Source organism: Euphorbia lathyris, chromosome 1 (genome assembly GCF_963576675.1).
Source record: "Euphorbia lathyris chromosome 1, ddEupLath1.1, whole genome shotgun sequence".
NCBI classification, from domain to species: domain Eukaryota; kingdom Viridiplantae; phylum Streptophyta; class Magnoliopsida; order Malpighiales; family Euphorbiaceae; genus Euphorbia; species Euphorbia lathyris.
The window spans coordinates 132,862,202-132,934,290 of record NC_088910.1 but is presented as its reverse complement, the minus strand read 5'-3'; the positions used below and the strand labels follow the sequence as shown (position 1 = coordinate 132,934,290).

General features: G+C 37.8%; 2 protein-coding genes, 2 non-coding genes and 1 pseudogene across 4 annotated transcripts; 2 read left to right on the top strand and 3 right to left on the bottom strand.

Annotated features, from left to right (window-relative positions):
• The first annotated feature begins 16,191 nt into the window (after positions 1-16,191).
• LOC136211028 (protein SPA1-RELATED 2) lies at positions 16,192-25,305 on the top strand. Its single transcript, XM_066002523.1, has 8 exons — positions 16,192-16,523; positions 16,906-18,443; positions 20,181-20,338; positions 21,781-22,531; positions 22,784-22,930; positions 23,350-23,667; positions 23,769-23,828; positions 24,439-25,305. The coding sequence occupies exons 2-8, from the start codon at positions 16,941-16,943 to the stop codon at positions 24,628-24,630; spliced, it is 3,129 nt and encodes a 1,042-aa protein (XP_065858595.1). The 5' UTR covers positions 16,192-16,523; positions 16,906-16,940; the 3' UTR covers positions 24,631-25,305.
• Positions 25,306-25,755: 450 nt separating this feature from the next.
• On the bottom strand, positions 25,756-28,587 carry LOC136211029 (uncharacterized). Its single transcript, XM_066002524.1, has 3 exons — positions 28,449-28,587; positions 26,306-28,323; positions 25,756-26,221 (listed from the first exon to the last, which is right to left on the bottom strand). The coding sequence occupies exons 2-3, from the start codon at positions 28,278-28,280 to the stop codon at positions 26,067-26,069; spliced, it is 2,130 nt and encodes a 709-aa protein (XP_065858596.1). The 5' UTR covers positions 28,281-28,323; positions 28,449-28,587; the 3' UTR covers positions 25,756-26,066.
• A 3,579-nt stretch (positions 28,588-32,166) lies between these two features.
• TRNAA-UGC (transfer RNA alanine (anticodon UGC)) lies at positions 32,167-32,239 on the bottom strand. Its single transcript has one exon. It is a non-coding gene; the product is annotated as a tRNA-Ala (tRNA).
• A 1,391-nt stretch (positions 32,240-33,630) lies between these two features.
• Positions 33,631-34,880, bottom strand: LOC136219500 (uncharacterized; annotated as a pseudogene).
• Positions 34,881-42,716: 7,836 nt separating this feature from the next.
• TRNAA-UGC (transfer RNA alanine (anticodon UGC)) lies at positions 42,717-42,789 on the top strand. Its single transcript has one exon. It is a non-coding gene; the product is annotated as a tRNA-Ala (tRNA).
• The last annotated feature ends 29,300 nt before the right edge of the window (positions 42,790-72,089 follow it).

Here is a 72,089-nt window from a genome sequence, read left to right as displayed (position 1 = left end):
TCTTGTTACACTTTTTAACAAGTGTATAGAGATCACTCAGGGCGTTACCCATTTCATTTCTGAGTTGAGAGAGTGAGATTACCTTATTAGATTGCTCTTCATTATCTGACTCATCAGATTGGTCAGCATGCTCAGAAATGCATGGCTCAGCAAGTTCGTCAGCCATAAAGCATATCTTCGCTGACTCGGTGGCCTCAGTTTCTGTTGATGAAGATTCATCACTGTCACTCCAAGTAGCCACCATTGCCTTCTTCCCACTTTTCTTGTCTTTCCTCAGCGTGGGGCAGTTTGACTTAATATGGCCATCTTGATGGCACTCAAAGCATGTAATGGGCTTTGAGCTTTCCTTTCTGTATTTGCTGTCACTTGAGTCAGCCTTATACTTATCAAAAATTTTGTAAGGCTTTTTAGAGTATTTGCCGTTCTTCCTGAACAGCCTCTTCATCTTTCTTGTGAACATGGCCATCTCCTCATCATCAGTTGAACTCCCGTCAGTGGAGTCAGCCTTCATGACAAGTGACTTCTGCTTCTTGTCATCAGATTTTTCCTTCACCTCAAAGTTTTTCATGGATATCTCATGGGTCAGCAATGAACCGATGAGTTCGTCATATTTGTAGGTGGTTAAATCATGAGCTTCCTCAACTGCTGTCTTCTTTGCTTGCCAGTCTTTTGGAAGACTCCTGAGTATCTTTTTGACTTGTTCTTCCTCAGTGAAGATTTTCCCAAGTCTCTTGAGCTCATTAATGATGTTGGTGAACCTTGCGTTCATGTCTGAGATGCCCTCATCATTGTTCATCTCGAACAGCTCGTACAGTCTCATCTGCTGATTCACCTTGGATTCTTTTACTTTGTTTGTTCCCTCGTAGGTGACTTCCAGCTTCTTCCAGATCTCTTGTGCCGACTCACAACCTGAGATTTTGTTATATTCTGTAGCATCGAGCGCACAGTGAAGCATATTGATAGTCGAAGCATGATTTTGTAGCTTCTTGAGATCATCCTCTGTCCATTCAACCTCAGCTTTAACAACTGACTGGCCAGCAACAACTTTCACAGGTACAAACGGGCCTTGGACTATAGATAGCCAGGCACTCATGTTTGTAGCTTGAATAAAGTTCTTCATCCTATTCTTCCAAAAGGTATAGTTTGACCCGAAGAATAGGGGAGGCCTTGTAATGGACAGCCCCTCAGGTAATATCTGAGTTGTCTGGTTTCCAGGGAGAAACCGAGTGCTGTTTTCACCCATGATATGGATCAACTCAAGGTTGTTAGACCTTTAGTAATGAGCTTTTAGGCTCTGATACCACTTGTTGGTCCCTTGTAAGGTTGCAAATATAGTTCCAAAGGGGGGGTTAGGAACTATTTGACCTTTTTTAATGATTAGGGCAAATTTCTTTTTCTTAAGAAAAGATTTTATGACAGCGGCGCTGATCAATCGACAAGACTCTGGCTTAGTCAACTAGTGACTAGGTCAGTTCCGTTGCTTAGGTCAGGAAATAACACTTAGAGTCTATTCCTGAACTAATTCGTTGGCAGCGCACAACTCAGCTTGACCTCTTTTACTTGGTCAGTTTTAGTTTGTTTTAAGCAAGCAATATAAATAAGGAGTTAAGGTTTAGAAATACTTCACTCAGCAGATTTATCCAGGTTCGGCTTCTTCTAAGCCTACGTCCTGTCCCCGGAACGCTTCCGAGATTTCAAATCCTCTACTGAGCTCTTTAAAGGTAGAGCCTCAAACCTTTTACAATATCAGCAATTGAGTATGACAAGAGTACCTTCCTCTATACTTCTACTCAATCCTAATCTCTCCGCTGAGTACTTAAAACCGAGTACTCAGCCTCTCCTTTCTATTCCTAGAAATGATTAAGATTTGTCCTAAACAACAATTGCTAGAACACCTTAGATGATTGAGGATCAATCACTCTAGACTTTTACACAAATGAATAAGCTTGTGGTGTAAGAATTTGCTTTGCTTTTGATGAAGAACTTTTGTACACGTTTGATCAGCGTAACGGCTTTTGCTCAAAGTTCTCTGTTGAATGTGGATTCTGAATGCTCTATTTATAAAGAGCTGTGAGAGCTTCGGGTTATTTCGAATTTCGAAATAACCGTTGGAGGGAAACGGCTACAGGTCGTTTTCACTCAGTCTGTCAGCAGTTCTCTTAGCCAATCAGATTCCAGCATCTTCTGTTCTTCGGTCAGTGTGACAGTATGTTCCTCCATTTTAGGTAACGTCAACCAGACAGCTTGCTGCGTCTTCTGATCATTACTAAAAAAGGAAATACTTTGTCTGGAAGCTGTCTTGTGGTCAGCGGCTGTCTTGTACGTTTTGTCAAGACAGCTCAGCAGCTTCTAGCCGAAGTTGTCTCTGTGGATCTTCTGGATCCTTCTTTGCTTAGCATGCGTTTCATCACTTCAACGGCAGCGTTTTGAAATACGCGGGCTGAGTGAACTTGGGCTTGTTTGACTTGGGTCTTGACTTCCATATAGGGCTTGAGCCTTATGATCTTTATGTCTTATAATAAATTATAAACTCAACATTGAACAAACACATTAGTAACAATAAATCAAAGCATTTAAACTTAGTGTGTTGTAGAATATTTAATTTCACTTAATTAATTTTGTCAAATCAAAATTATGTGGAAAGGTGTTTCAACAGTATTGAGTAAATTCCAGACACAAGCTTAGCCAACAGGTAGCTAAGTCTGCTTCTGTCCTTGAGTCAGGAAATAGCACTTAAGTCTATTCCTGAACTCAGCTTCTCAGTTCACTCAACTCAGCGTATGTTCTTTTTAGTGTTTTACTAGGCAGTATTTAAGCAAGCAATGTATAAAGGGGTTAAGGGTTAGAAAGATGTTACTCAGCAGACGTATCTTGGTTCGGCCTCTCCGCCTACGTCCAGTCCCCAGAATTCCTTCCGAGCTTTTCAGAATCCTCTACTGAGCTCTTTAAAGGTAGAGCACAAACCTTTTACAATAGCAACTGAGTATACGAGAGTACCTTCCTCTATTCCTCTACTCAATCCTATTTCTACCACTGAGTACTATAACCGAGTACTCAGCTTCTCCTTTCTATACTTCTAGAAATGATAAGTGTTTTTGTTCTAAACAACAATGGCTAAGAACACTTTAGATGAAATATGATCACTCTAGACTTTTACACAAAGATTGGAATTAGTGTAAGATTTGCTTTGCTTTTCTAATACAGAACTTCGAATATCAATTTGGTCAGGGTTTCGACTTGATGAAGATCTGCACCGAATGAAGCGTTTGAAAGGCCTATTTATAGTGACACTTGAGGCATCGGTTATTTCGAATTTCGAAATAACCGTTGGAGGGAAACGGCTTCCTGTCACTTTCACTCAGTCTGTGCTCAGCGTCTTCGGCCAATGAAATTCTTGTATCTTCTGTCTTCGGCAGTGCTCAGATGCTTTTCGTTAGGCTGGTCAGAGTGTCTCTACATTTTTGGCAAAGTCTTCCAGACAGCTTCCTGCGTCTTCTGAACTTTACCCAAAGTAGAAATACTTTGTCTCCAAGTTTGTTTAGGTCAGCTACTGACCTGACTTCCTTGTCGCACAACTCAACAGCTTCGTCTTGAAGCTTTAGACAAAGGCTTCTTGATCCTTCTCTTGGCTGGGCTTGCGTTTCGTTCAACTTGAGCTGCGTTTTGATCTACTTGGGCCGTGTGGCTTTCAGACGTTGACTTGGGCTTGACTTTCTCTTATGGGCTTTTGGGCCTTACACTTTTTAATGTCTTTAATCTTATAATTCAATTTACTCAACATTGAACAAACACATTAGTACAAATAAATCAAAGCATTTAAATTTAATGTGTTAGAATATTTTTATCATGGAGATTTAATTCTACTTAAATAATTTTGTCAAATCAAAATCATGTGGAAAGGTGTTTCAACAAACTCCCCCATTTTGATGTTGGCAAAAATATTCAATAAGGAACTCAGTGTTGAGCTCCCCCATGATAGTTGACCTTTTATTTAACTTATGAAGATTCTCCCCCGTAAGGGTTGAACCACTGACTTAGTTTTACATTAAACATTTTAAGGTTTAATCAAGTAAGTCTAAGGTCAGGTTCAGAAGAAGGTCAGCACTTGGAACATTTTATCTTTACTCAGTTTTGATACTTAGTTAAGTGAAAGATTAAGTTCAGTTATCAAAGAGGGAGTAGGCTGAGTAAGTTAGTTGGTGCTGAGTAGTTTTACTCAGTGGCCAAGTACTTGTATAATTTTTATATTCACAAGTTTTGGTTTATTTTGTTCAATGATCTCTAAGTGTATAGACATTTAAGAAAGGTCATGCATTTAGATCAACACAGCAGATAAGCAAATAACATAAGACAGTAAGTAAATGACTCAGTGTTGTAAAAGATACATTTATATATATTAATTCAGCATAAGAAACATGTCAACAACAAATAAAAAAAACACAAGTTAAAGATGAAAATTCTATTTCTTGATGTTGACTTGTATTTGATTGGATTTGGGTTTGGGTTGCTGACTAGACTTCGATGTCTCTTGTCGATGAGTTTGTGTGCTGGGAGGGACAGCATAAGTTGATCCTGGATTCTTCTTCTGGTGAGTTCCTTCTGCCGGTTGCTTATTTTTCTCCCCCGTTTTGCCAGCATCACCGGGCTGAGGGGCATAAGCATAAAATTGCCCCTTTTCAACAGCACGAGTCAGTAAAGTTGAGTACTATTAGGGTTGACACTCTCTTTTAGACCTTGGAAGACCTTCAGACCTCCTGCCATATTTGACGCCGGAATTTGCATGTGGGAACTGATGACACTGAGTATGAACTCAAGTGACTTACCCATCCATGTAATAGAGTCAGTCATTTTCGCATATGACTGATGATACATTTTGAGCAGGGAAGCATCGTATGTATGGCGCTGAGACTTTTGGTGTCTGACATGCTCATATGTGGACTTGGCAAATCGAAAGATTTCATTAGACTTCGCCTGGTCAGTTTCCATCTCTTCTCTTGTTAAGCTGAGCAGGCGCATAGCCTCAACTATTTGTTCAATGGTGCATTGAGAAGAGGAGGACACCAAGTCTCAAGCGGCAGTCAGCTCAGTGTTCAGCTGTGTAAAATGCTGAGTCACTTCAGCAGATTTGGCTACAGTTGAGTTTGCAGCAGATATAGCATTGAGCTTTCCTTCAATGGTGTCCATGTGTTGAACCATATGCAAGTGAAGGTTAGCCATTCTAGTGACAAACTCCTGTTTGGGCTGCTGAGCAACCATATTGATGAGTACACTCATTAGCTCCTTAAGACCTTTGAGTTCGGTCAGAAGTTGAGTGATGGTGGTCAGTTGAGTAGGCTCAGCAGATGAACACTCAACATCAGATGCGTAAGTTCGTTGAATGTCAGCGATCAGTTGTTGAGCAGATTGAAGAATTCTTTTCCCAGAGTTGGAAGTAGTAAGGAAGCTTAGAGGGTCAACTTTGGGGGCTCAGATTGGAGTCTCGGGGACTGTATTCTGGTTAGCAGCAGGTGTTTGGATATTTGTTTGCTGACCAGAATTTGAGGTGCCAGCTTGATTAAGTATGGAGGGTTGTGCAATGGGAGCGGCATTCTCAGTGGTGAGTCCAGCAGTAGGAGCTGACTGGTTTACTAACTGTACAAATTGAGGAGGTGTTGAATCAGCAGTAGTATCTACCTGCTCAGTGTCAGTCTAGAGCTGAGTGTTGACTTATGGAGGAGTCAGCTCGAGATTGTCCTGAGCAGGAGGTTTGTCAGATGCTTGTTCATTGTGTTGAACAATATTTTATTCGAACACTTGCTTAGTAGAGGATGGGGCAGCAGTGTCGGCAGTGGTTTGGCCCTTCTTGGCATCACCGTTGGCGTGTTCCTATGAGCCAGAAACAGAGACTTGCTTTTTATTGACCGGTGGAGTGGATTTGGTTGGGTTGGTGAAAAAGTTGAACTCCAAGGCGGTCAGGTCAACAATTGGATCACGAAGTGGTGAGTCATCCAGAACATCAAACAGTTTAGGTTTGTGTGACTTCCGCTTGAACCGCTTTTCACTGCTTCCCTTAGGTAGTTTAGATTTTAGAGAAGCGTCAGTAGTGAAGGGGTCCGTTGACTCAGGGGAAACATCCAGACGGATGTCCATAGTAGGCTCTTCAATAGCCGTGTCTTTCTCAGGAGACTCAGCTCCTTACTCATCAGCCTACACTTCGGCAGCTGAGTGACTGGGTTCGTTAGTGCTAGTCTTCTCGTGTTGAGCACTAGGAGTTTCATTCTCATTGACTTGCTGAGCTCGCAGGAAGAAGGAGTCCTTTGGAATGGCAAAGTCCAGGGGAGGTGCATCCAAAGGTTGAACTCTAGAAGATTTCTTCCTCTTTAGGGGTTGCTCAGCTTCGTCCTCAACTTCAGTTTCAGGAGTAGGTCTTTTCTGGGTTGACTCAGAGGGTGCAGATTTCTTCTTTGCTGACTCAGTAGGAGAAGATTTGTTCAGCACTAGTTTGACCCTCTTGACAGCCTGAGTAGTAGGGTTAGCTTTTGGTTCAGCGGAGGTGTCAGCTTTCCTCTTTTTCTCTTTTTTAGGGAGCTCAGCTTGCTCTTCCTACACTATGGTTTCCTTTCCTTTCTTGGATTTTGACTTGAATGGAAGGCTGTGTGCTAATCCACTCAGGATTTCAGAGGTGATCTCTGTGCCCAACTCGCTGTCTTCACCCTTGAAACTGATCTTATGGTCTTGGAGGATCTTGGTGATCAGGGAACCCATTCTAAGAATCCCAGTGCTTCGTTGAAATGCCCCAATTAAGAATACGGGCATGTTCAAGGGCTTGTAATTCAGCATGTGCCAAATGAAGCACTGCTCAAAGTTGGATGCTGAGGAGGTGGAATTGACCTTTGGGAAAAGGTAATTGGTCAGTATGTAGTGGGCTTGTCTTTGCTGCTGACCAAGTGAGGTGGATGAAACTTCACCTACATAGCCCTCCGGCTTGCAGAACGTGGTGTCGAACTTGACATACTTGTAATCGTTTGTCTTTCTCAATTCGGTTCCTTCCTCCTTTAGATCCAGTAGTACGGTTAGGTATGCGGGGTTTATGACTATCTTCTTTTATTGACATGGGTCACTATATAGTCAGCATCGTCATCAGCAATTACTAAGTTCATGTAGAACTCAGTTACTAGACTCGGATAGGTAAGTCTAGAGAGGGAGAAGAGTTTAGTCCAATCGTTCTTTGAAATCCACTCGTAGAATGGTTTCTCAGCTTCTACAAAGCTCTTGGAGAACCATCTCAAAAGGACGATATTTAGGTTTTCAGGATTTGAGAAGGCCGGTGAGAATTTTCGTTCCTTAAGGGCCTTGTCCTTTTTCGTCTTCTTCTTCTTGGAAGGAGTTGAGTGTTCAGTGTTAGGGTCCTGACCAAGGATGCTGACCTCAGCCATTGGTTGGTCATGCTGACCATGAGCAAGTTGAGTTTCTTCTTCTGAGGTGTCCTGATACTCCTTTTAAGGTGGAGAAATAGGGTTGATATCTGAACGGTTGTCCTCGTATTGGTCATCAGAAAGGTTTTGGGAATCTTGAGACACGGTGTTCTTGAGAAATGCAGAGGGATTTGGGATTTGAGAGAGAGAGATCGAGTGCGAATATCAAGCGTAGAAGGTAAATGGTGAAAAATCTTTCACTATTTATAGCCAGTTAGGGTTGATTTGATAGGTCAGGGAAACAGTGGGAATTTGAACCATCTATTATCAGTTATTGCTGATATTAATTATGAGAAACAACGCATGGTTTTACTAATGATGACGCTTACGTCGTCCTAATGGCTACTTAAATACGCGTACAAACCCTAATTGTGCAAGTTGCTTTACTCAGCAACGAAGGTACTCAGCAGTTCAAGTGCTGAGTATATAACACAGGTTTATAAATTTGCATAGTAAAATCACTCAGCATGCATAGCAACTCAGCATGTAATAATCACTCAGCATGCATTATACTTGAAATTTTATTGAAGAGGATTAAACATACCGATAACTTCTTTTAGTATGCTAAACTGCTCACGAGTCAGCGGCTTCGTGAAGATATCAGCAAGCTGCTCATCCGTTGGGACGTAGGTCAGCTTGATCTCACCCTTGAGTACATGATCTCTGATGAAGTGATGTCTTATGTTGACATGCTTCATCCTGCTGGGCTGGATTGGGTTCTTTGACGGGTTAATGGCACTTTTGTTGTCACATTTGACTTCAATCATTTTAGTCTGAACACCATAGTCATCCAGGTGTTGCTTGATCCATAAGACTTGGGCAACACAGCTTCCAACAGTAATGTACTCAACTTTAGTGGTTGACAAGGCTACTGATGACTGCTTCTTACTGAACCAAGACACAAGACAGCTTCCAAGGAAGTGACATCCTCCTGAAGTGCTTTTCTGCTCAAGCTTGTCTCGTCCATAGTCAGCATCAGTGTATCCGAGAAGTGTGAAATCATGAGTGTTGGGATACCATAAACTTGCATTCACTGAGCCTTGCAAATATCTAAGGATTCTTTTTACAGCTATGTAATGGGATTCCTTAGGATTAGATTGATATCTTGCACAGTAGCATACAGAGAACTGAATATCTGGCCTACTTGCCGTTAGATAAAGTAGAGAGCCAATCATACCTCGGTACAATTTGCTATCTACTGACTTACCATTTTCGTCAGCACAGAGGACAGTGTCAGTGCCCATTGGGGTAGATATTGACTTACAATTTTCCATTTCGTATTTCTTCAATATCTCCTTGGCATACTTAGTTTGACTGATGAAGATGTCATTCTTGCCTTGCTTAATTTGAAGTCCAAGGAAGAAGTTGAGTTCTCCTATCATTGACATTTCAAACTCAGTCTGCATCTGCTTACTAAACTCCTTGCACATAGACTCATTAGTAGCACAAAAAATGATGTCATCAACATATATTTGAGCCAACAGGGTGTCCTTACCCTTTCTCTTAATGAATAAGGTTGTATCAGCTTTACCTCTGGCATAATTTCTAGTCAGCAGGAAACTGGTCAGCCTTTCATACCAAGCACGTGGTGCCTGCTTCAGACCATACAGAGCCTTTTTGAGTTTATAAACATGGTTTGGGAACTTGGGATCCTCAAACCCTGGAGGCTGATTAACATAGACCTCCTCATTTATAACTCCATTAAGAAATGCACTCTTGACATCCATTTGAAACAGTTTAAAGTTCATAAAGCTAGCATATGCACATAGTATTCTAATAGCTTCTAGCCTTGCCACTGGGGCGAAGGTCTCACCGTAGTCAATACCTTCCTACTGACTGTAGCCCTGAGCTATGAGTCTTGCTTTGTTTCTAACTACGTTCCCTTGTTCATCCAGCTTGTTGTGGAAGACCCATCTTGTTCCTATGGTCTTCTGGCTTCTTGGATTTGGCACTAAGTCCCATACCTCATTCCTTCTGAACTTGTCAAGCTCCTCTTGCATTGCACCCATCCAGAACTCATCATTCTCAGCTTCTGAAAAATTCTTTGGTTCCAGAACTGAGACGAATGCTACATTGCTGAGGTATCTCCTAAGTTGATTTCTTGTCATCAGGGTGTTCTCAGCAGCATCGAGAATGTGGCTTTCAGAATGTCCTCTTGGGATTCTGACTTCTTTCGGTAGTGTAATGTCTTGAGCATGTTGTGTTTCAACAATTTCTGCAGGTTTAGATTGGTCAGTGAAAACAATTTGAGTTTCGTTTTTACCTTTGGCCAGCCCTTGGGGTAGTGACTCAGCGGCTGTACTTTGGTCAGCGGGTGCTGAGTTCAGATCATCCTCAGTTGATTGATTGACCTTCCATGCAGGGTTAGTTTCATCGAACTTAATGTGTACAGACTCTTCTAAGACCTGAGTTCGTTTATTGAAAACTATAGATGCTTTGCTGTTTGTTGAGTAGCCTAAAAAGATAGCTTCATCAGCTTTTGAATCAAATTAGCAAGGTTGTCTTTAGTATTTAGAATAAAACATTTGCAACCGAAAGCACGAAAATATCCTATGTTGGGTTTTCGTCCTTTCCAAAGTTCATATATATAGGTCTGATTAGAGCCCTATTGAGTATGTAGCAAGCTGTGTTAACAGCTTCTCCCCAAAAGTACTTTGGAAGCCTATTCTCACTCAGCATTGTCCTGGCTATTTCAACCAAGGTTCTGTTCTTCCTCTCAACTACCCCATTCTGTTGAGGAGTTCTAGGAGTAGAAAAGTTATGGTCAATGCCGCTGGCTTCACAGAATTCAACAAACTGTTGATTTTTGAATTCTCCACCATTATCACTTCGGATGTGAGCTAACTTTAGGTCTTTATCATTTTCAAGTTTTCTAACCAGTGTTGAAAACATCTCAAAAGTTTCATCCTTGCTACTCAGCAAGATGATCTAATTGTACCGAGAAAAGTCATCTACAATGACCAAGGAAAATCTCCTACCACCCAAGCTCAACGGCTGGACTGGTCCGAAGAGATCCAGGTGTAGCAACTCTAATGGACGCTTGGTTGAGACTATGTTTTTACTTTGAAAAGATTTCTTAGTTTGTTTTCCATACTGACAAGCATTGCATAATTGATCCTTTTCGAACTTAAGTTCGGGCAATCCCTCAACTAATTGCTTTCTTGCTAGTTTGGCCAGGAGGTCCATGCTTACATGACCAAGTCTCCTGTGCCATAGCCAGGAATTTTCTTCCTTTGACACTAAGCATATATTTTTTGAAAATTTCTTTTCCAAATTCAGCATAAAGACATTGTCAGCACGAGGGGCAGTTAAAATCAATTCATTTGTTTTGCCCTCGAGTATTTTACATCCAGTGGCATCGAATATAAACTTCCTACCATTGTCACACAGCTGAACTACACTCAGTAGGTTATATTCAAGTCCTCTGACTAGGGAGATTGACTCAATAGTAGGATTGCCACTAACGGTTCCTGAACCTACTATCTTACCCTTTTTTTTGTCTCCAAAACTTACGCTTCCTCCTCATTTACGCACAAGTGTGATGAACTGAGTTTCATCACCAGTCATATGCCTCGAGCATGTGCTGTCAATGTACCACAACTTTGACTTCTCAGCACACCTCAGGCCTACCTGCAATATAACTAGTTATCTTTAGGTACCCAAGTCTTTTTGGGTCCTCGTTTGTTAGGCTCAGCATGTGATACATCATATTTAATCTTATGATGGCACACTCTGGTAGTGTGGCCATTCTTCCCACAGAAGTCACAATGAACCTTCCTTTGGGGATTCTTTATTTGCTGGTCAACACCATTATGCTGAGCATGCCAACACACCTTTGTGGTGTGTCCTTTCTTCCCACAAAAGTCACATTGGACATTTCGTTGGGGAGTCCATTTCCACTGACTAGTACCTGAGTACTCAGCATACTGATGGAAATTTTTCTTATTCGGAACCTTCAACTGGTTCTGAATAGATGTGATATCCTTCCTCAGTTTCTTAGAATCTGATTGGACCTCAGTGACATACCTATGCATGATTTTTAGATTTTCATCTTGCCTGGTATTGTCCTGGAGAAGATGACAAAGGTCACTGAGTTTGACCTCCTCAATCTCATCACATCGCCTGCTGAGTGCCCGTAATTTCTTGTTATACTTTTTTACAAGTGTGTAGAGATCACTCAGGGCATTAATCATTTTATTTCTGAGCAAAGGTAGAGTCATTACCTCAGTTGATTGTTCCTCATTATCAGATGCACATGAGGGGCCAGCTTGCTCAGAAGGGCAGGGGTCAGCGAACTCATCGGCCATGAAGCAGATGTTCGCTGACTCAGTGGCTTCAACTCCTGATGAGGATGATTCATTGCTATCGCTCCATGTGGCCACCATTGCCTTTCTACTGTTCTTCTTGTCCTTCTTCAGAATAGGACATCTTGACTTGATATGGCCAGTTTGATGACATTCAAAGCATGTAGTGGGCTTTGAGCTTTCCTTCTTATACTTGATGTCACTTGACTTAGCTTTGTACTTGTCATTTCTCTTGAATGGCTTCATGCTGTACTTGTCATTCTTGCGAAACAACTTCTTCATCTTTTTGGTAAACATGGCCATTTCTTCATCGTTTGATGAGTCACCATCAGTTGAGTAAGCTTTCATGACAAGAGACTTTTGCTTCTTGTCCTCAGCCTTTTCCTTCACCTCGAAGTTCTTCATTGAGATCTCATGGGTCAGCAGAGATCCAATGAGCTCATCGTACTTATAGATGGTTAAGTCCTGAGCTTCCTCAATGGTAGTCTTCTTCTCTTGCCAGCTTTGGGGAAGACTCCTCAGTATCTTCTTCACTTGTTCTTCCTCACTGAAGTTCTTACCGCTTGTTGATTATGTTGGTGAACCTTGAGTTCATTTCAGAAATTCCTTCACCATTATTCATCTCGAACAGCTCGTACAGCCTCATGTGTTGGTTCACCTTTGATTCCTTGACCTTGCTGGTTCCTTTATAGGTGACCTCCAGCTTCTTCCAAATCTCCTGTGCTGACTCGCAACCTGAGATTTTATTGTACTCTGAAAGCATCTAGCGCACAGTGAAGCATGTTTATAGCCGAGGCATGGTTTTGCAGTTTCTTGAGGTCATCCTCTGACCACTTAGCCTCTTCCTTGATGAGATTTTGCCTGTCAACAGTTTCATAGGGAACAAATGGGCCTTGGACTATAGACAGCCATGCACTTATATTTGTTGCCTGAATGAAATTTTTCATCCTGTTCTTCCAGAAGGTATAGTTAGACCCAAATAACAGGGGAGGCCTAGAGATAGATAATCCCTCAGGGAGTATCTGAGTTGTCTGATTTCCAGGATGGAAACGAGTGCTGTTCTTAACCATTACAGGGATCAGCTCAAGATAGTTTTATCTTGTTCAGTGAGCTTGTTAAGCTCTGATACCACTTGTGGGTCCCGTGTAACGTGACAATATTAGTTCCAAGGGGGGGGGGGGGGGGTTAGGAACTATTTAAAATTTTTGCCACTAAGACTGACTTGTTTTTAGCGTAAGACTTTAACTTAGCCTTTTAGCACAGCGGTACTGAGTAAATTCCAGACACAAGCTTAGCCAACAGGTAGCTAAGTCTGCTTCTGTCCTTGAGTCAGGAAATAGCACTTAAGTCTATAACTGAACTCAGCTTCTCAGTTCACTCAACTCAGCGTATGTTCTTTTTAGTGTTTTACTAGGCAGTATTTAAGCAAGCAATGTATAAAGGAGTTAAGGGTTAGAAAGATGTTACTCAGCAGACGTATCCTGGTTCGGCCTCTCTGCCTACATCCAGTCCCCAGAATTCCTTCCGAGCTTTTCAGAATCCTCTACTGAGCTCTTTAAAGGTAGAGCACAAACCTTTTACAATAGCAACTGAGTATACAAGAGTACCTTCCTATATTCCTCTACTCAATCCTATTTCTACCGCTGAGTACTATAACCGAGTACTCAGCTTCTCCTTTCTATACTTCTAGAAATGATAAGTGTTTTTGTTCTAAACAACAATGGCTAAGAACACTTTAGATGAAATAAGATCACTCAGACTTTTACATAAAGATTGGAATTGGTGTAAGATTTGCTTTGCTTTTCTAATACAGAACTTCGAATATCAATTTGGTCAGCGTTTCGACTTGATGAAGATCTGCATCGAATGAAGCGTTTGAAAGGCCTATTTATAGTGACACTTGAGGCACCGGTCATTTCGAATTTCGAAATAACCGTTGGAGGGAAACGGCTTCCTGTCGCTTTCACTCAGTCTGTGCACAGCGTCTTCGGCCAATGAAATTCTTGTATCTTCTGTCTTCGATAATGCTCAGATGCTTTTCGTCAGGCTGGTCAGAGTGTCTCTACATTTTTGGCAAAGTCTCCAGACAGCTTCCTGCGTCTTTTGAACTCTGCCCAAAGTAGAAATACTTTGTCTCCAAGTTTGTTTAGGTCAGCTGCTGACCTGACTTCCTTGTCGCACAACTCAGCAGCTTCGTCTTGAAGCTTTAGACAAAGGCTTCTCGATCCTTCTCTTGGTTGGGCTTGCATTTCGTTCAGCTTGAGCTGCATTTTGATCTGCTTGGGCCGTGTGGCTTTCAAACGTTGACTTGGGCTTGACTTTCTCTTGTGGGCTTTTGGGCCTTACACTTTTTAATGTCTTTAATCTTATAATTCAATTTACTCAACATTGAACAAACACATTAGTACAAATAAATCAAAGCATTTAAATTTAATGTGTTAGAATATTTTTATCATGGAGATTTAATTCTACTTAAATAATTTTGTCAAATCAAAATCATGTGGAAAGGTGTTTCAACACTTCTTTCGTCACAATCTGAACTCCATATACAGGGAGTGAACTAAATGAGGAAAGTTGGATGGAACTACTTAAGCGAGTCATTATTATGTTTGTTCCATGCTTACCGTACCAATTCGATGTGGTTATATCCTCAAAAAGCCCACTTGGAGAACTATAATTGGATAAAAATAAGGTTAGAGGGCTGTCGCCCGGCTAACCCGCTCTGATGCTTAGTCAGTTTGAGGTAGGACTCGAGAATGAATACAACAATAAATCAAAGTTATAGCGTAAGCTTAATGAATGAATGAAGTAGTGTACCTTGAACAGAGCTTACTCTATTTATTATACTGTGATTAGACTGTAAAAGGTGATTCTGAGTTAAGGAGTATTGATAAGTGAACGTGCTTCCAAATATTGCTCAAGCCCACTAGGCCCGAGATTCATAAGATCGGGCATGATTGTTGTAACAGATGGATCATTAATTGGGTCTTTTGAGATTTTTCAAATCGAAATCTCTAATACAAAATCGTATTGTCCAATTTGACTATGGAGGCGCCACATGTTTCCTTTCGAATGCTAGTTCGGGTCTCTTAAGCGCCACATGGCGAGTTTATATTAACATGATATCACCAGGCCAACTAAATAATAGATTAATCTCTTTTTGTTTTTATGAAAGTTTAATTTTTTTAGAGTAAATAATTTATTAGTTTTCTCATTTTTACCTAACACATTGTTCAGTCCTTTCATTTTGAAAAACACATTATACTCTATCATTTGTTAATGTTAATCTTTTGGCCATTATGTATATTTTTTTTTCAGATTTTTAACCGTTATATTCGACATAAACAAGTAGATAGAAAATAACAGAATAACATGTGTCATTTTGTATCGCATTATGACTGCTCTGAAAGCAAATATATATTTAATTAAAAATTAAAAAAATAGACAAAAAGATCAAATGATTAATCGTGAAAAAAAATATAAAGACCTTATAATATATTTTTCAAAATAAAAGAATTAATTAGTAGGGATAGGTGCAAAAACACCCCTAGCGTTTACAACCAGGAGCAATTTTACCCATAACGTCTAAAATGATACAATTTTACCCCTAACGTTAACCGCCAAGAGCAATTTTACCCCTAATGCTGGTAAATTGGATCAATTTCAGATATTATTGTAAAACACAAATATTTTGTTTCTTATTCTACACTAATTGAATATCAGTTCATTTTAAAAAAATTCATATTTTCTGTGATTTAATAATAGAATCGGAATTTAATATTTATTAATTCGGCGAAATATTTTGAATTTTTTTTCCAACTCGTAAAACAGACAGTATATTTTTTTTCACGTCTAAGCATATATTTATCTGTCACTAATAAGTGATACAATGACTCACATGTGAAGTTTAGACAACAAGATTCATGACCGAGAAAACAGTTGATGAATTGTTTTTAAAATTGACCAAACTTAACAACGTTAGAGGTAAAATTATTCTTGACTGCCAATATTAGAAGTAAATTGTACCATTTTAGACGTTAGAGATAAAATTGCTCATGGTCGTAAAGTTAAAGATATTTTTACACCTTATCCCTAATTATACCTCTATATAGGAATAACCTCTATTTTGTTATAAAAAAATTTGATCCCAACTTGGTAATAACCTCTATTATCAAACTCTATTTAGTAATAACTTTCCAATTGTTATACAAATAATCCGGTCCCAAATATATTCCTATATAGTGGTTCTACAGTAGTATATTTCATTAAAAAAAAAAAAAACTACTAAATTATTTACCCTTACCCTTCTCATGAAGTTTAGTGATCCTCATTTTCTTTACGGAAGCTAAGCGGTCCTCAATACTTTTAACATTTTTTAAATAGATCCAGCCAGCACCGAGACAGTCCAAAACTGTTTTTATTTTTTCTCCGTTTCCAATAAACTCCAAAAAAATCAGAAAATATATATTTTAATTTATAATTTTATGTAGATGAAGATTTATTTGTTTATCTAAAAACTCGAAGCTGTGACTTCTCACACTTCTCTGCAACAAAGAGGGGAGATTAAGATATTAATTTTCCAGTTTAGGCAATTCCGATAATCAATTTCTTTCCAGTTTAGGAAAATCCGATAATCAATTCCTCTCGGAAAAACCTTACTGTTTTTGTCACTTTTAGGGTTTGCTGGTTATTTCTAATTTGTGTGGATAATACTGCTCTTTGCTTCTGTTTGGTGCAGTAGTCGGTGGTTCATTCTTCCATTCAGGTACAGAAATTTTGTTATGCTCAGTTTTTCTTTTCATTTGGATTAATGTATTGTCTTCATCTTTGCATTTGTTGTTCAATTAGTTTTTGTTGGAACAGAGGTAAATTTGTGGACAGAAATGAGATAAGTTATAATTATTGAGGGTTGTAGCGGAAGTAAATACTAGGTTAAACTTTTGTTGGCCAATAGTTTCTGGGTTTTCATTTGAACTTTTTGAATTCTGGTTTGGTGTTACAATAAGCTCTTTAGAATATTTTAGTTTTGAGAGTTTGGTTATTGCTTGCTTTTTAATGTGAGTATTATTATTTTGTTGTTGCTCAATTATCTGCATTTAATGCTGTGAAATTCCTTTTGAATTAATGTTGAATGTGTTCGATTTTAGATGGAAGCATATAAGTAGGAGGCTGTTTTGATGCTATGGACCAAGGATTAGGTGATGAAATGGCTCCACTCGATGTGCCTGAAGGCGGACACTTACATAACAAAGAGAATGAGTATCCCTTGAAACCGCCTGAGAGCTCTAATCTCTTGGAGTATCGTCAGATTGTTATGCCTAAAGAGGGTGAGTATGCTGGCGGTTCTTTCCATGTTATTACTGATCTTTTGGATGCCAAGGATGTAACTGGAAATGTAAACTCTGTGGATGCATCGGAACACTTGCGTAATGGCCCTCACTGTATGGATGATTATGGGAACATAGTTGAAGAATTAACAGTTCAGAATTATGACAGTTCAAACTTGCCTATAGTTGGAACGTCGAACAACCGGGAAAGACTGCAAACTCGGGAGAGTCAGCGGCTCCATGGTTATCAACTTGGAGCTGCATCAGGAATCGGAATCGGGAGTTCATGTAATACAGCTTTGAACAGAGACAATGATCCGGGAATTTCAAGTGTAAGAGAGAATTTGAACGGTGCACCATCCCCTGCATTTTTGGGCCACAAAGCGGCAAGTTGTAGTAGAAATGAAGCTATGGAGCAATCAACAGATGCTGAAAATAAAGCGGTTCCACCCAACATGTTCACTCATTCTGGTATTCGCACGAAGATGTTATCAAAATCAGGGTTCGCTGAGTTTTTTGTGAAAAACACATTGAATGGCAAGGGGATTACTTTTCGAGCTCCACCCGACAAACCAGTAAAAATCATGCCAAACGATGCTAATACTGGAAAGGCTGCTTCTGTTACTTTAGCAGCTTCTAATTCTTCACCAAAGATTGGAATGCCTTCTTCTGCCGGTACTCCTGGACTAAAGCCTACAAGTTCTAATCATGACGGAGTTAGCCTACGGCAATGGCTGAATGCACGAAAGCGTAAAATGAAGAAAGTTGAGTCCTTGTATATATTTAGACAAATTGTTGATCTGGTGGATTATTCTCATTCTCAAGGACTTGTCTTGCGTGACCTGAGGCCTTCTTGCTTCAGGTTGTTGATTTCGAATCAGGTTAAATATATCGGTTGTACTGTCCAAAGAGATACGCCGGGGAATGCCGCAGATCAAGATAACAGTTGCTTAGAGAATAACATGGTTAGGAGGCAGCCAGCAGAGCAGGGCACGTTGCCCTTTGTTGGATCATATGCAAAGAAGCAAAAGTTGAGTGAGAACAATACTTCTAGTAGACAGTGGCCTCAGTTAACTGCAAAATACACCTTCAAATGTGAAACTGCTAATGACGGTGATATCAACCTAGCCGGCACCCGAGGTTCTGTTAACAAATTTACTGCAGTAGAAGATTATTCAAATGCGGAATATGGGATCCAGGGTAAGAGCAGTCATCTGCTGTCTAAAACAGCTCAACAGCAGTTGACATCTGTCAATGTCGGGTTGGAAGATAAGTGGTATGCAAGTCCTGAGGAGCTGAATGAAGGAATCTGCACAATATCCTCAAATACATATAGTCTAGGTGTTCTGCTATTTGAGGTACAAGTACAAAATTCTGTTTCTGCTTGTCCTGTCAAGTTCCTTTGATTTTAGGAAATAATGCTACGTTATTGCTAAGGTTCCGTTTGCTTCAAGGAAAATATTTTTTTTCTTATTTTCTAATGTTTGGACCTCTATTAGAAGTAAGCTGAAAATAATCTGAAATCGAAGAAAAACAACTTCCCCTTTTGAGAATGAAAAGTTTTTCCATCCTTTGAATCAAAGGAATTATTATGGAGCATTGAATAATTTTTAATCCTTGAATTAACACATATGTAATACATATTGAAGCCAAACAACAAAAATTATTTTCCGTAAAGCAAATGGATCCTAATATAAAACGTTACATTTGTTGACTCTATATGGATATAATCCTTTTTAAGTGGTTCAAGATGTTACCTTTTCTGATGAATGATGCTCTCGTTGTTGCTTTGCGGGTAAAATTTTAATATTTAGCATGATTTCTCTGTTATTGAATCTGATACTTTGTGGCAATTTATGGGATCTTATCTATTTACTTACATAAAGCTCTGTCTCTTACATGGATCAGGCATATTGTTGTATTGGTGCACTGTGGATTTTAAATATGCCACTAAATATGCCTCTTTTTTGTGGCATTATTTTAAGTTGTCCTTGTAAGTTGATTGGTATTCCGTAGCCTATGCTGCTATGCATAATGTTATTTTATAGATTAGGTTTATGAATATATATATATATATATATATATATATATATTAAATGAGAAATGATAAAGCGCAGTAAGAATTTCTTCAGTATGTAATCAATTAAATCTTGAGTCACATTCATAAATTAATTTATTGACAAAATGTACTAGCTTCATTAAAAACTGAATTCATGTCCAAATCCCATCGAAACTCTGCCCAACATAAAATAATTATATTTTGTTGGACTTCCAAATATATCAGGTGTTTTTGGTTGTTGAAGAAGCAAATTCTAGTTTTCCCTTATTTATTCTCTCATAAGTGTCATTCTTGGTTCATCTCTTAAACACTGGGCATAAAGTCAATGTCACATCTATACCATATAATACTTTAGAATCTGGAGTTTTTCCAAACTTGAAGGAGAGTTTTCAATGGAGTTGATTTTTTTGTTCTTAGGTGAATAAATTATAAAAGAATCGTATATACTTCTGTAACAAATAACTTCCAATTCAATCTCATTGCAGTTGAACTGCAAAAGTTGATAAGACCTGATCCTATTTTCCCATTTTATCTTTATAAGAGTTGCCTTCACCCGCAGAACGACTGCTTATTTAATAGATTCTTTAGTTGAAGCCCCTTATAGAGTAACAACATGTCATTGTTTGAAGTACCTTATAGAGTAACAACATGTCATTGTTTGAAGCACCTTATAGAGTAACAACCTGTCGTTGTTTGAGGCATCTTATAGAGTAACATGTCATTATTCTTGCTGGTGAGCCAATGGTGTTGCATAACCTTTCAATGCTTCATTCCCCCTCACATTTTGCAATGCTACTCATGAATATCACTCTGTTCGAATTTGGTTACTAATAAGACTCGTAGGCACAATGACTTGAGAAAATTCATTTTCATATAGGGGAGCACTTGCAATTGATGAAATTTCTGATACCCCTTAGTCTTAGCTAAGTGTGATGCCAATTGTTCTTTTGGCTTATTCTACCTTTTCTTGTTAGGTTGAAGAAGTTGAAAAAAAAACATCCTTCTTTAGCTGATGAATTTATGCTGATTCTTTCAGTTGCTTGGTCATTTTGATGCTGGAAGAGGACTTGATATGGCAATGTCAGACTTGCGTCACAGGATTCTTCCTGCTCAATTTTTATCTGAAAGTCCAAAGGAAGCTGGATTCTGCCTTTGGCTGCTTCATCCTGTACCTTCATCACGGCCAACAACGAGGTAATGCTCATGCCTTTTTTAATATGTAAGATTTTGAATGGTAGAGGAGACAAAAGTTGTATGATCATCACTTTTGACTTGAGCATGCTGTTATTTATAGAAACAACTAGCATCACAGATTGAAGGATTTGGAAACATTAATTTTTCCCTAAATGTTTGTTTTTTTTAGCTTTTAAAAGAGTCAAGATCGAACATGCTCTCTTGTTATCAATTAGATGGATACATTGCATTAAGGATCATCTTTTTCATTTTCAAAATAGTTTCAAAATTCACTACTATAAAGTATAGCGATAGATAAAGTTTTAATGGTTAATATTCTTGGCTTAACTTTAATTTGGCCCTCACTTTTTTTTCTTTTTCTTTTTAGTGATGTCCATGTCTCTTAAGTGACTCCATATGTGGACTTCGTTTCTTTATCTGCCTCTTCGTTTGTGCACTAAGATATTCCAGCAATGATACTACTGCATGCACAAGTGAAGTTCGGATTAAAGCCTGAATTGATGCCTTTTCACCAACTTCTTGTTTTCCTTACTGTATTTAATTTTTTCCATCAGAACGTTTATATTTAGTTGATACCTAGGAAGCACCGACACTTTTAAGAGGTTAACCTACGAGTGTCGGACACCCAGGACACTCCGTTTACACACACCCGACACTCCAAAATAAGTGTCCCCTCTTTTTGTGTTTTTTTTTTTTTTAATGTGAAGTAGAATATAGTGTTTTTTTAGTAATTTTACAAAAAAAGAGGGTTGATATATATAAAAAAGCAAAACAAAAAAAAACCCTAATAATAAAAGAAATCAAAATCTAAATAAAAGAATATAGCAGCTGCTCCTTTTTGGTAATTTAAATAGTTTGAAGTATTAAATGTTTCTTTTTGATGAATTAGTGACTTATTATGGATATTATTTATGATTTATAATGACTTATGAATGTTATTTATGATATTTCTCTCTCTCTCCCTCTCTCTCTCTCTCTATCTATATATATATATATATATATGTAAATATAAATTTGGCGTGTCCCCGCCATACCCGTGTCTCATATTTTTAAAAAATGCGTTTGACGCACCCGCATCTGCACCCGCACCGTACAAGTACCCGTGTCGGTGCTAACTAGGTTGATACAGAATGCAAACAGGAATCACTAGTAATTTTGATAAAACCACAACTCCTTGCCAGTTCCATGTGTTCAGTTTGATACCTTAACAATTTTGAGTGCATTGATTTTGACTTCTTCTCAGCAACAGTCATTTCTTATTCCTCTGTCATTTCATTGCATCTTCTTCCTGTATATTGTTAACTAATTTTGTTAGTCGAAGAGTTTGATGGGTAACTGCATTTTTATGAGCTTCTTTTATATCCAAGTTGTCATTTGCTTGTTTGCGTTTTCATCTTATACTCTTCCATGTGTGACATTCTTCTTTCATTGGTGTCCGACAGGGAAATTCTGCAATGTGAAGTGCTTAGTGGGTTGCAGAAGGTGTCTACAGAAGAATTATCATCTTCCATTGACCATGATGATGCGGAATCAGAACTATTATTCCATTTCCTTATTACATTAAATGAGCATAAGCAGAAGTATGCTGCTAAGTTGGAAAGCGATCTTAGGTGCATTGAAGCAGATATTGAAGAGGTTGAGAAGAGGTATCGTTCAAAGAATACCTCAGAGACTCAATTGTCGCAAATTTCTAATTCAAAGGAAGTGAGGTTGAAAAGCAATTTCAGTCAGCTTGAAAGTGCTTACTTCTCTATAAGGTCCAAAATTCCAGAGATGAATGCTACCCAATTCCAAGATAAGGATTTATTGAGGGCCCGTGAGAATTATTATTCGGCTTTGGTGGGTGAAGGAAAGCAGAATCCAACTGATCGTCTTGGATCCTTTTTTGAAGGTTTGTGCAAGTATGCTCGTTATAGTAAGTTTGAAGTACGTGGGCTTCTAAGAACTGGGGATTTTAACAACTCTGCAAATGTAATTTGCTCTTTGAGTTTTAACCGGGACTTGGACTATTTTTCTACTGCTGGGGTATCAAAGAAAGTAAAGATATTTGAATTTAATCCACTCTTGGACGATTCTTTCGATATTCATCATCCAGTTATTGAATTGCCAAATAAATCAAAGCTTAGTTGTGTTTGTTGGAACAACTATATCAAGAATTATCTGGCTTCAACTGACTATGATGGCGTTGTGAAGGTATGTTAATTTCCTTGTTTCTCTAGTCACCTTTTCATAATTATGACACAGATAGATTCCGTACTACTTTATCTATAGTTAAGTGGATTTTAATTTTACATTCTTCTTCTGTTTATGCTACGAATTTTCATATCATGTCATCTTCATATGATGTATGTCTGTTGAACCGAAGTTGAGTTTTGGTTTGCTAATCAAGTTTGATGTTTGTGTTTTGTTCACAAGTCATGACATATTTACTTGAATCAATTCCAGCTGTGGGATGCAAATACAGGTCAGGACGTTTTTCAATATAGTGAGCATGAAAGGAGGGCATGGTCTGTTGACTTTTCTCGAGTTTATCCGACAAAATTAGCCAGTGGAAGTGATGATTGTACTGTGAAGTTGTGGAGCATTAACGAGGTATGTTCTCCCCTATTCATATTTTTCAAATGCAATAGTACATGATTCATAGTAAAATAGACTTGGAATATTTTCATTCGAACTTCGGTCCAATATTACTGGACTGCTCATTATGTGCTTACATGGAATTTGACCTTCATGATTCAGCCTAATCATTGTGTCAAATGATCTTTCCTTGTTTTTCCATGCTTATGGCTCTTTAAGCTTTAGGTGCTAATTGTAGGGGTGTAAAAATGGGTTGTCGTGTCATATACATCTATATACTCCACACGATTATATGTAATAAAAATGATAATTGTGTCAAATAGGTCATGCTAGCCATGTTGTCTGGTCAGAAATCAACAGCACTAGCTAATTGAAGCTTCCAGTATTCTGTTGTAATTTGCTAAAAGCTCACGTATTGCATGCTTTTTCTGCAGAAAAAAAGTTTAGGGACTATCAGGAACATTGCAAACGTATGCTGTGTTCAGTTCTCTTCTTACTCTACTCATTTGTTGGCATTTGGGTCTGCGGACTACAGAACCTATTGCTATGACATGCGAAACGTAAGAGCACCGTGGTGTGTATTGGCTGGTCATGATAAAGCTGTGAGCTATGTGAAATTCTTGGACCCTGAAACTCTGGTTACTGCGTCGACTGACAACTCCTTAAGACTTTGGGATCTTACTAAGGCTAGTGCTTCTGGACTGTCGACCAATGCTTGCAGTCTAACCCTTAGTGGGCATACTAATGAGAAGGTATGCGTTTACATGCTAAATTTATGCTTGTAATGCTATTTGAAAGAAACAACCGAGTTGTTGCTAATTGTTACGATGTTGTTCATTTCTTTCCCTTTCAGAACTTTGTAGGTTTATCTGTATCTGATGGTTATATATCATGCGGTTCAGAAACAAATGAGGTATGGTTTCATTTCATGCTTTGTGTTGGATAATTAACAATGCAGGTTGATTTATTGTTTTGAAATGATAACATTCACCGCACGAAAAGAGGGGAAAGCGTTGAAGAGTAATCTCTTTTTCCGGTTTTGATGTGCGATCTCTCGATATTAATTAAAAGACAACCTATGTTGCACAAAAACTTCAAATTCAAAGCGTTTCATGTTTGGGAAACCGAAACTTTCTGAAACGTTTCGAGTCATGTTTGACGTTTCCATAATTTAAAGAACTTGAAAAACTCGTTTCTTAGGATGTAATCTGTTTTCAGAAGTGGATCGAGGCTAATCACATGTTCAATAAATCCCTAATAATTGCTAGATCATCTTCTACAAACTTTCGAAATGAAAATCTCTCTTTTCCCTCTATTATGCGAGTTTTGTACATCTTTTTTTAATGTAGATACATATAAAAATTAAACATGCATTCTTATTAAAAAAAATTAAATTATAGATGTATCTATATGTTTTTATTATCTACACATTTGCCCCACGCTCCCTTTTCCTATATGTTTCCCGGTTTTCGTTTCCATGTAACATAGAAGACACCTAATGTCCTGATATTGTCTTATTTCAGGTTTATGCTTACCATAGATCTCTACCAATGCCAATTACCTCACACAAGTTCGGTTCAATTGATCCTATTTCCGGGAAACAGACAGATGATGATGGCGGACAGTTCGTTTCTAGTGTCTGCTGGAGAGGGAATTCAGACATGGTTCTTGCTGCTAATTCCACCGGGTGTATAAAAGTGTTGCAGATGGTGTGAAGAGTAGGTAACCTCCGAGGCCAATAAGAAACAGGAACCTCTTCTTTTTGAGATAGGAAATGGAGAACCTGTTTTTCTGGAGGCCTATTTTGTGTTGGAACTTCTACGAAGCTCAGAAAATTGAGGCACTGTGCTTATTCATTTGGATAGATAACTGGACAATTAGCTGCACTTCAACGTTTCAGTCTCTTGGGATCCATATCGTATTAGAGTTGCTGCGCCCTCTCAGATGATTGCTTGCAGCAAGAGCACCGGCGTCTTTAATTTTTTTTTTCTTCTTAAGAATGAGCTGAAGAGGCTTCTTGTGAATATAATGCAAAGAGAGTCATCTATATAGCATTCATATGCGGACAAAAGCGGATCCTGGATAAAGAGCCGGGACTGTAATGCTAGGTGCGCTTGCTCTACAGAGAATGTGGAATCAGCATGAAGTTCTTTCATGTTTTTAGCAGAGGACTTGCAATTCTAGACAAGTACTTTGTTCGTAACTCTAAGGATAGCTTTGATGCACTGTCAAATGAAATTGTTATATATGATCGAAAAGATTGAATATATATATATATAGATTGTTGAGTTGTATCTAGATATAGGATTTTCTTAGTGCCCTGCTGCTGTAAATTTTTCGCCTAAAAAGATGAGTATATGATAGTGACGTTTCACGACGTCATTTTGCAATTGTATTTTCTATCGTTACTTGTATGCTGTTTTCTTATGCTAACGACTATGGTCATTGTCCTGCAATTTCGAGAACTTGTTGCAGGTTACTTCCGATGCCGGAGAATTTGAAGTTAGTTGGATTACTGAAATAGGGAAAATGCAAATAGAAGGTTTCTTCAAGGAACGGAAAAAGCACATTAAGGTAAGAACTTTAACATCTGCAGTTATATTGGGTAAATTACATTCATGGTCCCTGGATTATAGTCCTATTAACATTATGTCCATTATTAAACTTCATTTTTTGACATAAGTCCATTAAATTATGGTAAAATACCTATATCCAAGTCATCATTTCGTTTATTTTTTTAATGGATTTTGGTTGATTTGGAGCTTTTATTACATTATTACGAACCGATTATCTAGACAAGTTTGACTATATCATTGACCTTTTTCTTTTTGTCCACATAAATTATGGTAAAATACCCATGTCCAAGTCATCTTTCGTTTATTTTTTAACGGATTTTTGTTGAAGTTTAGGAGTCGTCATGTTGTAGCACTATAGTTCAGGCACACGAAGATAATTTACCCATTATATTTATAAACTTATCTATTTCATTTGAAGTATATGGCATCACAGCGAAAAAGTTTTAAACAACAAAGCTTGGCTATGAGAAATAGGAAAAACTTCAAACCTAACACAAAAGAATTCTAAACAAATGTATGCAAGTTTCTACTTTGTGCAAAACAAACTTCTAGAAAGATTTAGGCGCAGCCGAAAACTATGATTTTTCAAGGACTACGGCTTGTCCATTTGATCTGAGCTTGCCCGGACTTAGAGATCTTGAAGCTAATAGTTTTTCCCGACCAGCTTTCGTACCGTGTCCTGGTGGATTCCATCCTGATGACTTTCCTGGTGTTCGTGTCTTCGTGTTAACTGTTTCACATATATTGATTCAATCAAAATGTGGATTGAGGAGAATAAATTTGAAAATTTATAAGTTTAGAGGTCAAAATCTACCTGGATTTTTTCTGCTTCTGAAATTAACCGTCTTCTTTTTCTGCACAATTTTCTTGTCTTGAGTCTCGGTCCGAGCAGACCAAAAATCGGATGGCAATTTCCTGTCTGATTCCTCTGTGCCATTTGATTTTAGATCGTAGCAAATTGGCTTTATGTCGGGAGACATCGAACCCAGTGTTATTGGATCCTCCATTACCGAAGTATTCTCGTCCCAGCTTTTTAAAGTGCCCCCATTTGTTATTTCAGTGTGCTTACTTCTAAAGCTTGAAGAAATCTTCTCTCTCTCAGCTAGCTTGTAAACGAACATCTGAAATGGAATTTGCGACACGGTGTTCTTCTCCGTCCGATGACTCTTTAAAAACCCTGCTTCCAGATCGGAATAATCTACCGGTGGGGACTGCATAATGAGCTGACCTTCAATAGGAGGATCCATCACTAGGAATTTCTTGATGTATCTCAGTACCCTGCAAATAGATGAGAAACTAGGACGATGATTCGGGTCGCTGTGCCAGCATTTTTTGGTCAAGTTAACAAGGTATTTCGGCGAAAGCGATGGGAACAGTGGCCTTTCTCCTGCTCTTATGTTTTTTGTCATCTGGTCTCCTTGAAGATGCCCATCCTCGAACGGAAGTTTACCAGTCAGAAGCCCCGAACAGAGCATCCCGAAGCTGTAAACATCTGCTTTCTCTGAGTATTTGCGAGGTGAAGTCTTTGATGTTGGTTCTTGTTCTGCCAGAACTTCCGGGGCATGCCAAATACAGGGACTGGATGCATTTTGCTCCGCTGGTGAGTAGTATCGAGAAGATGGATTTTCAATCGAAGATAAACCAAACCCCGAAACTTTGACGTGAAAATAACCTTCAGTTGACTTTCTGGGTTTGAGAAAAACATTAGCAGGAGTCAAGTCGCCGACGTAGATTTTCTGCGAGTGGAGATATTCCATACCTCTTGCTATCTGAAGCATGATATCCACAACAACCGGAAGCGGAAACAAGACTTGTCGCCTCGAACCGCTGTTCTCTTTCATGTATGTGAAAAGATCCTTGTTCATTAACTCCATTATAAGAAAACATTCCTTCTTCTCCTCGTCGTAAAATCCGCAGAGGTACTGCACAATGTTGGGATGTGAAAGCGACAGCAAAGTAGCGATTTCAGAACTCAACGGCTTGATATCCTCGTAGAAATGTCTCAAAGCGAAACTCTCCCCGAGCCATTGAATTTCCTTATACTGTCCTCCAGCATCTAGTCTTCGCCTCACTTGATAATCTTCCGCCCCTAACAAAATCGAACTCGACGGAAGCTTACCATTAACTACCTGCTGCCGATTTAGCTTCTTAATGAATAAATCCCCGAGTCGTTGCTCGTTCTTCGTGACTGATTCCGACTTAATCTTTTCCTGCATCGTTCCGACAAGCAACCAACCATCTTCTTTAATTGAACTCTCTACTAGACTACAGATTTCACTACAAACTAAGTACTGCTTCCCAAATCTCCATTGAAAAAGCTTGGAATCATTCCAACTCCGATCATACTTCCTCGCAAGCATTACCCTCTTCTTCCGCATCTCCTCCTGGTCTAAACCGGAGATTTCGCTAACATTTTCAACCGCCTCAATAACCGCCGAAAAGCATGTAAGCAGATTATGAACATGAAACTCAACTGAATCTCTGTTTTGATGGAGACTAACAACTTTACCCCACCAATCCCGGCTATCCAAACACCGCCGAATATAAACTTCGCCTTCCTTAAAAATCCGGTAAAGCTCTCTCAACGGCTCTTCCAGCGGTTTCCACTTCACAGTTCTTTCTTCCAGTTTGAGATTCAGCTTAATTTCCTCCGCAATTATGTTGAAAGCAGAAGTAAATATATGAAGAAGCAAACAACACTGTCTCTGATTAATCCGTATATCATCTTGTAATATCATCAACGCCTTCAAACTCCCTAATACCTCCCCTATCTGCCGGAATTGCTCCATTACACCGGCGAAATTCCGAAATTCGTCCGTACAAATCAAATTTCTGCAAAAAATTCAAAATCCAGCAGATCATTTAGAAAACATCGAAGAATTGATATGATCATTATAAAATTAACACACAGAATTAAAAAAATTCAGGAATTCGAGGATGAAATTGAAGAAACTGACCGATTAATTCATCTTCTCGATCGAGGAACAGAAAAGCTCTGAAAAACAACAGAGATGATCGATAACTTCAAAGCTGTATAAATATAAAATTTCCGATTCTATTTTTCTAACAAAATATATTTGAAATTCTGTAATTTTTTATTTGTCAGGTAGCTTCGAATTTTTTCATTTTTTTTAAATTTTTTTAAATTTTCTCGGAAAGGGAAAGAAATGGAAAGACGCCTGACCGTTGAATGAGTCACTCAGTCCCGGGAGTTTCGTTTCCATGGCTTTCCCTACCGTTACTTCGTTGTAACTGTATTTAGTGCCGGCGATGTTTGGACGACGTCGTTTTGGTTACTTGGAACGGTGACGTTTGGTTACAAAAATCACTAAACCTTCGTCCTCCACGTGGCGTATTCTGATTGATCACGTTTTTTAGCAGTTTGACGCACCTGGAGGAGGTGGAGGCGAGTCGTGACGGCGTTACACATGGCTTCCCTATCATTTAGCGCCGGCAAGGTCTACACGCTGTCGTGTTGGTTATTTGGAACGGTGACGTTTCATTGACTTTGAATCACTGAACTTTTTGTCCTCCACGTGGCGTATTATGATTGATCACGTTTTCGGCAGTTTGACGCAACTGGAGGAGGTGACGGCGTGACACATGGCCTCTCTACCGTTACTTCGTTCTTCTAACTGTATTTAGCGCCGGCAAGGTCTACACGCTGCCGTTTTGGTTACTTGGAACGTTGACTTTTCGCATACTTTGAATTACTGAACTCCCGTTCTCCACGTGGCGTGTTCTGATTGATTGAGACCAAGCACGTTTTTCAGCAGTTTGGAGGAGGTGAAGGCGAGACGTGACGGCGTGACACCCACGATTTTAATTAGTGCTATAAATGGGATTTGATTTTAATTAATTATTACTTGAAGTATTACTAATAAATTCTGTATTCAATGGTCCAAACTCGACCTTTATTAGTAGTTTTTAATTTTTTTATGTGACGTGTCATGTTGGATTGCGGAAGATTTGGGTTAAAGAAAAGTCTAATACTACTAGTATTTTACTTCTTATACTATTATAATTTTTTTTAATGGCCTTTAAATTTGTAACTTTTTTTCATTTAGCCATTTAAATTTAGAGTGTTCCCATTTAGCCATTTAAACTCAACAAATGAGACACATTTAGTCTGCCTACATGGCACTTACGTGTCATTTGTTGTCTTTCCAAACATTAGGAGGCACGTAGGATATTAAATTTCTATTCCTCTAGGTTTTATAACGGTAAAATTTCACCTAAAGTATCATGGAAACCCTCCAATCCGGGAAGATTATTTTATGGATGTCCAATAACTTAATTGGTTGTGATGAATTAACAACTGCATTTGACGAATTGTTAATTTTTTAAATTTTGATTTGGGAAAAGAGGCAAAAGAGTTACAATATTTGAGTTTAAGTGGTTAAATGAGAAAATCTAAAGTTAAAGTGGCTAAATGAAAAAAAGTTACAAGTTTAAGGGGTTAGGAAGAGGTTAGACCTTGAGTTTAAGTGGCTAAATGGGAAGACCTAAAATTAAAGTGGCTAAATGAAAAAAGTTACAAGTTTAAAGGGCTGGGAAATGGTTAGACCTTTTTTTATTATAATTTATACGAGAATCACCATATACTTTTAATGGATTCTTTTCCAATTAATTCTAATTTAAGCGATTTGAGTGTTTTAACCACTCAATCCAAATTTAATTGGTTTTGTTACTATTAGTTAATAGTCTTGTTTAAGAACAAAGCCGCCTAGATGCTTAAAAGCGGGATTTCCTTTCGATTTTTCCTGCATAGGTCCTTTGGTCGTTCTTTTACCTCCAACCGTTTTTTAGCTGCTTGGAAGTTGCCATGGCAATCAAAACGAAAAAAATTTCATTATTATAATTCACTTATCAACGCTATCACATCGTTTTCAGTTATTTTTATTTAATTGTGTTCTCGTACTTGTTTTCTTAATATGGAGTCTCAGTCCTCACATTATTGGTAAATATAACAACAATTAATAATTTTAATGATAAAATAATAAATAAAGAGTGAATATAAGGAGTATTGTTGGAGATGATGTCTTAGTCACTCTTAAATCACTAAGTCAATTATTTATATTATTTTTAAAGAGTGCACTAAGAGTCTCTTGGAGATGCTCTTATATTTGTCTAATATCACACGTTTTTAAGAATATATGTTATACAGTAAAACCTCTATATAGGAATACATTTGGGATCAGACTATTTGTATAACAATTAAGAGGTTATTACTAAATAGAGTTTGGTAATAGAGGTTATTATCAAGTTGGGACCAAGTTTTTTTTATAACAAAATACAGGTTATTCCTATATAGAGTATTCCTATATAGAGGTTTTACTGTATATAGTATAAGACATATTTTAATTGCACTTATATAAAAAAAATATAAAAATATAAATTCGATTAATTTTCAAGGTCTGTGACTGTCCGACTACTCTCAACATTTTTTTTTGAAATTGCTCTCAACATTTTTTACAACCTTTGTTAATAGTAATTTATTTGTAATATCATAAATAATATAAAAAAGTTTGATATTAATAAATTGAATCAATTTCATATCAATAAAAAAATTCAACTAATTAAGGTTAGTTTGAGTCGTTAAGAGTCTCAAATCGTTTAAACTAAATCTCGAGTTCGAGTTCTAGCGTACGTAAAATCTTAATTACGAGAGAATCCATCTAAAGGGTAGCTTCGAACCGACAAATCGGATAAACTAAAAAAAAAAATCAAATTTAACAAGTGCCGTACATGAGATTAGAAGTAAAATTATTGTTGTAAAGTTCCCAACATTAAAAGAAACACAAGAAGTAATAAGATTTTGGACGCAAATAACAAAGACACAAATAACGCTTCACATCAAAAGGGAATCAATAAAAAAATTAAAAGTCATAAACCAATGACATATACTTTCTTAAATCATCTATCATTTACCCATGTAGTTCATTAAATATAACCAAAATACCCAAGTTACAGGACTAACAATATTACCCGTCCCATTTAATTCATGGGTACCGCGGGTACTCTTACCCGTTAAGAATCAATAAATAAAACAAAAAATATTACAAATTTAATAAACCATCCATCTAAAAATTGAACAAATTGAACCTTAATCGATAAAAATAAAGTAGTTTAGTGGTATCACTTAATGTTCGAAGAACAAAATGTTGGTGTTCAAATCTCACATCTTACATCTAAAAACACAATAATATTTTTGAATATATATAAAACTTATGACGGGTAACGGGTATCATGTGGTCTTCCCATACCCGTCCCATTACCCTAACGGATAATGATTTTTATCTCATACCCTAGGCTATAGGTAGTCCCATTAGGATCGGATAGTACCGGGTACCCGCAGGTAGAATACCCGTTGCCATCCCTCCCCACTCGGCCGGTTTGAGAAAGAAATCACTCCCGTGACACTTTTCTAGAGGCTATTCCCGTCTCCCAAATCAAGCCATTGTGTGAAAGCACTGGTGTTTTTTTTAACTTTAAACTAGTTCTAGTTATTTTACATAATGTATAATTAGAATAAGAATAAAGTTTATTATTTGTGTGTTTCAATTAGCCGATTTTTGTGTGTTTCAATTAACACTATGTTCAATTCATTCAGATCACGATAGAGTCTACACCAACCCGGCTTAGAGCGGGCGGATGGACCAAAAAATAGAAACTTGGAGCTGCAGGGAATCGAACCCTGTGCCTCTCGCATGCAAAGCGAGCGCTCTACCATATGAGCTACAACCCCTTGTTGTTATGAGGATTATTCATATATCGATAGGTGTTATATGCGGGAATACAAAATTTGTTTCCATAGTAAATGTGTGCTAAGGACATCTCCAACCCATTACGCTATTTCTATCTCCATTTTCTATTTTCTATACATCAAATCCTATTTTTTCTCCAACCCACTATACCATTTATTACATCAAAAAGAATATTCTTTACTTTATTCCATCATACCTAACACTTTTATTAATATTTTATTATTTTTTACATATATTATTATTATTATTATAATTATCATTATCAATAATCTATAATAAAAATTAATTCGAGAGATAATTAAAAATAATAATAATAAAAAAAATAATAATAAAAAATACCATAACAAGGTTATTAATTTTAAACTGGGTGTTTGGTTCAAACTTTGGAATCGGAATCGGAATCGGAATGATAAGGAATCGGAATCGGAATCACAATTTAACAATTTTGTTTGGTTTAATCCGTAATCGGAATGTAATATTTATTTATTTATTAAATTAATTAGACTAATAATAATTTTGATAAATATAATTTTACTAAAATAGAGTATAATATATTATTTATTATTTTATAATAATAATAATAATTAACAAAATTAATAACAATGATAATAACAATAATAAAATCATTATTAAATTATCAAACTTTTATTTTATTTGTTTTGCAGGGTTAGTAAGTTTCATAGTTCCAATTAAGCTAGTTTATTTTTTTATATGAGTTCATAAAAACAGTATTATGTTTTATCTGATTTGAATTCAAAGATTTGTACAATTTTTTATTATTATTTTCTATCGATGCAGTGATATTTTTTAAGTAATGGAGGTAAAATTTGAAGAAGTTGGGTTTAAATTAGCAAATAGTACCATTAATGGAACATGGTGGAGTGATATTTTAAGATAAACAGTTTTTTGTTTTGATTGAGAGGAATGGAAAATGATTACCGTCTATTTAGAAGGGAATCATGATTCCATTGTTGGTGGGAATGGGATTCCTATTCCACTGCTATTTTACTTTAACCAAACATTAGGAAACGGGATATTTTATTCCCATTCCGATTCCTACGTGATTTTTTCTTGAACCAAACACCTCCTAATACTACTTATTTAAATTTATTTAAATAATTAAATATAGTTAAATTTCTAGATTAGCTAAAATTAATATTGCAAAAGCCTAAAATAGAACGAAGATAATGAATTAAAATCATAACGGATTACATAATATAAGAAAATTGGCATACAAATAAAATGCTACTTAGCGTATGCCATATACTGAAAATAATACAATACGAGTACATGGAATGCATAAAAGTAATTGTTGAACCAACTCGATCGTTCTAATTCATCGAATCAGAATATACCTTCCAAAGATGCTCTATTAATTCATTGCGAAGATCAAAATGTGCATTTTCATCTCTAATTTGTCGATGTCGCATAGGAAATCATGGAATTGAGTATCATGATTTATTGGAGTTTTTCGATTTGAGGATGCTGTAAGTGGATCCTGAATGGGTAATGATAGATCACATTCATCCTCAATTATCATATTGTGTAGGATAATGCACGTTCGCATAATATCATGAAGTATGTTTTTCCTCCAAAATCGTGCTGGGTTAGTAATTAATAATGGCAAACCTCGCCTTTAAAACTCCAAAAGCACGCTCCACATCTTTTCTGCATGATTCTTGTACCTTTGCAAAATGTCTTCACTTTGGACCTTGTGGGTTACGAATCGTTTGAACTAGGGTAGACCATTTAGGATAAATACCATCAACTAAATAATAACCTGTATTGTATTCTTTTTCATTAATATTATAGTGCGTTGGAGTTGCAATACCATTAGCAAGATCAGATAATAGATTAGATGAATCTAACACATTAATATCATTATTGGTTCCAAGCATATACCAAAATATGCATGCCATATCCATAGATCATAGTCTGCCACTGCTTCTAGAATAATTGTCGGTGAACCAAAACGTCCGCTATATTGTCCTTGTCAAGCTGTCGGACAATTCTTCCATTCCCAATGCATGCAATCCAAACTACCCAACATACCAGGAAAACCACGAGATTCTCCGATATGAAGCAATCTAGCAATATCATTTGCATTTGGCCTTCTAAGATATTGCTCGGAGAAAATTTCCACACTAGCCCGACAAAAAAAATTCAAGCTCTCTATTGTTGTTGACTCGACAATTTTACAGTATTCATCAATAGCATCACCCGAACTCCATATGCCAAAATTCATAAGGCAACTATTACTTTCTGTATAGATGACAATCTCATTCTACCAACCGCATCATGACGTTGTTGAAAGTAAACATCATGCACTTTGACTGCATCTATGATACGGATACAAAGATCACGAGACATTCTGAACCTTCTTCGAATAGTCTTAGCATCGAATCGTGGATTACTACTAAAGTAATCCTCGTTTATATTTTCATCTGCTTCTTCACAGTTATGATAGATAACTCGATGACCTTTGACTGAGCCAACATGAGATGAGCCGCTACTCTGACTACCATGTTCTTTATATTTTTTATATCGAGATAATAACTTCATTGTGATTTCATGATCAATGCCATCGTCTGAAGATGAATCACTAGTAAGAGATAAACTCATTTCGAAATGGATCAAATTTGATTACGAATAAAATGTAATAAAGAAGTGTGAATAAAATGAGTTGAAGTGGTGTCTAGTATTTATATACAATTAAAATAAGGTAAGTTCTGGAATATTATCATTTGCTTTATGGAAAAAAGAAATTGGGGCACACTCATTACATTTTCGAAAGAAATATACAAGAATGTCATCATTTGTTTTTATTGAAAAATGGAGTGATGCACAGTAAGTATATATTGAAACAGACATGTCCATGAAAAATATTGAAAAGGATGTCATCATTTGCTTTAATGGGCAGAGTTAGAATCTAGGGAAAATGAATATTTTTTCTTCGATGAAGCTTTGGGCACATATATCAGAAAGATTTGGGCACAGTTAGTACATCGGGAAGAGTTAGTATATTGGGAAAAGAAATTTTCTTCTTCTATAAATACCTTAATCGTTAGATTTAAATTGCATTCACTTCATTCAAAACACTTATTCTTACATATAGTTTTACATAATGACTCGTGGAAATGGATTCACTCATGCAGAAGGCGAGCTTTTATGCTCTGCTTATATGGAGATTACACAAGATCCAATTACGGGGACAAATCAAAATAGACAAGAAATGTGGAAATGAGTAGAAATTGCATACAATGGAAGGAAACAAATGAGTTGGGAGGAGAGAAACTGGAGATCATTGGAGTCTCGAGTAGGAAAAATTGAGAAGGCTATAAGAAAGTTCATAGGATGCATCCAACATATTAAATGGATGAGGATAAGTGGTGCATCTCCTCAAGATATAGTTAGTATTTCTTATTTGGCCTAATGCTTCCCCAACCCCTTTAACTTGTCCAAATTAGTCATTTTACCCCCTCAACTCATTGAATGTTCTATTTACCCCCTTAACTTCATAAAAGTGGTATTTCTCACCCCCTCAACTTGTCCATTTATCTCCCCAACTCATAGAATGTTCTATTTACCCCCTTAACTCCATAAAAGTGGTATTTTTCAGCCCTTACAATCCGATATCGAAGCCTAAATTGATAACTTTTTTTAAACGTTAAATCTATATTTATGCTATTTTATAAGTGGAACCTAAATTAATAAATCATAGGCCTATTTTGGTACATTATCCCTACATATAATGTATTTAACTTGTTTATATTAATGTTCTTGTTATTTGTATTTTTTATTCGTTCTTTCTCTTTTCAACTTTTTTGACTACTATAAAGGGATAAGAAATACCATTTTTATGGAGTTAAGAGGGTAAATAAGATCATAAGTGGTGAGAAATACCACTTTTATGGAGTTAATGGGGTAAATAGGATATTCGATGAGTTGAGAAGGGGTAAAATGACAAATTTGGACAAGTTAAGGGGGTGAGAAATACCATTTTTATGAAGTTAAGAGGGTAAATAGGACATTCGATGAGTTGGAGGGGTAAAATGACCAATTTGAACAAGTTAAGGGGGTTGGAGAAGCATTAAGCCTTCTTATTTCTTTAATCTCGTTGCTTAAATTTGTAGGCATGATGAATCTTTCATAATAGTTTTTAATTTATTTCAGATGGAAAGAGCAAGAACACTAATGAAGACAGATATCAAATGGAAAACGGGGTTCAAATTTGATCATGTTAGGACTATGATGAAAGATTTGTCAAAATTTAATGATAATGTCCAAAAGAAAGAAATTGAGAAAGTCACATTCTTCATTCTTATCGTCGGAGTCCGAGACTCCAACTTCTGAATTTCCAACACAACAATCACCAGGCCTGTCTGATTTTAGTATTAACATCAATGAGAATAATTCCACATCAGGATCGGAAAGACTATTAGAAGTTAAAAACGCAAAACTTAAAAAGAAAAAAGAAACTTGATCAAAAGCAATAATGGAATGCACGAATGAAGAAGATCTAAAATTTTATGATTTGGTAGAAAGATCAATTCAATCTCGTGACAAAGCAAATCAAATTCGTAAAAAGAAAATGGAATTCTACATAATGTCAAAGGATATCAATGCAATTGAAGATTCAGTTGAACGTGAATACTGGAAGCTAGAAAAACAAAAGCTAGGATTGCAGTCTGAACCGCCTCCGCCATCCAACATGAACAACTTTAGTTATTTGAACAATCTTCAACTACCAAGCCATGAGTTACCAGATTATAATTTTTTCATGGAATAAATTAGTGTTTCAATAGTCATGTCGTTATTTTATTTAAATTGTGTCTCTAGTATTATTGTTGTAACATATTCCAATAGTCATGACGTTTTGTTTTAATCGTGCCGTATTTATCTTTCTATTATTATTGTTGTTTTAAATTATGTGTTTGTAGTGTTATTATTGTTAGTTTTATTATATGATTTTTAAATATATTATTTAATTTAATCATTTGCAATTTTATCCAAAATATACATTAATTTATAAAAAAACATATACTACACAATATAATTATGGGTTAAGGTGTAAAAATACCCCTAGCGTTTTGGGTCAGGTACAATTTTATCCCTAACGTCTAAAATGGTGCAATTTTACCCCTAAAGTTTTAGCCACGAGCAATTTTACTCCTAATGTTGATGATTTAGGTCAATTTGAGAAATAATTTGATCCCAAATTATCAATGTTAGGGGTAAAATTACTCTTGACTATAAATGTTAGGGATAAAATTGCATCATTTTAAATGTTAGAGATAAAATTACTCCTGACCCAAAACGTTAGGGGTATTTTTGCACCTTAGCCCTATAATTTTTAATAACATATAACTAAAAAAATTAGAGTTGCCCTAAACAACTTTAATTCTTGATATTTTTTATTTTGAGGTTATTAATGATAATTTTTATGTTAAAAAAATGATAATTTTTATAGTATCAAACTAAAACATCATCTTTTTTAATTCATGATTAATCATATTTAATTAAACATTACTTTGTGAATTTTCACTATTAAATTAATTTTATCTTTCATCATCTAATGGTAAAAACATACGAATAATAGGAACAAACATACCTAAAACATAATATAGCCTAACCCTATATTTATAATATATATATAACCTAATTAATTAGTCTCCTCCTCAGGCCAAAGAAATGCTCCCATAGCAAACTTCCTCTTCTGATTGACATCTCCGACGACGGGCAGTCCATAAGCTTTAAGCAGCCAGTCCAGCTTCCATTCCGGCATCGTTTCATAATCGTTTTTCTTGAATCTTGGATAGTGAAGTGGCATCTGAAAAAAGCTGCTGCTGCTGCCGGAGAAATTATCCGGCGGGCTCATATTCTTCCTTATTTCTTGATTATTATAACCATTTGTAGACATAATAGCATAAGATGTGTTTGAGCAACTAATTATTATTCCACTCATTTTGATGATCATGTAATTGGGTACCCAAGTTTGCCTTTTATATGCATAATAATAGAGCTATCTAGAAGATGTTTGAATTTACTAGAAGAAAAAAAAAAGACATCCTTAGGCCCTCAATGTTTTTTGTTTTTCTTGATTAAGTCTTGGATCTTTCAATTTGATACATTATGATATTACACTGTTAATTATAAGGATATGGTACCAAAATAGGTCTATGGTTTTTGAAGAAGTACCAATTTAGACTCCACGTACAAAATAGCATCAATATAAGTTTAACGTTTAAAAAATAGTATTAATTTAGGACTCCATAAAGGAACGTGATATATCATTCATATTATTCCGTTAAGTTTGGTCAATTGTACATAGAAAGAGAAATCATAACTTAACGGAGTCAGGCCCGACCCTGGGCATAGATCGAGAGTGCGGCCTCGCAGGATCCAGGCCAAAAGGATCCTAATTTATTTATTTTTACATTTTTTTTATTATAAATTTACTTATAAATACCCATTCAGGTCTACAAATGATCAAATAATATGATATTTTAGGCTCAAATGGGTCCAAATTCTATTTTAAACTTTTAAGTACAATTTTTTTATTATTATTAAAGGCCATTTATCTCTTATTTCGCTTAGGGCTCATAAAATGTCAGGACCAGCCCTGAACGGAGTAATATGAATAACATGTCAGGTTCCGTTCTCGAGGCCTAAATTGATACCCTTTTTTTAAACGTTGAACCTATATTAGTGTTATTTTATACGTGGAACCTAAATTGATACTTTCTCAAAAACCATAAACCTATTTTGGTACCTTATCCCTTAATTATATTACACGTGGATCATTGAGGCATCCAATAACGGATCCAGGATTCATTAATATAGGGTGTTTGGGACAGTCTCTCATGATTTATGTGTGCTAAATATGATTTTTTTTTTTAATGTTTTTACATAGAAAATTCAAACTCCGTACGTAGTTTTTATGGAATTTTCGGCAATCAGTAAGTACTCAATCCTCCCCAGCTCCCTTAGATCCGTCCCCTTGCCTAAAAGAAACCACCGAAACCACGTGAACCACTCAAAAGAGATTTCAAGATCATTTACATTAATACCCGTGTTCGACATCGTGATTCACGGAACCACAAGTACAACCGTTAAAACTATTTCTGATTGACAATAAACTCTCACTATGACTCCACCACATGGACCTCGACTCTCATTTATGGTTCATAATCTGATTCACCTATAAATATGAGGTACGAGTACACTAAAAGGTACTCAAATCATTTCACTTGCTCATCTAAGTTTAAAACTACACAGTACCTTTTTTTAGGGTTAAGGTACAAAAATACCTCTAACGTTTTGGGTCAGGAGCAATTTTATATATAACGTCTAAAATGGTGCAATTTTACCCCTAATATTGGAAGTCAAGAGCAATTTTACCCCTAACGTTGATAAATTGGGTCAATTTGAGAAATAATTCATCAAACTGTCTTCTCGGTCATGAATTTTGTCATCTACACTTCACATGTATGTCATTTTATCTGTAACAAATCACAAATATATGTTGGGATGTGAAAAAAAAATAAAAAAATATATTGTCTTTTTGTACGAATTAGACAAAAAAAAATCAAAAAATTCACAAAATTTATAAATATTAATCTCCAATTCTATTATTAAATTATAACAAACATGAAATCCTTTTTTTAGAACGAATTGTTATGCAATTGGTGCAGAATAAGGAACAAAAATATCTGTGTTTTATAATAATGTTTGGAATTGATCCAGATTACTCTTGACTTCCGACGTTAGAGGTAAAATTGCACCATTTTAAACGTTAAAGGTAAAATTGCTCCTGACCCAAAACGTTGGAAGTATTTTTGCACATTAACCATTTTTTTTATCATTTTTTTGTCTTATTTGACGCACTTAAAGAGTCTCAATAAGCTCAATAGAGTTTATATTACATCACATTAGTTGTCAGTTAATTTGAATTATACATATTTAGAATTAGTTGTGCACATTAAATTCCATTAAAAATATCGAATGACAGATCCAAGTGGGCTTAAAAGGGCCTGGGCATTCTCTCATTATCGGAAAAATCCATAGAAACTATGTATGAATCTGTAATTTTTTCCTTCAAAAACACATACAAAAAAATATCAATTGAGCACTCATATAGATCATTAAAGAGCACCCTAAAGATCTCTATCAGTGAATCATAAATTCATACACTGAAAATGCACGAGTCACGTGTCAGCATCTTAACTAGTAGTAATGGCTCATGTCGAACCGACTAAGACAGATAGTTAATTGCCAATCCAAGACTGCTCCATCGAGAGGATTAATTTTACACCTACATATATAATTTTCTTTTTTGCACTATATAAAATCTAACTACACATTTCCAAACAAAAAAAATTTCAATCTCATTTGAGGGGCCATCTTGCACCCCCCAACTCCCAATCTTTTGGAGGCAAGGAGTCAGAACCAATTTTGATATGTGGTGGTTCCGTAGACCGGAGAAATTTGATGTTTACAACATCTAATTTCTATCATGACTAAATGTGTGCTACTATAACTGTAACGACCTAGTTCGGGTTGGGTGGCGCCGGGGTAGAAAGCCTGAGCAAGAAACAACCTTAAGGGATGATGATAAGTACATGAATGAACTGAATCCCACATCGGAAATGAAGAGAGAGAGTGACCAGAGCTTATTAGTAAGGTGCAAATCTAATACATCCAGACGTATTTTAAAGCCGTGGGACCTAACGTGTTGAATTTGAGTTAAAACGAATAATATCTACATGGTATTGGATAAGGATGTTACAATCACTCAGCGAAAAGATCACGGACCTCAAGATGTCTTTTCTTTACTAGAATAAGACAAGAAAATGAACCATCTACAACTAGGTAATTTGTGATTGTGATGGTTGTTAGCTTTTTTCATTGAGTTTTAATGTTATGGATTTAGGGCCAATTTATCTTTGCTTATATTGGAGGCTATATCTATATGTATTTATCCAAATTAAATGACCAAAGAATTATGTGGTTGGGAATTCATTTAATGGCCATGCTATATCATTGGCCTATATCTACCATATCAAAAATTCTAAATATGTTTCTATCTAGTTACATATCAAGTACGACATTGTCATTTATTATGGGGTTGCTGTTTACTGTCGCCGTTTTACTTATCACCGTCCTTTATTGACAGTTTTGCCCTTCTCATTTTATTTTGACCAAAAACTGAACATTCTTTCTCTCACCCGAGCAAAACCGAAATTCTAAAAACAATAGAGCCGAGAGATTCCGGAAATGGACGATTTAAGAAAAAAAAAATTTGGATGGGGGATTTGGTTGGACAATGAAAATTGATCTTCGGTCTAGGTCCGCTAAAGCCTTTCTAATTTTTTGGCGGGTTTGGGATTAATAAAAACAGTACGGGTTGGTCCAGCCCAATCCGTCTATTAATATTAATTAATAAATTTATATATTAAATATTTTTTTTTTGGTAAGAATATATATTAAATATTTACTGTTAAGTACAATTTTTTTATTTTTTTATAATTAAAGATTATGTATATATTTTCAGGTGAGCTTATATGGATTGGGTTTGTGATTTGATTTTTAAATCCGAACCCGTCTAAATTAATATCAGATTGTACTGAGTTTGACTGAATATTTTTGAATAAAATCTCGTTAGACTCGGTCTAGCCCATGTACAGATCTACTCCAAACATACAAACCAAATAATTTTTTAATCAAGTGAGCTCTCTCAATTTATAAATTTACATATTAATTATAGAATCTTAGGAAATTTACATGGAAATTCATTTTTTAAAAATTATTTACAATTATATCAAGTAAGAAATTCAATTATATCAAACTAAGGGGTCTAAGATTTATTTTTAGGTTTTAGGATTTATGAATTGGGGTTTAAAATTTTTAAATTATGATATAAAATCATACTTTATTTATGGTATATAGGAAAGAGTGACATATTTTAAATTAATTTTTATAATATGATTTTCATGTAAAAAAAACTCTTTATCTTATCATTGATAACAAGCTCAATATTCCCAGTATGTCCATTCCTGACGTGACACTACGTCACCATTACTTATCTAACACGCTCGATTAAATTGAAAATCATATTTTATATTCATCCATTCTATTATATAAGTCATTTTAGGGTATTTCACACAAGTTAAGAAATACAATTAATATAGAGTCAAATTAATGAATTTATATTAGTTAACTAAAAAAACAATACTCTCTTATGTAATGGTTGGGAAATAAACCGTGGAATGTCCAAAAATAAAATAAAAAATTTGACGTTTGGACCGAAAAACTAAACTAAAAATTCTTGGAAAACTATAACGACTTATATTTTGGTAAAAAACTAATTTGCTAGAATATGGAATGAAGAGAGTAGTAAAGATACAGTTATTCATTCCGAATCGGTATTTACATATGAAAATTGATCCTCCCAAACAAGGGGTTGTAGCTCATATGGTAGAGCGCTCGCTTTGCATGCGAGAGGCACAGGGTTCGATTCCCTGCAGCTCCATAATTTTTGTTTTTAATTTAGAAAAAATATAGTGTGGTATAAAATAAAAATTCGTTTTGAAATCGTTAACAGTTATCTTACGCAATGTTATAAAACTCGAACTGGGGTCGAACCAGGAACAGGTGCAACTCCGGGTTTTTTTTTTTTGGCAATTTATTAAAAAAAATTGTATTAAATCTGTTTTAAAACGGTTTTTTGGCTACAAAAAAAAAGTACTAGAGATTATAAGTCTGTGTTTTTTTGCTAAATATTTTTAATTAAAACTACAAAAAAAAATAGAGATTATACATATTCCAACAAAAGTAAGTCAGTCCAATGGACCTCATTTCAATACGGTATTCGCATTGCTCACGTTGTATAAGTGTGTCTCTAATCCGATGGTGCGTCAACTATACCCCATGAGATGTATTTTCCAAAAAACGATAAGGAAAATTTAGAGCGTATCCCGTCGAATAAATCTTGGGAAGGAAACAAATATAGTTTACTAGAATGAATGCATGAGAGTATTTATTATTTTACCGATATTACATAATTTTTGCAGTCCTAAAAGCTTGAATGTGATTTGATTTATGTGGTGGATCTTTTTCGGAATCGCTAATTGGATCGATCTGGTTGACGTTATCCAGTTCAACCAATTTGAGTTAACCAATTGATTAATGTCATTGGATCGATTCGATTAATGTCATACTATATTATTTATGACGTCATCCAATTCCAAATTACCGATGATATTTATTTATTTTTCCGAGCTTCTAGCGGTGAAGTTGAGACTATTTAGCGATGCTTGCAAATCTATGAAAAGACATTAGGACAAAGTATCAATTTTCAGAAACCTTCACTTCTGTTTAGTAACAATATACAAGAGAGCGATAGAGTGAGTGTTAAGGATCTTAAAATGGAAATGTTAAAGAATTAAAGTTTTTTATAACCACAATTTCTAAGTTTTTTCTCTCTAAAAATTCACTTTCTCTCTCCTAACCAAACAACATCTAAATAACTTTAAAACAAAAATATTAAAGAATTAAAGTTGCTTAGAATATTATCAATTCTTGGAATTTTTTATTTTGAGTCGTCAAAAGTCTTTTGAGCCGATGATTGAAATTTAGAAGTCATGATGTTAGAAATTGTAAAGTTGAGTGACTTTTATGTTACGTTTTGAAGTTTAATGGTCATACCTTGAAAATGAGTAAAGTTTAGTGGCTATGGATGTAATTATTCTTTTATTTTTTTTCTTAGGCACTAGTTGAGAAGATATGACACATATGACACTTGAGAATTAATCTAATCCAGGACCAATCAGATCTGTATTTTATATTTGTTAATTAACAAATTCTCATATAAATTCAATTAAATATGTATTATATTATTTTAAAAATTACAAGGTAAAATTATTTAATATAGAAAAACAAGTATATTTGTAACCTATATCTCTAAAAATGTGTAAACATCAACATTTCAACAATAATATCACTGAAACAACTCAAACAAATAAAATATAATATTCACAAGTAATATAATTTACCAAAATATAATGTCCATAAATTCTTAATCCATATCATTAAAGCAAATAGAGAACGCAATTAAATAAAAATATATCTGAAAATAATAAACACAATTCACGAATAACCATCAACAATGTTCAAAAGTTAATTATAATAAAGCCAAAAAAAAAATCTCGGTTCGCTTAAGCGGCGTTAGACGGAACTCAGAAGGCTAAAAATCACATAGGGGTCAAAAAAGCCCAGAATGACTAATCGGAAAAAATCAGGACGGATTCTCGATTTCAAGCGCCTAACAAGACCAACTCGTTGACACCGTGTGGCGCTTACTTTTCCTTTTGAAGGTAAGCCAACACAGAATTATACCTCACAATATCTGTAAGAGGCACATATATGGATTAGGAACAATTTATAAACCGTGCTAAATAGCATTCACATTAATCGCATACAGACAATCCACATCAATCACACATATCAACAAACAACAACAATACAAAAAAGGACATGAGATATGCATAATGCACAAATGATTTTATTAACATAAAGATACCAATAATACACCCTCCAATGCCCCCCATCAGTAGTAGTAGGGGGGCCACTACTAAAGATGGTAAGAACTTTGGCCAATCCTAGTGACAAGTCTCGAGGAGACTAGTCACACCTCCCTATAGTATTTCTACGCCAACTTGAGACCCAGGGGCAGTAGACGTTACAATATCTTATTCGCCACTGCCTCGATTGCCTAAATTACACTCTCCCCCCACTTTACATCCATACTCTCCTCGTTACATATGTTCACTCTCTCCCATTACAAAGCTTGATATTACGGTAGTGCCTAAACGATGCAGACCGCCATAGTATTAATAAATGACAATGTCGTACTTGATATGTAACTAGATAGAACATATTTAGAATTGAGGAAATTACATCAAAGATCAAATTTTAATTTTTATTTACAATTATGAAAATCGTTTTTATGTATTTTATCATTATATGATTTTAAATTTTAAAATATCAGAATATCATAATTTTGTTTTTGTCAAATTTTCAGTTGATCAGTTGCAGGAAAAAAAAAAACAGTTTTAAAAAACCCACCAGATTTGACATTTAAATAAATTTGTTTAACAATTTGAAGCACTTGTAAATAATTTGTTAATCTTGACTATTGTGTAATTTACCCTTTAGAATTTTTGGTATGGTAGATATAGGCCAATGATATAGCATGGCCATTAAATAAATTCCCAACCACATAATTCTTTTGTCATTTAATTTGGATTAAGACATATAGCCTCCAATATAAGCAAGATGCATTGGCCCTAAATCCTTAACATTAAAACTCAATGAAAAAACACAAAAATCATCACAGTCACAAATAACTTAGTTGTAAATGGTTCATTTTCATGACATTAATAGTATCTCCATATTCTTGTCTTATATATTCTAGTAAAGAAAAAACATCTTGAGGTCCATAATCTTTTCGATAAGTTATGATAGCACGCATTTAGTTACGATAGAAATTGGACGTTGTAAACATCAAATTGCCTGATAGGAGGTGGTTTGAGGCCCCTGTCTCTGAAAGATTGGGAGTTCGGGGTGTAAGATGGTCTCTCAAATCTATCTAACGAGAAAATTTTGGTTAAGAAATGTGTAAAATTAGTCATAGATCAGTCTTAGATTCACAATTAACTATATGTGTATGTGTATTTGTAGGATATATGGTATTGGTCGGTTCGACATGAGCCATCACTAGTTAATATGCTAACAAAGTGGATCGTGCATTTTCAGTTACGAATCGATGATTCACTGATAGAATTGTTTACGGTGCTCCTAATGATTTATGTGAGTGCTCAATTAAAAAAAATTGGTGTTTTTGAAGGAAAAAATTAAAGATTCTTACGTGGTTTCCATGGATTTTTTTGATACAGATCGGTTTCCACTGAAAGTTTTAATCGTAAACTTACAAAGATATTTCTTCTCTAACTAAACTAGAAGGAGTGAATCCCGGGTTTTATGGACTAAATCCATAGGAAATAAGAATTCCCCATTGTTGAAGGTGAAAACCTTAACAAGCTTCTTGAAGAAGATTTAATATTGATTGATAAAAAAGGTAAGAACAATTACAAGAAAGAGATGTATTTATATCATCTCAAACCCTAAAACAAAATTACATAAAAGGCTAACTTACATAATTAATTAAAGAGTAAGGTTAGGGGGTAAAATGGGGCAATAATAAGGAGGTGGCATGGGTGTAAATATAGGAGTGGTAGGGTTGTAATTAGGGAGTGACAAATGTGTAAATAAGGAGTGGCAGGATTGTAAATAAGGAGGAAGCTGGAGTAAGGAGCAAGTTCCTTAAAATGAAGGTACGCGGTGCGTGCCTAATTCTACGCGGTGCGTATGTGAGCTTCTGGACTTCTCTCTGGATCAGTACTCATTTTACGCGGAGCATACCCAAATCTACGCGGGGCGTAGTTTGGCTGGTGAACTCTTCTCCGGGTCACTTTCCTTCACGCGGAGCGTACTTTAATCCACGTGGAGCGTGTCTGAGCTGCTGGTGTGTTGTGTGGCACTGTTTTGGCTTCCTTACTCGCTTGTTGCTCGTGCTTGGTTCTTCCTCCGACTTCCCTCGTCCGGACCCGATCCTAGGGAGAGATGCCCCACATCATTTTTTTGACAACAAGAAGGCCCTTTTGATCCCACTTGATCCGTCATTCGACATTTTTAACCGAATTTAATGTTGATAACTAATTTTCAATATGTAGAATTCAAATTAACCGACAACTAATGTGATGTTATATAAACTCTATTGAGCTTGTTGAGACCCTTTAAGTGAAATAAGACAGAAAAATGATAAAATGGTACTTAGTAGTTTTAAACTTAGACGAGCAAGTGAAATGAATTGAGTACCTTTTAGAGGACTTGTACTCATATTTATAGGAAGATCAGGTTGTGAGCCTAAATAAGAGCCAAAATCCACATGGTGGTCAGTCAATTGTGAGTTTGTTGTCAACCAGAAACAGTTGTAACGGGTTCCATGAATCACGACGTTGGATGCGGGTATTAATATGCATGACCTTGAAGTCTATTTTGACTGATCAACGTGGTTTCAACGGTTTCTTTTGAGGAAGAGGGCAGATCCAAGGGAACTAGGGAGGTTTGACCGCTTACTGGTTGCCGGAAAACATTGGAAATTCCACGAAAAAATGTGTATGAAGTTTTAATTTTCTATGTAAAAGCATTCAAAAAAAAATATTAATTTAGTACTCATAAATCACGAGAGACCACCAAAAATACTTTATGTCCGTGAATCCTAAATCTGTCAATGGACGCCTCATTAGTTCATATGTAATATAATTAATTATGCAATATCATAATGCATCAAATTGAAAGATCCAAGACTTAATCAAGAAATTGGAAAAGCATAAGGACCTAAGGGTGTATTTTTCCTTCTGTAAATTCAGACATCTTCTAGTCTCTTATGCATATAAAAGGCTAACTTGGGTACGCAATTGAGAGGTCCACATGATCATCATAATGTATCATAATTACTTCGGTTTGGTTTTTGAACAGTCCTTATTTAGAGTTCGTATCGGTTTAAAAACCGAATCAAACCGAATCAGAAAAACTAAATTACCAAAATAATAGCCACTGACATCAAATCAAATGTTATGTAAAACCAAAATATTCGGTTATGATCGATTTTAAACAGAATTAATTAAAAAATAAAAAAATAACAAATAAAAATCTTTGTATTTTTTTATTAAATTTACCTCAACAGTTTTTTTTTGGAACAGAAGGAAGGGCCTAGGCCCCGGAAACAAACAAACCAAAAACTAATCTAGATTCCGAGCTCTCCTGAGGATGCCCGAACCAGAATTTTCTGAATCAATGATGTCCATTAAGGCTGCAAGGGGATTCTCACACTCGTGATACCCTAAACACCTTTCGCCTGCGAAATTTGCCATAAAATCCGCTGCTCTATTCCCTTCACGAAGGACATGAACAACTTTGACATCCCAATTCGAACCAATCTGTTTCCGACATTCCTCAAGAAGCCAATCATACCGATGTACCCGATACCCTTTTGTCCTGATAAGCTCCACCGTTGATTGAGAATCGAGCTCAAAAATTACCTTCTTCCACCCATTTCTCCTGGCAAGTTCCAACCCATAATAGAGGCCCCAAATCTCCGCCAGATCCACGGAGCAGTTACCCAACCTGCAGAAAAATCCCCCTAACCAGCTTCCGTTACTGTCCCGGGCGAGCTCACCGCAAGTCGCGCGACCTGAAATGTTACTCCGAGCCCCATCGCAGTTGAACTTGATCCATCCCTCCGCCGGTGGCAACCACTGAACCAGACGATCCCGCGTATGCGGCGGCGCAGCACACGCGTTCCGACAGATCCTCACCGCCTCAGCTTGCTCCGACGCGGCGCGAATAACAGTGTCAATCTTTTCCGTCAGCCCCCGACTGACGCCTTCAAACACCAATTCATTCCTCCATTTCCAAAATAACCAGCAGCAGGTTCCAAAAACAATTGCCTAAGAAATACCATTCCACTTCCCTCTATCCTGTAAGTTACACAGCATCCACGGTTTAACCTCCCCTGAGAAGAACTCCGCCTGCCGATTCAAAGGAATGAAGAAAGTCTAGATTCTCCTTGCTTCACTACAATCCCGGAGAAGATGAATTAGATCTTCTCTAGATCCACAGATCCCGCAATCCTCATCACTGCTGATATGCCTCCTGACCCGGTCAGCATTGGTAAGAACAGCCTCATGCCCCATAGTCTAGAGAAACATTTTAATTCTCTCGGTTACCTTAGCTTCCCAGATACACATCCAATCTGCAGCCGACCAACTCGTTTCAGTAGCAGCAGATTGGTTGAATTGGAGCGCATAAGCCGTTTTCATCGAGAAGCTGTCTGTTTTGCTCGGTTCCTAACTCCAACTGTCCATGTTATCGTCATTACTGAACAGGACTATAGAGGCAAGATTGTGAAGCTCGTCCTGAGGAAGCACACTATGTAATCTGTCCCAATCCCAGCCATGCCCTTCAACCCAGTAATCTGCCACATTCTGACTCATCTCCTCCTCCGACAAGGGGGCAAGAGCTTTGTCAATAAGTTTACCAGCCTGAAGCCAGTTATCTGACCAGAACCGAGTGTTCCGCCCATTTCTAACAAGATGGCAAATGCCTTTTTTCAGAATATCCGCTCCTAGGACAATTCCCTTCCAAACTGCGCTTTGCGGGTTCCATTTTTTGAACATATCCAGCCCGCCCTTGTTCCCCCCATAAATACCTTTGAACACTTTGGCCCAGACGCAGTCATGTTCAGTGAGCATCCTCCAGCCTAATTTCGTAATATTCGCGAGATTGGCTTCTCTGACCTGGCGAACACCGAGACCCCCTTGATCCTTAGTTTTGCATACCACCTCCCATTTAACCAGGTGAGTCTTCCTCCTACTACTCTCATTCCCCCAGATAAATCTTCTGTTAATGCTGTCCAAAGAACAAAGAGATAAGGAGACAGCGGATCCCCTTTCTCAAAAGACCGAAGTTTGCATTGCATAAATGGGCAGGGCGGACAGTACTGCCTTAACCAGCGTAGTTCTCCTTGCAAGTGACAGACTCTTCTCGCTTACTGGATGTTGCTTAGGCAAGGGGATCCGCTGTCTCGCTTACTGGAAAGACCGAAGTTTGCATTGCATAAATGGGCAGGGCGGACAGTACTGCCTTAACCAGCGTAGTTCTCCCTGCAAGTGACAGACTCTTCTCCTTCCAACCGGTGAGGCGATTCTGAACTCTATCAATCACATAGTCAAAAGAATGTTTGTTGACCCTCTCATGAGCAAGATAAATGCCTAGATACTTTCCAAGGTTCCTGGTGCTTTTGATCCCTAGGGCCCCTGATATCCGGTTCTTAAGCTGGTCCTGAACGCCATTGGAAAAAAAACAACAGGATTTTTCAAGACTAACCTTTTGGCCCGATCCATCACAAAACAACCCCAGGATGTTTTTAATGACCTCCGCTTGCTTCACGTACGCTTCAGACATCAAGACAATATCATCGACGAAGAAACAATGAGACAGTTTAGGCCCATTCTTTGACAGAGTGACTGGGACCCACTCCCCTGCTTCCACCGCATCCTGGATGAGGTGATTCAGCCTTTCAAGACAGAGAACAAAGAGATAAGGAGACAGCGGATCCCCTTGCCTAAGCCCCCTAGACGGCTTGAACCCATCCCCTTTCTCTCCATTCCAAAGAACATGTATGGTCGGGGTAGTAACACAGCTCATGATCACAGAAATTAGCCCTGGGGGAAGGCCAAGCCTGTTCAGGGTATCTTGTAAGAAATTCTAGTTAATCCGATCATAAGCCTTTTCAAGGTCAAGCTTCAAGAGCATTTGCTTCTTCTTGTTCTTCTTACGTTGGAAGGAGAAGATAGTTTCCTGCATTAGAACCACATTATCTGAAATCTGACGACCCGGGACGAAGCTGCTCTGCATAGGACCAACCACCTCAGGTAAGATAGTTTTGAGTCTGTTCGTAATACATTTTATGATAAGCTTGTAGCTAACATTGCATAAGCTGATTGGTCTGAATTTCGTGAGGCTGTCAGGATCCTTGACTTTTGGGATAAGAGAGATAAGGGTACTGTTCATTCCCTCCTCGAGGACCCCGGTGTTCAACCCACGAAGAACACACCCCATGGTGCTTGTTCCAACCATGTCCCAGAACCGCTGAAAGAACCCTGCTTGGAACCCATCCGGCCCAGGAGCTTTCCAGGGGGCCATACTAAGGAGAGCATTCTTCACCTCTTCCATTATAAATGGTTGGTTCAGCTCTATGTAACTCGAGCTAGTGATCTCAGGAAAACCATGAGCCGAATGGATGGGGACCCTGTTAGGCATCTCATCTGAATACAGCTGGAAGAAGAAGCTATCAGCCATAGAGCGCAAAACCCGTGCATCCCAGATCCAATTACCTTCGTTACTCCGCAGCCCCATCTTCCAGTTTCGACGATTTCTAATGACCGTTGATAAATGAAAACACTTGGTATTCCTGTCCCCCTCCTTGAGCCACTGCACACGAGATCGCTGCGCCCAGAAGAGTTCCTCCTGCTTAAGGATGGTATTTAGCTCTTGCCTAACTTTATTTTCAAGCCGGAGCATCCCATTAGTGCACTGAATAGCCAACTTCTGAGCAAAAGCTCTCTTTTTGCGGTTAACAAGGTTTCCAAAATCCGTCTTGTGCCACTCCAGGAGCCTTTTCGCCAAGCTACTCAGAGCGCTTCCAAGGGGGGCCGTATCATTCCAGTGGTGGTTAATCAAATCTTTCACGGCAGTACCTTCCAGCCAGGCGTTCATAAAGCGAAAGGGGCTTTTGATACTATGAGAATTATTCAGAACATCAATCAAAATCGGAGTATGGTCAGACTGTGATCTCGGTAGATTTCTCACTACTGCGGAAGGGAACCGAAGCCGCCATTCAGAGTTACACAAACCCCTATCAAGTCTGCAGGCTACACGGGTTCTTGGGGTTGAGCCCCTGTACCAAGTAAATTTTGGCCCCTCGTACCCCAAATCCACAAGCTCAAGGTCATTAATCCAAGAGATGAAGGGATTACACCTGTTCAGCGTTCTGATCGACCCTCCCTGCTTCTCACTTCCATCCTTAATACAATTGAAATCCCCGTAAAGAAGCCAGGGACCCGTAGTGTGTCTGCTGAGCTGACAAGTATCCTCAAAGAATTTTCTTTTATGCACCAGCTGAGGTCTAACGTAAACCGCCGTCAAGTCAAAAAACTGGTCCTTCCATTCCCCTTCTTTTAACGCAACAGTACAGTGAATAAACTGATAGTTCTTCTCCTTCACATTAACTTGAACCTGGGCTTCATCCCAGAACAGCCAAACTCCTCCACTAAAACCCTCCGCTTCCACTATTTCGCATCTATTGAACCCCATCTTCCTACCCATAACCAGCGCCCGAGAAGCCGGGATCCGAGTTTCAAGGAGGCCAACAATATCGGGCTTATGAACCTTTACCATGTGTCTTAAAGATCTCTGAAAATTAGTGCCACCGGCACCAAAGCAGTTCCAGATGATAATATTCATAATCAAGGAGATAACAGGAACGGGGTGCCCAAGGCAGATCAATTCAGATTCCGGCCTGGAGGCTGATCCTCCAATCTTACCGATTTACCCAAACTTTGCACTACAGATCTCTCTCTTAGCTTCTGAATCAACCTATCATTCCCTTTGAAACAAGCTCTTCTTGTTGCACATTAGCGTTGAGAGAAATGAGTGGTTCTCTGTGGTCCAAAGAAAACCTGGATCTCTTCCCTCTCCTAACCACAGCATCCGACGATTCATTCTCCCGAAATTCGTCAATAAACACACTACCTTCTTTTTCGATGTCCATCGAGACATTGCCCAGGGTTGCAAACTTGTTTGGGTGAATATCCAACCCTTGTCCCTTATTTTCCTTCTGTTTACTAGCAAGCTTACCCGTCCCCTTGTGTTTCTGCTTTTGGGTGATCTTGCCTCTTGTAATCTCCTTCTCACTTCTATCTGTCACCAAAGCACTGAATCCAGTGAATTTTCCTTTGCTTGTGCTTCCCTGTTCTAGACCCTGCTTCCCTGCGAATGGATTTGGATTTGCTTCATTCCCACTATCAGGTTTCCCTTTATTAGCATATCCCTGCATCGAGTTTCTGGCAGGATACTTCTGTCTAGGCACAAGCATCCAGGGGCCATACACCTCCGAACCTGCATCCTGGTTATCAATTCTGGAATCAGGCATCGCTGGGAACTCCGTGGCACGAGGTTCACCATCAGTTCTCTGCTCCGTCTCTCCCACAACCATATCGCAAGCCTCGACGGGATTCTTTACAGGGACTGCACTTTGCCAGCAACATTCTGTTCTAAGATGGCCGTATCTACCACAGAAGGTACAAGCCGTATGGAGGCCTTCGTATTCCACCCTCTGAATTTCCCCATCTAACTCAAACTGAGCAATCAAAGGCTTCAAGAGATCTATTTCCACACATACTCTAGCAAACCACCCTCTAGTTTTCTTGGCTGTATTCTCATCCACATGCACTGGTTTTCCAATGGTGGAAGCAATTCCCAATAACACATCCACATCATAAAATAAAAGAGGAAGTTGAGGAAAGCGTACCCAGACCATAGATTTCTCCACACTTGCTTCAGTTGGGCTGAACGTTGCAGACCAGGTTCAGACAGTCAAATAGTGCCCCTGTATCATCCAAGGGCCATCATTAATCATGTGGCTTCTATCCAGCTCATTATCAAATTGAACCAAGTGGAAGCCCTCTCCCAAATCCATCATGCTTACTCCTGCTATTGGTTTCCAAAGCTCCATGGTTCTGCGTTGTAGAGCTACATAGCCCAGGCTCCGTCCCAGAATTTTGATGATTAGTGCATTAGCCCAGGGCACCGCTAACCTCTTTTTCAGCTCGGGATCAATTGTGACAATCGGGATCAGGGGGTCAGCAGAATTGGGGCTAATTCGGATTAGACCTTCAGCGCAGAGATCCTTTCGGGGCCGAGGGGGGATGGAATCAGAGCTAGCAGCGGCGATGTCCTTCCAGGACAGCTTTGGTGGCGGCGGGTCGGTCGCAAACAGGGGAGAGTGGCCGTCCGGAGGGACGAACACGGTGTGGCGGAAGGAGTCCGGCAAGGAAGGCCCTAGGGCAGACGCGGGTTCGGTCATCGCGAATTTTACCTCAACAGTTAAAAAAATTAAAATCCTTTGAAAATATATCTATATTAGCTCAACATAATAAAAAGAAAAAACTTAACTTTGAAAATCAAAATGTGTATATACATATATAATAATGTTCTAATTCAATGTGGTTTTTTAGGGTTAAAGTATAAAAATAGGCTTAAAGCGTTTTTTGGCCCCTGACCTATCCAAAATTTGTGCATTTGGCCACTGACCTATTATTTGGTCATATTTGGCCCCTAACCTATCAAATTAGATAAATCCAACCCATATTGAATGAAAAATTAACTCTGTTGGAAAATTAACGGCAGTAACCAATACAAAAATGACACCTGACACATAAATAAAATTAATTTTCACTCTATCGGAACACTAGAAAAAGTTTTTAGGATTTTCTTACCGTGTAAAATAGTTACTTTGGCCATCTCCAGTTGAAAATTAAGTTTTATTTATGTGTCATGCATTAGAAGCGACAATGGTGGAGAATTCAAAAACCAACAGTTTGATGAATTCTGTGAAACCAGTGGTATTGACCACAATTTCTCTGCTCCTAGAACACCTCAACAAAATGAGGTTGTTGAAAGGAAGAACATAATAATTGTCGAAATAGCTAGGACAATGCTGAGTGAAAATAGGCTTCCAAAGTATTTCTGGGGTGAAGCTGTCCACACAGCATGCTATATTCTAAACAGGGCACTTGTTAGACCTATTCTCAAGAAAACCCCATATGAACTTTAGAAAGGACGAAAGCCCAACATTGGCTACTTTCGTGCCTTTGGGTGTAAATGTTTTATACTCAACACAAAGGATAACCTTGCAAAATTTGACGCTAAAGCTGACGAAGCGATCTTTTTGGGATACTCAACAAACAGTAAAACATATAGAGTATATAATAAACGAACTCAAATTGTAGAAGAGTCTGTCCATATTGAGTTCGATGAAGCTGACCCTGCTGGGAAGTCAACTCAGCTCGAAGAAGACGAACTAAGCTCAGCTTCCGGTGACCAAAATGGAGCTCCTGAGTCATCAATACAAGGGCTGACCAAAGGTAAACAAGAAGTTGAGATTACCTTTGCTGACCAATCTACTCCTGCAGAAATTGTAGAAACACCTGTTCCAAATAACTCAGCATTACCCAAAGAAATAAGAATTCCAAGAGGACATTCAGAAAAATCCATTCTTGATGCTGCTGAAAACAAGGTAATGACAAGAGATCAGCTTCGGAAGTATCTAAGCAATGTGGCTTTTGTCTCAATACATGAGCCAAAGAACTTCAACGATGCTGAGCACGATGAGTACTGGATCAATACCATGCAAGAAGAACTCGATCAATTCACAAGAAACGAGGTATGGGATTTAGTGCCTAAACCTAGGAATCAAAAGACCATAGGAACTAAATGGGTATTTAGAAATAAGCTAGATGAGCAAGGAAACGTAGTTAGAAATAAAGCCCGACTTGTAGCCCAAGGCTATAGTCAGCAAGAGGGTATTGACTATGGAGAAACCTTTGCACCCGTTGCTAGGCTAGAAGCTATACGTATACTGTGTGCATATGCCAGCTTTATGAATTTCAAATTATATCAAATGGATGTTAAAAATGCATTTCTTAATGGTTTTATAAACGAAGAGGTATATGTTAATCAACCTTCTGGGTTTGAAGATCCGAAATTTCCAAACCATGTTTATAAACTCAAGAAGGCCTTATATGGCCTAAAGCAAGCTCCACGAGCTTGGTATGAAAGGTTGACCAGCTTCCTGCTGACCAGGAATTATGTCAGAGGCAAAGTTGACACAACCTTGTTCATTAAGAAAAATGGTAAACATACCCTACTTGCACAAATTTACGTAGATGACATAATTTTTGGTGCTACTAATGATTCCATGTGCAAAGAATTTAGTAAACAGATGCAAACTAAGTTCGAAATGTCTATGATGGGCGAACTCAACTTCTTCCTTGGACTACAAATCAAGCAAAGTAAGAATGGAATTTTCATTAGTTAGTCTAAGTATGCCAAAGAAATGCTAAAGAAATTCGATATGGAAGAATGTAAACCCATATCAACCCCAATGGGTACTGATACGGTCCTTTGTGCTGATGAAAAAGGTAAGTCTGTAGATAGCAAACTATACCAAGGTATGATAGGCTCTCTACTTTATCTAACTGCTAGCAGACCTGATATTCAGTACTCAGTATGTTATTGTGCAAGATATCAAGCTGACCCCAGAGAATCTCACTTAATAGCTGTAAAAAGAATTTTCAGATATTTGCAGAGCTCAGTTAATGCAGGTCTATGGTATCCAAATACAAGTGACTTCACACTGATTGGATATACTGATGCTGACTATGGACGAGACAAGCTAGAACGAAAAAGCACTTTAGGAGGATGTCACTTCCTAGGAAGCTGTCTTGTATCTTGGTTCAGCAAGAAGCAGTCATCTGTGGCCCTGTCTACAACTGAAGCTGAGTACATTGCTGCTGGAAACTGTGTGGCACAAGTCCTATGGATTAAGCAATAGCTTGAGGATTATGGTGTCAAGACAGAAACAATAGAAGTCATGTGTGACAACAAAAGCGCCATTGACTTATCGAAGAATCCAATCCAACACAGCAGGATGAAGCATGTGGGCATAAGACATCACTTCATCAGGGATCATGTACTCAAGGGTGAGATCAAGCTGACCTATGTACCAACAAATGATCAGCTTGCGGATATCTTCACAAAGCCCTTGGCTCGTGAGCAATTCAACATACTGAGGGAAGCTATCGGTATGTCTAATCCTCTTCAGTAAATTCTATGCGCTAAATTGAATGTTGAGTGATTGCCATGCTGAGTGATTTGTGAAAACTTAGTAACTACTGCATGCTGAGTTAAGAATAACATGAAATCACCCTAAGCTGAGTAGACATACATGCTGAGTGATTCTCCCTAAGCTGAGTTACTAAAATCCAAAACTATCCTACGTAAAACTAACTACTCAGAAATCACAAAACGTTTGACATTCTCTATACTGAGTAAATCTCATTGAAAATAGTAAATGCTAGCATGCGCATTAATGGCCACCTAGGATAACGTAAGCAATAATGATAAATCCCATGCGCCGAACGTGTCATAAATGACAGAATCCCTGTCGGTTGATAATCTCGAGGGTAAAACGGCTAGTTCAACGTTTAGGATTTATTAGCACCTCTATAAAGTGGAAGTTTTCCCACTTATCACTCTTTACAGATGAAAACCCCTGGCATTCGAATCTCTCTCTGAATCTCAAAATCCTTTCAAAAGTTCATAACAATGGCGAAAACCCAAAATCCTTCCGGCGATGGTAACAACACCGACCACAACAATGAAAACCCTAAGTCACCGCCTCAACTAGGTCAGCACGACTTAACTCCAAACAGAAACCCCCAAACCGACCTAGCGACCTCGTCAACAAAGAAGAAGAAGGCTAAGCAGCCAAGTGAGAAATTCTTCATCAAAGTATACCCAAGTGTGAAGAATCATGAAGTTCTCAGATGTAGGTGGTTCTCTCCAAGCTTCATAACCCATGAGCAACCCTTTTGTGAATGGATTGCGAAAAACGGATGGGCTGGACTCTTTTCGCTTCTTGGAAAAACCTACCCTAGGCTAGTACGTGAATTCTACTCCAACCTCTGTGTTGATGGAAGTGATGCTGACCATCTCGTCACTCACGTTAAAGGTAAAAAGCTCACCATTACTCCTTCCTATCTCGCAACCTTGCTCAATCTTCCAAACACCGGAAAGGAATTCAGGACCACCAAAGAAAAACTGGACCACACAGTTACCTTCTGTAAACCCGAGGGACACAAAGGGGAAATACACAGCACATGCATGGGACAAAACTAGAAGATGGCGCACTATATACTGACCAACTTCATCTTCCCGAAGTTCAACTCAGCATCATCCGCTTCAAACTTTGAGCAGTGCTTCATATGGCACATGCTGACCTACAGCCCCCTCAACATGCCTGTATTTCTGGTAGGTGCACTCCAACGAAGCACTATCAAGCTCAGACTGGGTTCCCTTATTTCACGAATTCTCAAAGACCACCAAATTGACGTGACAACTGAAGTAGAAACCATGGGAACTGAAATTACTGCTGCATTATTATTTGGGCTAGTGTACAACCAACCCATCAAACCCAAGAAGGGAGAAGGGGTAGTCGAGGGAGCTCAGGGGGAAGCTGAGCAGGAAGGTCAGGAGGAAGGGGATGCTGAGCTACCTCAGGATGAGGATATAGCTGCAGTCGAAGCTGGCGTCCACACTAAGCAAGAAAAGAAACGAAAGGCAATTCAGACCAGCTCAAAGGATGTTGATGCTGTCCCTAAGAAAATTCGGGTTGTCTCTAAAGGGAAGAAAATTGATGCTGATCAAGGTAAGTCAGCAGAGAAAAGAAAAAGGGAAGATGAGCCTGAGGAGAGAGAAAGTGAAGAAACTCCTCTGAAGAAGAAAATGAAAAATGCTGAGCTGAGTCCAGTTGAAGCTGTTCCTCTTGGATTTGCTGTCCCTGATGATGCTCACTTCATCACAAGTCAAGGGATTGACCTTGAGCAAACTCCAGCTGATCAAGAAGAAGAAGAAGAGGAACAAAGTGACAATGAAGGTCAGCATGAACATAATGAGGATGTTGAGCAACATCAAGAAACTTATGCTGAGCAAGAACAAACAGAGCATGCTGACGAAGTTGAAAGTCCAGCTGAACCGAATATGACAAATGATGCTGAGCTCGCAGAGCAAGAAATAGTCAGGGAAGGGCTCAATGCTGATCTTGGAATTGAATCATCACTTGATTCTATTCCTGCTGACTCACCTCCTACAAAGGCAAGAAAGCTAAGAAGGCTCAAAAAGAAGGCCAACAAAACTCCCACTATTGATCTCTTGGATGACTCGCCTCCAATGAATGAAATCACGGACCTTACCACCACTCACTTTAAATTCTTCTCATCCTATGCTGAGCCCTCCATACAGGAAAACCAAGCCTCTATTACTCATACTGAGCAACATGCCAAGACTCCAGAAAATCCAAACCAAGCCGAGCAAGAACTCGAGGTCCTAGCTGATCCAGAAAACAGGCAAGCTAAGGAAAACCTTGCTCAACCTGAAGTGCCTCCTCCTGCACCAACTAACGTTCATGTTGAGCAGGTAACTATCTCTGCAGATCCACCAATTTCTTCACATCCTGTTTTGCAGAACATTGAGCAGTTAGCTCATGCTGTTCATCCACATCAAAATTCCGATGCTGACCACACCGGCACCTCAATTCAAGGGCAACATCAAACACCTCCTTAATCTGATGGAACTAGAATTTCGGCCCCTGAGGTACATCCTGAGGCACAATTTGCCTATCTTAATGCAACTGAGTCCGGACGTCGCATCATCGACTCAGCTCAACATCTCCTACAGGATATAAACACATCTCATGCCGATGCTGCTGGGACTGCACATGCTGAGTCACAAGAATTGTCATCTATCACTCAGCTTCTCAATGAGATCAAGCATCTCAAAGATTTAGTCAGCGTCATGACTTCTGTCCAACTCCAGCAACCCAAGCAAGAATCCTTTGTTAAGCTAACTGAGCTAATATTGATGATAGTGAACCACATGAATTCACTCCAAAGATAGATCAATGCCTTACCTACCATCACCACGGGTTATGCCACCTCTGCTGAGTTAGATCACTGCTTTAACAAGCTGTCTTCTAAGCTAACTAGTGCTCGTGATCTTCTCTCTTCATCTTCCTAATGTACCATGGACGAAATCAGTGAAGCGGTCCGCCTCCTGAATCTGAGCAAAGAGGAGATGGAAACTGATGTGGTCAAAACCAATACTATCCTTCAGACCACTCAAAGTATACTTCGGCATGTACGTTACACAACTGAACAGCGTGAGATCTACGACAAGGCTGTGCTTAAAATGTACCATCAATCGTATGCCCAGTTCACAGAAGCCATATCCTGGCTAACTAAGGCACACGAATACATGCTCAGCATGATCAGCGCAACCCTTCGTGCTCCTCGAGCTGTTCTTGATGATGGAGTCCCTGTCCTTGATGGCCTATTTGAAAGCACCAAGCGCCTCAAAGCCTATTCTGTAAAGCTGACTCGTGCTGCTCTCAATGAAACCTTCATCGCTCCTCAGCCTGATGATGGCAAAACGGGGGAGAACAGCCAAGAGGATGAAACTCAGCAAGACACAAGGGCTTCAGGAAGTAAGCAGCGGAAAGGCAAGGGAAAATTGTATCAAGCTGCCCATAAAAAGTAATAGCTTAGTCAACCTAGTACTTAGCTAATTCTATTTTTGTGCTTGTATACTTGTGCCTGAATATATATATTAAGCATCTTTTCATTCAAATTGACTTAGCTGTATGAGATACTTATTAAAAATGCTGACCTGTCTAAAAATTGAACAAACACAAATTCTCAGTACTTACTAATCATGTATCAAACTGAGTAAACATTGAACTCCTCTGAAAATTGACTTAAGATCGCCAAAACAAGATCTCAGTAAATCTAGGATTAAACTAAGACTGTATACACTTGTCTTCTCTAAGGTTTAGACAATACATGCAACCCTTACGGGGGAGTAATTTCAGAAAGATAAACGGTACTTCGATCATGGGAATACTGAGTTCCATAAATTAAATATTTTGCCAACATCAAAATGGGGGAGTTTGTTGAAACACCTTTCCACAAGATTTTGATTTGACAAAATCATTTAAGTTTAATCCATGATTAAGAGACAATTAAATTTAAGTGATTTGATTTAATTGTACTAATCCATTTGTTCAATATTGAGTATAAAGTACAAAAAAAGAAATAAAGAATAAGACAGGATCAAGTCAGCATGAGAACACAAGCTGAGTGAAGGGCAACTCGACATAAGAAAAGATAAAGTCATCCTTAGAACAATAGCTGAAGAATGAAGCTGGTCAAAGAAGATGAGTAGAATAGAACTCAGCATGAAAGAAGTAAAGTCTGCTTCAGAACAAAGCTGACCCTTGAAAGCTGAGTAAGAAGAACTCAGTATGGGAATTGGCCGACAATAAATCATCGGAGTAAAGCTGAGTGATTCACAAGTGTTCCGTTAGCTAAAAGACAAATCCAACAACTGTCTGCACCAATAATAGAAATCTCGGAATTATGCAAAAGTCAATTTCAAGAAACATGGGACAACTGAATTTGGCTAAAAGACAAACTGTCACAAGAAGACAACATTTGCATCAAGAAGACAAATCTGACGTCTGAAGAAATCAGAAGATAGGATTGGCCTGACACCTGAAGCTGACCAGAAGTTGTCTCCCAAAAGAGCCGTTTTGGACTCAACGGACAAATCAATTTCAAATGATTTGTTCCTCACAATTCATCTATAAAAGGAACAAAGATTTCATTTGGAAGATTGCCGATTTACAGAAAATTACAAGTGAGAAAGATACAAATTCAAAGCACTCAAAACAAAAGAGAAAGCTTACACCAAATCTTCCATTCTCTGTGTAAATGCTAGATTGATTAGTTGTAATCATCTAAAGTGTTCCTTGTCTTAAAAGGAACAAGTGTGTGATCAATTGTAATATTGAGAGTGTGCGTGCTGAGTACTCGGTATTTAGTACTTAGTAGTAGAGAAATCTAAGTGTTGGGTTGTAGCACTTAGTAGGAGTTGAGTAGACGAATAGAGGAAGGTACTTTTGCATATTCAACTGCCTGTAATCGGTTTGTGCTCTACCCTTAAAGAGCTCAGTATTGGATTTTAAAAGCCCGAAGGACTCTAGGGACTAGGCGTAGGCAGAGAGACCGAATCAGGATAAGTGATACTGAGTAATTTCTAACTCTCTCAAATATATATATATATATATATATATATATATATATGTGCTTGTGTTGATTGTTATATTTACGCAGGATACAAACTGTGAGAAGCTGACACTGAGTAAATTGGAGTGCTGAGTTGAAAACTGACCACACGAGTGTCAATTCCCAACTCTCAAGTAAAACAGTCTTAGTCAGCATCTGACTAAAGCTGTCTTACGCTAAGTTCGGCCAAGCTGACCAAAGCTGAGTTAATCAACTTATTGAAATAATTAAGTCAGCAAGATTAATTAGCGAAAAAGTTATATTAGTTCCTAACCCCCCTTGGAATTAATCACACGGGACCAACACCTACCTCCATCATACTCATAGATATCTTCGTTGTAGTTCCGTTCAACATCCTCCAACTCATCATCACAATAGAATCTACCTTCATTATTTTCATAAGGAGCCCCGTGTCGATCCCACTCAACACACTGACGCCCATTCTCATCATAGTAGACCCCATCTTCGTCTTCCTCATGAGCGGCCCCATATTGGTTCCACTCAATGCTTCGATGTTCATCCTCCCCATGGTAAACTCTACCATTTTTATCATAATCAAACTCATATGCACTATGACAAAGTTCACCATCTTCACATATTTCATCTTCGGAAGTGTGCTCTCTCTCTTCAACCTCATCCTCGAATTCGCCTTCATAATAATCACATTCCTCATTTCTTACTAGCTCATTCTCGGATTGGTTCTTCTCTTCATCAATCTCCTCTTCTAACCCCTCTTCTTCATGGTTGTATTCAAATTCATTTCCATCTTCATCCATGATCCGTCTTTTCCCATGACCTCTCGTTTCCTCCCACTTCTCTCCATAACTCGAACCGACTAATTCACGTGCCAAGTCGTCCGACTCAAAAGACATGCTACAACCCAATATGGTAGAACCACCAACATCTCTCCCATCACCATAGCCATCAATCTCCACATATAAACTAATTTCATCTTCCCCCTTAAAGAGATTAATAAGCCCAAACTCCTTCTCCCCCTCTTCAAGACAAATCTCCTTAATGTCCTTAAGCATACATATGTAGCTATGCCTAAAGGGCATTTCATCAAACACTTGGGGAGTACCCTTCTCAACATGGGTTTCTTCAAAATTTCCACCTCTCAATCCCCACTCCTCCTCATTCACACATGCATTTAAATTCTCATCAACAATTTCTTTAACAATAAATCCACAATGAGAACTTAAATCTACTTCAACATCACAAACAACCAAATCATCACTAATAATAGGCATACCCACAACCTCCACATCAAGAATTGAAAGCTTTGGATTTACCTCCTCCTTGTGTAAAATGGGACAGATTTGGGGTGAATCTCTAGGAGGTGAAATAGTGGTTTCTGCATCTCTTTTCCGTTGGGCTCGACGTTGTCATCTCCGGCTATTTCGGGTTCCCCTTTGGAGTCTTTCCATTTCTTCTTGCTCCAAGTTATCTCTTGTCTTTCTTATCATCTCAACATATTGGAGCTTCATCTCCATTGTCTCGGCTTCAAGACGTTCCTTTAAGGCTTGTGAATAACTCGGTTGAATCATTGTGAAAGAAGTCTCCGTTCAAGGAAAACGATCGGCTCTGATACCAACTGATACAGATTAATTTCGGAATGTGTTAGTTTTAATCGTAAACTAACAAAGATGTTCTTCTCTAGCTAAACTAGAAGGAGTGAATCCCGGGTTTCATGGACTAAATCCATAGGAATAGTGAAATCCCCATTGTTGAAGGTGAAAACCTTAACAAACTTCAATGAAGAAGAAGATATATTTTGTATTGATAAAAGTTAAAGATTACAATAGAAAGAGATGTATTTATACCATCTCAAAAACCCTAATTGGCAAATTACATAAAGGGCAAATTACATAATTAAGTAAAACATAAAGATAAGGGGTAAATGGGTAATTATAAAGGGGTTGCATGGATGGTAAATAGGGAGTGACATGGTTGTAATAAGGGAGTGGCAGGATTGTAAATAGGGAAGAAGCTGGAGTGTCTTGGCTGTTGAACTCTTCTCCGGATCAGTACTCATTATACGCGGGGCGTGCCTTGGCTGTTGAACTCTTCTCCGGATCAGTACTCATTATACGCGGAGCGTGTTTTAACTCTACACGGAGCGTGCCTGATCCAAGCCCCGCGTGGATGACCTCCTGGACTTTCTCTAGATCAAACCCTCAAGTACACGGAGCGTGTAATAGACAACGCGGAGCGTGCCCCACTTATTGTGTGGCACAGTTTTGGCCTCCTTACTCGCTTGTTGCTCGTGCTTGATTCTTCCTCCGACTTCCCTCGTCCAGATCCGATCCTAGGGAAAGATGCCCCGCATCACATAAACTATTAATCTTTTCCTTTAGAAAAAAACTATTAATATTCATCACTTAATTAAGTAATTAAAGGAAATTAATTCATGATGAACAATATTTAATCATACTTACAAACATAATATATTTATATATTATATAAAAGCTAATTAATTAGTCTCCTCCTCAGGCCAAAGAAATGCTCCCATGGCAAACTTCCTCTTCTGATTAACATCTCCGACCAAGGGCAGTCCATAGGCTTTAAGCAGCCAGTCCAGCTTCCACTCCGGCACCGTTTCATAATCGTTTTTCTTGAATCGCCGGTAGTGAAGTGGCATCTGAAAGTTGCTGCGGCTGCCGGAGCAGTTCTCCGGCGGCATCTTCTTCTTCATTTCTTGATGATGGTAACCATAAGCTGTGTTTGAGCAACTAGTTATTCCACTCATTTTGATGATCATGTGCACTTCTCAATTGGGTACCTAAGTTAGCCTTTTATATGCATAAGGGTTCGGGTGTACATCGATTCGGTTTTACAATGGTTTTAGGTTTATGTGCATTTCGGTATCCGAGTTTAGTAAAACTATAAAAAAACCTTAGGGGTTAAGCCGCAAAAATACTCAATTTTGGGTCAGGAGCAATTTTATTTTTAACGTCTAAAATGGTGTGCAATTTTACTCCTAATGTTAGAAGCTAAGAGTAATTTTACCCTTAACGTTGATAAATTGGATCAATTTGAGAAATAATTCATCAAACTGTCTTCTCGGTCATGAATGTTATCATCTACACTTCACACGTGCGTCATTTTATCAGTAACAAATCACAAACATATGTTGGAATGTGAAAATAATAAATAAAAAGAAATATATACCGTCTTTTGGTACGAATTAGATAAAAAATTCAAAAAAAATCACCGAATTTATAAATATTAATCTCTAATTCTATTATTAAACTATAAAAAAATATGAAATCCTTTTTTTAGAGCCATTTGTTATGCAATTGGTGCAGAATAAGGAACAAAAATATATATGTTTTATAATAGTGTCTCAAATTGACCTAATTTATCAATGTTAGGGGTAAAATTGCTTTTACCTTCCAATGTTGGGGATAAAATTGCACCATTTTAGAGGTTAAGGGTAAAATTACTCCAGACCCAAAACGTTAGGGGTATTTTTGTACTTTAACCCAAAAACTTAACCACATTGAATTATGGGTTAAGGTGCAAAAATACCCCTAATGTTTTGGGTTAGGAGCAATTTTACCCCTAACGTCTAAAATGGTGCAATTTTACCCCTAACGTTTGTAGCCAAGAGCAATTTTACCTCTAACGTTGATAAATTGGGTCAATTTCAGAAATAATTCATCAAACTGTCTTCTCGGTAATGAATCTTATCATCTACACTTCACATGTGCGTCATTTTATCAATAACAAATCATAAACATATATTGGGATGTGAAAAAAAATAAAAACATATACTGTCTTTTATACGAATTAGACAAAAAAATTCAAAAAATTCACCGAATTTATAAATATTAATCTCAAATTCTATTATTAAATTACAAAAGACATGAAATAATTTTCTTAGAATGAATTGATATGCAATTGGTGCAAAATAATGAACAAAAATATCTGTGTTTTATAATAGTGTCGGAAATTGACCCAAATTACCAACGTTAGGGGTAAAATTGCTCTTGGCTACAAACGTTAGGGGCAAAATTGCACCATTTTAGACGTTAGGGGTAAAATTGCTCCTGATCCAAAATGTTTGGGGTATTTTTGCACCTTAACCCTTGAATTATATATATTCTACAATATTATTATATATGTATATACACATTTTGATTTTCCAAGTTTAGTTTTTTTTATTATGTCGATATAATATATTTTTGGAATTTTCTTTTATTGTTGTTGAGATAAATTTAATAAGAAAATATAATGATTTTTATTTATTTTTTATTTTTAATTAATTCGGTTTAAACCCAAACATAATTAAATATTTCAGTTTTACATAATATTTGATTCGATGTTAGTGACTATCATTTTGGTAATTTAGTTTTTATGGTTTGGTTCGGTTTTTAAACCGATACACACTCTAAATAAAGGCTGTTCAAAAACCGAACCGAAATAATTATGATACATTATGATGATCATGTGACCTCTCAATTGCGTACCCAAGTTAGCCTTTTATATGCATAAGAGAGCTAGAAGATGTCTGAATTTACTAGAAGAAAAAATACACCCTTAGGTCCTTATGTTTTTCGAATTTCTTAATTAAGTCTTGGATCTTTCAATTTAATGCATTATGATATTGCACAATTAATTGTATTATATATGAACTAATGAGGCGTCCAATGACAGATTCAGGATTCTCTCGCATATGGTGTTTGTGGTGGTCTCTCATGATTTATTGATGTTAAATTCATGTTTTTTAGATGCTTTTCCGTAGAAAATTAAAACTTAGTGCACATTTTTCATGGAATTTTCGATGTTTTCTGGCAACTAGTAAGTGATCAAGCCTCCCTAGCTCGCCTGGATTTGTCCTCTTCCTCAAAAGAAACCGTTGAAACTACGTGGACCAGTTAAAAGAGTCTTTAAGGTCTTGTACCACGTCCAACGTCGTGATTCAAGGGACCCGTTACAACTGTTTCTAGTTGACAACAAGGTTTCACAATTGACTGACCACCACATGGACCTCGACTTTCATTTAGAGCTAAGTTTAAAACTACTTTGTATCCTTTTATTATTTTTCTGTCTTATCAAGCTCAATAGAGTTTATATTACATCACATTAGTTGCCGTTTAATTTGAATTATACACATTGAGAATTAATTGTGAATGTTAAATTCGGTTAAAAATATTGAATGATAGATCCAAGGGGGGTCAAGAGGGTTTGAGAACCCTCTCATTGTCGGAAAAATCTATTGAAACCGTGTACGAAGTTTTAATTTTTTCCTTCAAAAACACCAAAAAAAAAATATCAATTGAGTACTTACATAAATCATCAGAAAGCACTCTAAATATCCCTATTAGTGAATCATGGATTCGTAACTGAAAATGCACGATTCACTTCATCAGCATCTTAACTAGTGATGGTTCATGTCGAACCGACTAATACCATAATGACTACAAACCCAATGCACATTGTTTGGCTCTTTCGTAGGAAAATGCGGACGTGCCAGAGAATTATAGTATTCTCAAACTATGGAGTGAAATTGAGTCCGGTTTCTGACTTCTACGTAACAAATGAAATTACGTCTAACTAATCTTCTAATTATCAAACGATTGTATGGAATCAAGAGACCGTAAAATTCTAAAAATTCGATTATCAAAACGATACCGATCTTACAAAAATGATTGAACAACAAATAAAATAAAAATTGTACTGAAAAAGATGAATGAACTTTAGATCTGAAAATTGAAACTAAAGGAATTACTGTGAATTGTAAAGATGCTAAACAATTGCTCTCCACAAGCATTGATTTGAGGGAAGAAAGTTTATGCTTGATCCCCTAACAACAATCATTTAGGCTTCGTAAACAAAAATTACAAGACATAAACGAAAAATTAAATTACTTTAATAGACACATGTAGTTAGACTAAAAAAATAAAAAATAAATAAAAACACTACTTACCTAGTCTTCCACATAAATCAAAATTCTTAACAAAAAAATAGATAAAATAAATAAAAACTAATAAAATAAAATATAAAATAAACTAATCCCAATCTAAAGACAAAACAAGAAGAGCTTGACGGCTACAAGAAGAAAAAAAAACTATTTTAATGAATTTGAGTTATGAGTTATTGAGACCTAACAAAATAAATAAATAAATAAATAATCCAAGCGAAAGAGTTCCGGATATATCGGATATAGAGGGTTAAAAGAGATCAGAACAAACAAGAATTACACCCTTTCGTAACCAATACGACAACTCTTGTTGCAGATGCGAAACTCTTATCGCATTTGTGATGAATTCGTCACAAATACGACATCACATCAGTTCAATTGTTAGATTCTTTTCTTATTTTTTGAGCTTTCCATCCTAATCATCTTCCGCAGACACTAATTCTTCAAAGGTTGAACGAAACATACTCTCTTCTCTCTATAAACCACCGTCTTTTCTTCGGTTTGGGATGGCGAAGAAGATGTTGAGAGTCTGAGGAAGAAGGTGAATTGAAATAAGGGTATTCTTGTCCAAAGTAGATGAAAGTGTCTAATTTGGTGAGGTGGAAGTAAAGTGAGTCAAATATATTAATGGACTCCTTTAAATAGGCTAGATTAGTAATTAGCGTTACTATTAATGTTATGAATATGAACCATCTAAAACTAGGTTATTCCCGCCGTCTTGTCCAAAGTAGATGAAAGTGTCTAATTTGGTGAGGTGGAAGTAAAGTGAGTCAAATATATTAATGGACTCCTTTAAATAGGCTAGATTAGTAATTAGCGTTACTATTAATGTCATGAATATGAACCATCTAAAACTAGGTTATTCCGGCCGTCCTGGCCAATTTTCTCCGTGCGATTTTCGTGCTTTTACTGTTATTTTGGTGCTTACGTAACAATCATGGGAGAGGAACTGGAAGCTGCATATCGGCGACTACGTCTCAATGAAGAGGATGAACCGGAGGTGGTGATCGACGAGGATGAGCTGGTATACGATCCTACAATAAAACTGAAGTTACTAGGCAGATTAATATCCACAAAACCGTTGAACCTGCGATCAATGGCAAATGCTTTCTCATCAATTTGGAGAACAAATAAGGGGTTTAAGGTGAATGAATGGGGGTAGCGGAATGTTTATGGTAGAGTTTGAATCAGAGAGAGATAAAACTAGAGTCCTGGAAGAATCACCTTGGCACTATGACAGACAGCTAGTCATCCTAGCAAGTTTCGATGGTATTGCGCAACCCTCTGAAATTGACCTCAACTGCTGTGACTTCTGGATGAGGCTAAGCGAAGTGTCGTTCCAGTGCAGGGGAGCCAAAACAATCGAAAAGATTGCTACATCAGCAGGAAAGGTGGTGAGGGTAGACGAAGAAAGCCTGCAAAAATGGGCGAGCTATGTACGAGTTCGTGTTAACATGGATATCAGAAGGCCAATTAAACGCTTTATCAAAATCAGGAGTGGAGGAGGGGATCTCGGTTGGATCAAATGTCAGTATGAGAAGCTCCCAAACTATTGTTACCTCTGTGGAGTCATTGGCCACGTAAAAGATGATTGTGATCAGGAGAACGAGATAAGTGAAGGGGAGGATTGGCCGTACGGCCCGTCTCTACGAGCTACACCTGTGAAACTTAAATCTTTTAATTATGGGTACATAGAGAAAAAACGCAGGGAGGAGCAGTACAGCAGGTCAGAATCAGGAGAGAATAGCAGTTCTACAGCTAGGAGACAACTCTTTGCAAAACTTGCTGTTGCTACAGCCATACAAGCACAAACTGATTCTGCTAGCAGGGTTCAGGAGAGCACGGGGGAGGGAGGAGGTGTGGTTGAAAAACAAAATGAAGTCCCAGAATTGCTTGTAGGAAAGATCAGAAAGGAGATACAACCCACATCACAAATAAAATTTACTATGGGAAGCTCGGAGGGAATCCAGGGAGACGGGAAAAGAAAACAGAGAAAGTTCCGGCTTAAGAAGATGGCAAGGGGTATTAACGCTGCCCAAAATCTAGCTGTGATACAGGGGGAGGAACTACAGCCTAGACAGAAATGACCTCTGGATGAGGATATTGAAATGACTCTAATTGATGAAGGGAAAAAACAGAAGATGCACAGTGATGAAACAGAAGAAAGGGTGGAGGCTGAAAGGCCCCACCCCGTATTATGAAAATCTTTAGCTGGAATGTGTGGGGCCTGGGTAACCCTCACGCATTCCGTGCCCTCAAGCAACAACTGAGGGAAACAGACCCAGACGTCTTCTTCTTAATGGAGACAAAACTCTTTGATTATGAATTAACAGGGTTGAAGAGGATGTGCTCACAGTATGAGGTGTTCAGTGTATCGCCATATGGAAGGAGGGGTGGATTACTACTGGCATAGAGGAAGGGGGTTAATATTGAGATTAAAAACTATGGAGATCACTGTATTTACTTTCTTGTGCGTAACCATGATAATATTGTGAATTGGAGAGGCATTGGGTGATATGGATGGCCCGAAGACGGAAATAAATACCGAACATGGGAGTTCCTCAGGCATTTGTCAGAACTCCATGATTACCCGCTGCTTATGTTCGGTGATTTGAACGAAATCTTGTACCCTTCCGAGAAAAGCGGGGGGCGTGAAAGAGAATGGCAAAGAATGGAAGCTTTCTCTGAGTGCTTAACTGACTATCATCTCCAAGAGTTGGCCTTTGTGGGACCAAAATTCACATGGACCAATGGTAGACAGCATGGAGAGCTTATTATGGAACGGCTGGACCGCTTTACTGGCGATGAAAACTGGTTAAATCTGTTTCCACATTATCGGGTGCACCACCTTGCACGGTATGGCTCGGATCACTGTCCGATCTTTCTTAACACAGATGACAGGCGAGGGCCACCTAAGAACAGACAAAGGATTTTCCGATTCGAACGTATGTGGCTTAGGGACACGAGGTGCCAAGAAGTAGTAACGGAAGCGTGGTTTGGGGCTGGGGAGCAGACGGAACTGAATCAGAAAATTAAATGCTGCTCTTCAGCGTTTACCAGGTGGAACAGAACCGAATTTGGTAACATTCAGCGGCAAAGCCGCGAATTAACAGACATGCTACGAAACCTCCAGCAAGGTGACCAAACGGAACTTAACAGGGCAGAACAGTCACAAGTACAGCAGAAACTAGCTGAAATTCAGACCAGAGAGGAATTAATATGGAGGCAAAGGGCTAGAACATGCTGGCTTAGAGAGGGGGACAAGAACACGGGTTTCTTCCATGCCCAAGCATCGGGCAGAAGAAGATCAAATAAAATACAACGGCTAAAGGATGATGAAGGTAATTGGGTGGGTGATGAAATCGGCATTGGAGCAGTAGTTGAGGATCACTTCAAAAATTTGTTCAGTGCAGGGGAAGTAAGTGGGGTGGATGAGTTCCTAGAGGATATTCACGACACCATAACAGAAGATGATAAAGAAAGACTTAATCAGGCATTTACAAAAGAGGAAGTTAAGGCTGCAATTTTCCAAATCCACCCAGACAAAGCTCCAGGTCCTGACGGTATGCCTTCCCTTTTCTACCAATCCTATTGGGATGTTGTAGGCCCTGGGGTGACTAAAATGGCTTTAGATTTTCTGAATCATGGTCATATGCCTGAAAAATTGAACCACACTTACATTACTTTGATACCAAAAAATCAGTAACCCGACAAAGGTACAAGATTTAAGACCAATCAGTTTATGCAATGTGTTGTATAAAGCCTTATCAAAAGTTATTGCAAATAGACTGAAAGGAACCTTGAATGGAGTAATATGTGAAAACCAAAGTGCCTTTGTCCCGGGAAGGGCCATTACTGATAACACCTTGATTGCGTTTGAATTGTTCCATTCTATGAAAAAACGCATAAAGGGAAAGAAAATGGCATTTGCTTTTAAACTCGACATGAGTAAAGCATATGACGGAATCAAATGGGTTTTTCTCGAAAGAGTACTGCTCAAAATGGGGTAGCCTGAGCGATTTGTGGGACTAATAATGAGATGCGTTAACTCAACGACACTATCCTTCCTGGTTAATGGTTACCTGGTGGGACTAGTGAAGCCAAGCAGGGGGGCTTCGACAGGGAGACCCTCTATCCCCTTACCTTTTTGTTTTATGTGCTGAAGGCCCCTCGGCTAGAATAAACAGGGAAGCACGGAGGGGTAAAATACACGGAATAAAGGCTGGCAGAGCATGTCCGGAAATCAGCCATCTATTATTC

Coding starts and splice junctions, on each gene's coding strand:
- LOC136211029 (XM_066002524.1), bottom strand. CDS start 28,280: ATGGAGCAATTCCGGCAGATAGGGGAGGTATTAGGGAGTTTGAAGGCG. Junction 26,222..26,305: donor CAGAAGCAGAAAAAATCCAG/GTAGATTTTGAC, acceptor TATGTGAAACAG/TTAACACGAAGACACGAACA.
- LOC136211028 (XM_066002523.1), top strand. CDS start 16,941: ATGGACCAAGGATTAGGTGATGAAATGGCTCCACTCGATGTGCCTGAA. Junction 18,444..20,180: donor TAGGTGTTCTGCTATTTGAG/GTACAAGTACAA, acceptor TGATTCTTTCAG/TTGCTTGGTCATTTTGATGC. Junction 20,339..21,780: donor TCATCACGGCCAACAACGAG/GTAATGCTCATG, acceptor GGTGTCCGACAG/GGAAATTCTGCAATGTGAAG.